At 40.6% G+C, this 71,866-nt stretch overlaps 2 protein-coding genes and 1 long non-coding RNA gene across 6 annotated transcripts; 1 reads left to right on the forward strand and 2 right to left on the reverse strand.

Annotated features, from left to right (window-relative positions):
- Positions 1–15,663: 15,663 nt before the first annotated feature.
- On the reverse strand, positions 15,664–36,852 carry MSL3 (MSL complex subunit 3). Of its 2 annotated transcripts, XM_027725223.2 has the most exons (13): positions 36,382–36,852; positions 34,265–34,347; positions 33,590–33,685; positions 32,926–33,026; positions 32,179–32,270; positions 31,208–31,330; positions 30,586–30,746; positions 28,539–28,697; positions 28,009–28,271; positions 27,516–27,625; positions 27,233–27,332; positions 26,714–26,798; positions 15,664–18,043 (listed from the first exon to the last, which is right to left on the reverse strand). In XM_027725223.2, the coding sequence occupies exons 1-13, from the start codon at positions 36,478–36,480 to the stop codon at positions 17,944–17,946; spliced, it is 1,572 nt and encodes a 523-aa protein (XP_027581024.1). In that variant the 5' UTR covers positions 36,481–36,852; the 3' UTR covers positions 15,664–17,943. The 2 variants fall into 2 exon arrangements, 1 of the variants encoding a protein (XP_027581024.1); XR_003541532.2 differs by lacking the exons at positions 15,664–18,043; positions 26,714–26,798 and having other exon boundaries at positions 27,243–27,332; positions 27,971–28,271.
- A 2,047-nt stretch (positions 36,853–38,899) lies between these two features.
- Positions 38,900–40,521, forward strand: LOC120322991. The gene is made up of 2 exons (XR_005563027.1): positions 38,900–39,885; positions 39,977–40,521. It is a non-coding gene; the product is annotated as an uncharacterized LOC120322991 (long non-coding RNA).
- Positions 40,522–56,730: 16,209 nt separating this feature from the next.
- LOC114001471 (transcription initiation factor TFIID subunit 4-like) lies at positions 56,731–70,807 on the reverse strand. Of its 3 annotated transcripts, none has more exons than XM_039379939.1 (3): positions 69,706–70,807; positions 67,201–67,248; positions 56,731–60,599 (listed from the first exon to the last, which is right to left on the reverse strand). In XM_039379939.1, exons 1-2 carry the CDS (start codon positions 70,804–70,806, stop codon positions 67,240–67,242), a joined length of 1,110 nt encoding a protein of 369 aa, XP_039235873.1. In that variant the 5' UTR covers position 70,807; the 3' UTR covers positions 56,731–60,599; positions 67,201–67,239. The 3 variants fall into 3 exon arrangements, 2 of the variants coding, with proteins under 2 accessions (XP_039235873.1, XP_027602471.1); XR_003545575.1 differs by lacking the exon at positions 56,731–60,599 and adding an exon at positions 66,052–67,114 and having other exon boundaries at positions 69,101–70,807; XM_027746670.1 differs by lacking the exon at positions 56,731–60,599 and adding an exon at positions 66,052–67,114.
- Positions 70,808–71,866: the final 1,059 nt, after the last annotated feature.

A 71,866-nucleotide genomic window follows, 5' to 3' on the forward strand; every position in this document is an offset into this window, starting at 1 on the left:
TGTCAACCTGCTTCAGCCCCAGGCTTGAATCTGTATCATTCTCAAACACAAACAAGGAGTAGGAACACAGAGGTCAGTCATCTCAGTTTTGACACCAGGTAGGCAACCTAAAACTAGATCCAGGAATGTGGAAACTAAACCTATTTTTAGTACACAACCCTGTGCCCCAAGCTACCTGGCAACTGTAAGAAATCACCTATTCACTGAGGGAATCTACTGGGGGACCGACAAGATGCAAGCCATAAAATGATCATTGTCACAAACCTGAGCTGACTGCTGGCAGCCTTTCGCATTTAATATTTCCAAATGTAATTAATTAGCTGTTTTCCATAATGCAAATAAAAGATTTTTAAAGCTTTTATTGAAAGCAAAGTTAAAGCTTTTTAGCTTCTGTTTTCCAGTTGTATGTTCTCTGAGATACAGGAAATGTAGAAATACAAGGTGGAATGACAACAAGATGCAAAAGGCATAGGAAGTTATGTAAATATGTCTAAAACAAAGAGCTTTACTTGCCTTGAGACATGTCAGAGTGCATATATTAAATTATTATTCACTTACAAATACAACTGTCTTTCTTGCAGCTAAGTTAAATTTGAGCCAATGCTTCATTTCACTTTGCATAATGGTGAGGATGCCAAGATAATATTCCAGGCATGCAAATGCACAAACCTAGATATCTCAAGGCAGCAGTATTGCCTAGGCATCTCTGCAGCATCTCACAAAAAAACACCAAACCCAAAAAACCCAAGAAACCCATATTTGTATAGCACCAAGCATTGCTGTAGTGGGAGAAAGGGCACTCCCAAACCCTGCATTAAGAAAAGGCACAGTGGCCACAGAGCTGCTCTCTCTTTCTCTACGAGTTGTTGTTTTCATTTGGTCTGAGACTTTTTACTGAACAGACCAATCAATTCCCATTTCTCAAATCAATATTTTCTTGCCTTGAATATTTTGTACTGATAAAGCCCTTCAAGGTATGACTCATGGAATTTCTCTTATTCTGCATTTAATACCATTATTGGAAAGTAGAACTCTGTAACTGTCATTGTGACAAAATTTTTCCCACAGCATTCTTTGAAATAAAATAAAAAATTATTGGAGAGTTGTTACTTCAGCAATGATGACCCTTTCTGATGGCACTCTAGACTCAGGAGTATTTTCCAAAGCAAGCATTTAAAGATCAAGCCTACCAGTCCCAGTCTGCTGGTTTCTCTGTACAGTTTTTAAAAAGATATTTAATATTTGTATGCAGCTGCAGTATCCCAGCTGGAGTGTCATTGAATTTAAATTGCTACCAAAGTTGGACTGCTTATCCTTTGCAATTTTTGAACTTGTCTTATGTCAAACTAGCCAAACAACATTCTCCCCCCCAAAAGAAAAAAAATTCAGCACACAGAATTATATTTATATCATTATTTTCAGAACACTTCTGTGGTGGCTCTACCTTACTCAGCTGAGTTGCTCAACATATTTGTGACCCTGAGCAAGCATTATAAGCCACAAATCACAATCACAGAGTGGGTAAAGTGGAAGGGACCACAGAGGGTCATCTGGTACCACCTCCCTGCTCAAGTTGGGTCATCCCAGAGCACATTGCACAGGATTGCATTCAGACGGTTCTTTAATTTCTCCAGTGAGGGAGACTCCATAACCTCTCTGGGCAATCTGTTCCAGTGTGTGGTCGCCTTCATAGTAAAGAAATGTGATAGATATACAGATATATAAAATACAGCACTTGATACTGAAAATAAAGCTTGAAAATACTTGAGCTTTAAAACAAACAAACAAACAAACAAAAACAACTCTTCATTTCCAAAGATGAAATTATTTCTCTTTCACTTATCTGATACTTCTTAGAGACCTCATCTTTAGACCTCAGAACCAGAAATATCTTACTACCTGTTTCAGCAGGACTGGAGATCATCTGCCAGACGAAACAAAGAAATTGTCTGAGATTTCTAGATCAAAGAGAAATGCTTTTGTGAACCTGAGCTTTCGAACACTGACACAGCATGAAACCTTTGGAAAATTTTACCTCACTCCAAAGCATCACCCATAGAAAGGACAAAGACATCATCACTTGATGGAGGTTTGGCAGTAGGATGAATTACAATTCCTCAGCCCAGCTGACTCCATGATCACTCTTAGCTCTCAACAGGCTCGAGGTAAGAAATGGCAGGTTGTGTTTCAGTGAATGAGACTAAACAAGAGAAAGTGGAAGACCAATAATTTATAGAGCAGAAAATGGAGGTAATTAACAAGCATGATGATTATCACCATCCAGCTATTTTGACAGGACATCTGGGACTGCGCTTAATTCACAAGAGAAAAATTAAAAGTATGCTGTAAAGTCTTGCTGCTTCTGGAAGGCAACAATGAAGGTGAAGACACATACTCATATTCTCTTCTGCAAACTACTAACATTTCCATTCTGATAACTCAGCACACTTTGCAAGAGGTTCTGGTAAAACATTCAGAAAAGGAGATATTTTCTTCTGAAACAATTGAAGCTTCTATGTCAGGGTGCTTACAGCTGGAACTCTAAAAATATAGACAGTTTTTATATGGAGATCAATTAAAATAGTGATGCACTTAGACTGAGAGGCAGTGACTTCATAAAACCCAGAAAGCCCTATCACAACATGATCCAGTAGTTCCGGTGGAATTATAGTGTTGGCACGAATGCAACATTTAAAAACAATGCAGTACATCTCTGAAGATTATAGATCAAGTCAGACTTACTGTGGGTTCACTACTCACTACCCCCAGTGACTATTTTATAAGAAGCAGCCAATATATTGAGAAAACATTTTAGAAAGCATGAAGTACATTTCAAGTCTCAGTGAAATAACCGGAAAATTCTAGGGTTTTCTTAAATATGCAATACAGTTAACCCCTGAGTAATTAATTTCAAACTTAGGTTAAATATATGAAAAAAGCCTGTAATTTCAATTGAAATAAGTAAGTTTGGGGTTTTTTTCACAGTAAGCAGTTGAATTATTTTTTTCATATTTGAAAATTCCTGTATTTTGTGAAATTATGTTGCCCTGCCAAGTTAAGATACTTTAATTAAATTGAAAGCAGATAGACTTGCTACAATCACTAGAGGGAAAAAAAGTATGAAAAATGAACCTGCAATAAAAAAAAATCTTTTTTTGATAAAAAATCATTTTATCAAAATGATGATTTTGAAGTTTATTTAATAGGTGTAGGCCAACAAAAACACATGAAATCATTCAGTCTGACAGATCCAGAGGTCCATTATCACTAAAGGTGAAACTATAACTTCAACAACGGTTCAGCCATTATGATGTATTTCCAACAGTTAACCAGTGGTGAAACTCCTTCTATAACATATTATGGAATTAAGTTATAGAATTATAGTTGTTATAGAATTAAGTACATTTCATAACGTACACCAAAGCGTTTATGAGAGGTGTGCAGAAATAAGGTTCATCGTGCAGGAGCTCATGCTATGCAGACAAGCCACACTGAGAACATACACAAAGCCTGTGCTTACGACCTGCTAGCGCTGTGATTAATTGGAAGTCTTACAGCAGCCATTTCCAGAAAACATACAAAAGGTTGACATTCATAGCCTCTGCCTCAAAAATGCAGGGTGCTGGCTGATGACAAGGTTTTTCAGGCCACATTCATCCTACCAGGCCCCCTCCTCTGTGGTTCCTCTGCAGCCTATGTTCCTTCCCAGACATCAGGAGGGAGGAGCGCATGGGCACACATCCCACATGCAAAGCTGCATGATCCACAGAGTACTCAGAAGACATGGAACAAGACAAGCATTTTGAGGAAGAAAATAAAAAAGTATTTGCATTGGAAAAAGTGGTATCTTGGAAATGGGGAAAGTTTCCATCCCACCCTACAGATGTCACATTGCTCTGAAGAAAGAAAAGTGAGCAAAATGCAAGTGTAGAGAGGTCTTCTATCTTACTTGCCTTCTGCTACTGCATTACTTAAGCTACTGTTTTTTAACAACCCTTCTACACCATTATCTGCACTGTAGAGACCCAAGGGGTAAATGTGTTACAGGATTCAGGTTTTGCAGCAGTGACCATTGCAGTGTCTGCCTTCTTCCTGCCTGCTGCTGAGTGCCATCTCCACCGGATTTGCAACAGGCAGAGCTGGGAGCAAGGAGGCACCCAAGCTTGCCAAGAGACACTGCAGAGAGACACCTCCCTGACAGCCTGCCACTCATGTGACCACACCTGCCCAACTCACAGTTATAACATCAGCTTTTATGCTTCGGATTTTCCTCTCCTGTTGTAGTCATGTACCTGGACAAAAACTTATTAAAGATTCAGTGGAATGGAGAGAAGTTGCCTCTTTTAACCACTGACTAGGGAACTTGGTCAGAAGTGTAGAGGCCTGATTTCTAACTGCTGCTCCAACAGGTATTTGTAAGTGTGCACAAAAACAAAATATTAAATACTTGGTGAATAGAAGTATGAAAATCTGTATATCTGAAGAATTAACTTAAGGAATGGGGAGTAAGAATCAAAATTTTGGGTTCAAGGTGCAAAATAACTCAGTCCCATTTAGAGGTCCTCAATTCTTCATAAATTTGTGCTAATAATGGTGGACCTGAGCCACAGGTTCTTCAGACTGAGTTACCAGACTTGCCTTCCCCTCCACCAGCTGCTCCCACTGCCCTGCAGATAACCATGTTATATGCAAAGGCATATTAATTCTTGCAACAACATTGCTTTGACTATTTGTCACTTATAACAAAAATAAGCCCTTTTTAAATAACTATCCAACATCATATGGCCACAGCCTCAGATATTATCTTGCAGTAATGTGCACACCCTTACCTGGTGAGGCCTTGGTAGGATGTCAATAATCTTAGACCATGAGCAGCTTCATTTCGCAGCCTGATTTCCTCCGTATTCCCACTAAAATATTTTCCAAGTTTCTGATACATGCATCTTCCTTTGCAGATGCATTGGTTTATCATTCTATTTTTCAGGGATCCATGAAAAAGAAGCACATAAAATGTTGCCGACTTTTGTCTAAAAAGAAAAAAAATCACATTATTCAGTCAGTGCAGGAAACAAAGATATATAGAAAAGCAAATAAAAAATAGCAACATTTGAAACACTGCCTCAGTTTTAGCACCACTTTTTTGCATTGTTTGGTGTCTGTAGAAATTCCAGGGTTTTCCTGAAGCTTCATCTCTTCCTGTCCCTGCAGCCAAGTTACATCTGTCTTTTTCTGATAATCAAAGAAAGGCTGCTTGTAAAATGATCTTTTTCATTTTATAAGTACTAGTGCCCTACTAGTGACTTCAGGCAATGTCCTTTGCTAGCCAGAAATCAGTTTGGTCATCTGTTTCTTGGTTACTTGCTGGTCTGGCAGAGTATTATTTTCTTGTCCTTTACCCAAGGATAACAAACTCAAACAGTTTTGTATCTTGTGCTAAATACAACAGTTTTTCCAACCAGTACTATGTGTGCCAAATCAAAACAAGGAGGTTGTGTTGTGGATATGGAAGCAAACATCAGACACATCAGGATGAAGATATATTTAGCCACATACTGACCCACCACATCAACCATGTATGCAATGTTAACAAGTTTCATTGGCACATTGATTTTGTTTAAGCTTTTGGTAAAGGGGGAGTCTTCCACCTCTGTCAAAATATAATGCCAGTCAAACCTTATCGTTTTAAAACACAGGCCCTGACAAAACTGGGAAAAACAGATTCAAAAAGTTTTGCTCTCTTTCCAGCAGCGTCTGAAAACAAAATCCTGAAGTCTCCCTGCAGACCTCAGGCATAGAGCTCACAAGACCAAAAACTGCTGTTAAAAAAGAATTTAAACTAATTGCCTCTGGTTACAGGATATGAGGTCCAGTTATATAAGATTGTCCGTGTCTCCTGGTGAAATCGGTGTCCATGTGCTTCCGCAAACACATTGGCATTTTTAGCCTTCTCTTTATCCACAAAAGAACCTTACACATATCAAAGTTGCATCTCGTCCTTGAATGCTCCTTTTTTCTCTAAACTCTTCAGTTATTTGGTGGTTTATCTGTTGTGTCTGCTTTCTTTGCAGCCTCTTGATACCATCTGTGAATTTGATTGATGTGTAAGTTTTCTTCTGTTATTATTTTAGGTCATTTATACAGAAGGGAGTGTTAGGCTCAGCACTAATCCTCAGTGAGCTCCACTTTGCTATTTTACCACTCGTAATTGCTTTGGTTTCTGATTTTTCAGCCAGTTGTTTTTATTAAAACTGTAATTATCACTGTGGGTTTTTTAAGAAATTGCTTAAATTGGCTTTCCTTCATGGAAAGCCTCAGATTTTTGCAGAAACTTCTTCCTTTATCAAGTAAAAGTACAAATGAAACAAAGAAAGGAACAAAGTTTGCTAAGCTTCTCTTCAAACCCATGTGGCCTGAAGCATATCTGGTTAAATATGACTGCTTACATGAGTTTCATACTTGCCTTACTGTAAAGGCAGTATACATACTGTACACTTCTACACACAGCACACTTCTATATATCCTGCATGGAAGTTGAGATCTATAGGACTTGTCCACAGTGTAATAAATTTTACTTTAGACTTGTTATAATGACAGTTGTTCACTCTTGTATATTTGAAGATATGTTTTTTTACTACCAGAAGGACACTTGAAATTCCTGTTCCTTATCTCTTCTTCCTCCAGGTAAAATGGAAAGAGAACAAGCTCAATATTTATGTTCCTTTACAAATGCTTTCTTAATACAAAAGTTCAAAACCAAGAGGTAGCTTCCTATTCTTCTGGAAAAAACCTCAAACATATTATTTATTATTTCCAGGCAAACACTAAGCATTAATTAATTGAACACCTTAAAAAGAAGTCTAATGCTGGTCAGACACATCTTTCTCCTCTAGAAAAACACTGTTAAAACAACAGTTTCCACCACAAAGCAGAGAGCATAGAAAATGTTTGATATCCAAGTCAACCAGACCCTTGCTTGCTGGTCATGTTATCTTGTGCCTTGTTCAGTGTCCCCATGAGGTTACAGTACAGAAACTGCTCCACTCTGACTAGCAGATGGCCACTAACCCCAGTTTTCAGGGATGGAAAGTATGTGCCCTGTCTTTCCAGGCAGAGGTACTTACAATTTTCAAGCTATTTATCAGAGGCAAAGGTGCTGATTTCACTTTGCTCTATCTCATTTCAGCTGAAGCACAATAAATGTTACAAGATGACTGGAAAAATACCTAACATAATCCTGCATTCAAGGAAATGGTGTTGTCAAACTATGGGAGAGAAATTTTTTTAAAAAATATTTTGACTGATTTGCCTCTTGTGTTTTCAGGTCAGCCACTCATAACTCCACAAGACTTGTCAAATTCATTTTTTCTAAGAGGAAGGTGTGAATTTTTTTCCTGTTTTTCTGTGAGACGAAATAAAAGAAAATGGAGGTGTCTTCCGTAATCTTTCAATACACTAAATATTTCTCCCTCTGCACTTGAACAGCATAAATAAGAAGTCTTCATTTAAAGTTTGAAACTTTAATCATGGTTTTCCTAATAAAATCCTCTCTGGTTTGATGGACTTTATATTAATTCTCCTCGAGTGAACCCCAAACCGATTACTTGACTTGGAGCATTATCTAATTAATTATTTAGAGGAACAACTACCAAATTACACACAGAGATTGAGCAGCATATGGCGATTCAGTTTTAATCTTCTAATCCAGAGTTTAAATCCCAGGTGGGGAACTACAATCTTCTGAATATTAATCTAATTGCATCTATACTGTCCCAGAAAATGAGTTTCTTGTCCTTATGAATTTTTCATCATTTCATCTGTAGTGAGAGAGAAGCCTACATTCATCACATGTTAGAAAGCATGCACTATGTGTCCACAAAATGCACTTGTTCACTCTATTTCTGAGCAGTTCCTCTGCTGTACCTTCTCAGCCCATAACACTCACTTCCTTCCTCAGCACTTGTTTGCCAAGGCATTCAGTGCACTACTCTCCACAAGCAAGTCTCCATCAAACCTCTTCAGTGAAGGAAGCCCAATTTCTTACAATTTGCTTTCATCTATTCTCTGTACACAGGTGCCCCAGATGGACTCCAGGAAACAGCAATGGCATTCTGAGATTTGTTAGCTCTGATGACTACTCACAAGTCTATTTCTTAAAGTAACTCAGCATATCAAGAGCTAAGTTCACTCCAGACATTCAATAGCTTCAAATGATTCCAAATATAAGTGTTGCTGCATCCAGTTGAGTTTTTTTTTAAATATAGCCCTAGGATAAAATGGCTTCAGCATTGTTTAGACATTAAAAAACAGAGCATAACAGGGAAAATCTAAACACTACTTCAAAAGGTATTGTATGTTTTTCTGCCCAAATATCCAAGCAAATGACAAATGCAGTGTCAAACAGGCTAGAATTTGTGTGGCCTTAAACTTAAGTATGGAAATAAAATATTTAGAAAAATGTATATTTGGAAATAACTCCTTTCACGATGCCCTGCAGTCATCTTCATCAGAGCTTCATGCACGGCCTGAAAACCAACCTACTGCTAATCCTAAGCAAAATCCACATAAAACCCGGTGCTGCATCCAGCCGCTTCAATCCATGTGGCAGCCCACAGCTTACCTGTCCTCAAACTCTTTCATAGCACCATACGGACCACACATACATCTCATATACCAGCTATTCTCCCAAATCCAAACACGGCCCTACAAGAAGTCTCTTCTAGCCATGAACCCATAGGAATTTTCTCTCCAGGCCATGCAGATGTAGGCAAGGGCAGCCTCACAGTAAGCAGTGTGTACATTGCTATGCAACCCCAAGGTGTCATTGACTACTTAAATCCCTCTTCATGGCTTCAGTCCATGATGTACACAAAGCATGGTTGCTTTCACACTGATGCAACAGGCAAGCAAGGGAAGTGGCAAAACTGAACCAAGGTTGCATCCTCTACTGGTTTTGCATCACGAGTTCCTGAACAGGAAAACAATGATTGATGTGAACAATTAAAAATTGTGATTGGTATGGGACCAGAGAAGAATGCAGTCCTACAACAAAAAACGATGTTTGAGCTGGGGTTTATTTCTCTCTAAGCAGCACTAGATTTCACAGTGCTTTAGCAACAATTTCTGCAGGGTGTGCTGCATAGGACCTCTGCTCCAGGATCTGAGAAAGCACAGGGGTCACTGACTGACAGAACTTGCCTACGTGACACCAGCAACCATGGGCTAAATGTTGCAGCAGAGGTAGGCAAAACCATAATGTGGATCATATCTACTCTGTATTTGCTGTTTGCCTGCCTTCAACTGCACATTGTGTACACATTACCCAGTTATTTTCTAGCTCTCTCCCTCCAGGGCTAAGTTACTCTTTACATGTTCTGTGCACTTGTTTTTTCTGAGCTTCTATCTTTGCTCTTGTGCCACAAGTGTCTGAATGCTCCTGTAATAATAACTAGGTAGAATAACAGCTAACCTCTGCTGAGCTTGGAGAGAGTGATTTATATTTACAAAATTCCCTTAAGTAAAGGAGAATAAAACCATGAAGTAAAAGCTCTTAGAACGCCCCAAATCAGTTTGAATTTATACAGATAGAACAGTGAGAGACCCCTTCCCCTAAATGTATGCCAAGGCATCTGTGTCAAGCTCTTGACTCTAGATTCTTTCTCTAAGAAAAGAGTAGGTATCAATATCCCATATTCTACACTTGCTTCAGGGCAAGATCAATCAGACACACCACCCTGGAAGTATTTCTTCTATTCAAGGACTATAGAAGTTGTCCAGACAAGGGTATTTCAAATCCATCATCCCTATTTGTTGGGCTGAATCCCACCCTACATGCTTGAGCAGCAACAAAAAGAACAAACTGGGGGGGGGTGGGGGGTTTGGGGGGTTTTTTTGAGTCTTTACCAGAAGAACCCAAAATTTCAGATTTATAGTGGAACTTCGACCCACTCAAAATACTCTCAAGCTGGGCCTGGTATTCCTTAAATAAATTACTTCAGTATCTCCTAGCAGGCTGGTGGCAAGGCTGTCCTCAAGGCGTGCAAAAAAAAGGAATCCAAGAGCTGTATGGGGAAATCAGAACAAGCAAGTGGAAATGTTACTCTCCAGTTCAATGAGAAACAAAATTCTTCTTTCCAGGTCTATGGCTCTCACTGCCCTTTCTGTGCAGTGAGGCAGTGTTATAAGCAGTGTACAAGGAAGCCTCATGCAACAGGGTCGATAGAATGCATAGCAAAACTTCTCATGTGGAGTAGCTACCAAATCTAGATCTCCCATTTTCTAAACAACCTTTAAATCAGTGTATCAAAAGGACTTGGCACCACATTTCCAGCCCGGTCCTCCTGTTAGAGCAGTTGCTCTTGCTATAACGTGGGTTGCACTGCCATGGGAAAAATGCACATCCTCCAGCAGAATTAAGTGCTAAGACTGGTACTCAATCCATACATCCCACATGGCCTCACAAACCTGGCACGGGTGCTAAAAGCTCCATTGGTCTTTTTCAGATCTAAATAACTTCACTGGGAAAAACTTAGGCAGCTACATATAGATTGCTGTGTTAGATTTAGAAAAATAAAGGATTCGTGGATTGCTTCCTTTAGTTTACAGATCACAGCCTAGATTTTTCTTTAGACACCTACTGCCTTTGACATAGCCAGGTCTAAGGCAACAGTGACAACTTGTTGTCTTGTCACAACAGAAGAGAGACAAATAATTCAGAGTGGGTCTAACAACATAAACAATATATGAGGTTTGCATATAACAGCATAGAAACAGTGTTCTCATCTTGTTTCCTGTTTTCTTCTGAGGCATGATTTCATCAACATCATCATGCACAGGGTAATTCTGTTACTATGGTAAACAATTTATCTCTCTCAGTTTATTAATAGTCATTCCAAACAATTAAAAAATTGAATGTACAAATTTAGATTTATGCCTTTGGCAAAGGCAGACTGTTTTGCAGATTAGCGAATATAACCTTCCTACCCAGAAAACCTTGCTATCCAAGGCTTGTGTTATGTTCGCACAGATGTTCACAAATAAATTCAGTCTCTTGATTATTTTCAGATTAATGACATCCTGCTCTATTAGAGCATTGCCAAATCATCATTTTATTGCCAGTCTTGTAAGGTTTTGTTCTTTTTTTCTAAAGCTCCAACTCTAAAGGACATGCGATTAGCCAAAATCCCGTTTTCCTTTCTAAAGTCTCAAGCAAGCCTTGTTGCAAGTTTGACTCATGTTACCCCAGGAGTTAATCGTCACATTTTCTTAACCACTCTCAAGACTTCTAAGCATCTGACTCATGATTTCTAATGCCTACAGTTGGCAATAGTGTATATACATGACATGTGTCATACCATCCATCTGCTAGTAAACAAAATCTTTATGACATGTCCAATTAGTTACTACTCACCCTGTTTCTAATAAATGATTTTTTAAAATAATGTTCAAATCTCTGGAGCCAAAGAAGTTATATCATTGCAGTAGTCACTCACAGCAACAGAAAATAAATTCCTCATCAATCTGATTAAAAACAATTAGTAAAATCTACTTCCTACTCAATCATGCATGTGAAACCTAAAGAAAACTACTTCAAATTTTTTAACTCAGCAGCCTACAAAACAGAAGGTTGTAAGCCATGAAAACTCTTATACTAAATATCAACTATGCAAGCATTCGCTGAACTGCTGTCATTGAAATACAAACGTAAGAGGCAACTTGTGAAGGTTTATTTCATCTGAGGATTGTCTCATTGAGTGCTTACCAACGCCCCCAGCCCACCAGTGGAAGACCATGGGCACCTTCTGCATGGGCTGAAGGCACTTAGTGGAGAGCTGCAGGTTACCTTTGTCCTGCCACTGAGAACAACACCTTCACGAGGCCAGCCATGTGGCAGCAGATTTGTCACACACTGTATTTCTAAGAAGCTGCTGCAAAAAGAAGGCCAGAATGGCTCTTTGCTTATAACACGGGATGGTAGCATTTCTACATTCAAATTAAAATTGATGGCAAAATTTGACATTTTGATTACTCAAGCTGACATTTAATCAATTTTACACTTTAGAGAAAGGCCCTCATTTACAACGCTTGGCATCAAGTAACAGAGACAAATCAGAAAGCCACATTTAAAACTAAACGGCTCCCCCCCTAAATACATACAGTAGAACTAATTTCAGGCATATTTAAATTGTCCATTAATTCAACTAGATATTTACACAATTCGATTCACCTGACTCTTTCATTTCAGCTCTTCTTTCAAGTCTACAAATAAAAACCTAATTATATGTAACACAGATGTGATGATTGTACGTCAGAAGGAATTGGAGACATCTAAACATTTAACATGCAACTTGCTTAGTCTGAGTCAGAACCATTCTCCCCCTCTCCATGAACCTCATAAGCATAGTTTTGAAATTTTCTAGGCTACTAAAAATATATAAGCTAGGAAAGAAGGAAGTAAAGAACGAAAATACTTCAGACATATTTTTGTTTCAAGGACTTTAATAGCTTAATTATCATATTAGTAATTATTAATAGTTTATAATTAAAGACTAGAAAAATTTTAATAAACTGAACATCTGCTCGACATTAGATATTAGAAGCACAACCTGCACGCTACTGCTGTGATGGAGGCATCTGCTGTTCATTTTCCAGGATCTAAACCCATTTATCTCTACATTTCTTGCTATATAAACATACTTTGTTTTCTGGCATCACACTGAAATATCCCCATAAACATATTGTATGATTCAACACTTTAATACCTGGGTTGCTCTCCCCAGAAGTACATACAATGTCTTGTATCGATAAGAGAAAAAGCCCTTCTCAATCAAAGCTTTCTGCCATTTCTAGCAACAAAATGGCAGAGAAATGACTCCATTCCTTAGAAGGCATTTTTAAAGTTCTGTATTAGTGCTAGGATTTATCAATTTGCATCTGAGATTTGTTCATTCTCTTCAAAATGTTGCCCAGTTCACATGACAGGAGTAACCCCTCTCAGCTGACAGAAGGAACAATGTGCCCTTCACACTTTTTTTTTTAAAACAGACTTCTTTTCATCTTTGAGCACGAGTTTATAATACACTGATTTTATTCAGCTTGCTATAATCTTTAGCCTTAATGCAAAAAAGTCATCTGTTATATGAGTTAGAAGGGGGAAATACATAATGCATGCAATAGGGAGGATGCATTAAGTTAGATCTTAGTAAGCATCTACATCTGCTACTCAGTCATTGCTGATAACATTTTCCCGAGGCAATATATACTCCAAACTTTGATTTGGAAGTTGTGGTGTGTGAGGGGTGTTGTCATTGAAGTAAAAGCCATTAAAAATTGAGACAGAAACACTGCACTGTGTTTCTTCATCTGACTGTAGAAGTGTAGTACCTGTATTCACTAATTTCATACAGAAAAATGATGCAACTACACAAAAAGCTGAGAATCCCTCCAAATTCAATGTTTCATAAGCAAGTGAAAAAACTGACTATGTAAACACATCGAGGTTGTACCGATTACAGCCAAATGCACTGCAAATGTAACATGCCATCTAGAACTGTTGTTCCTGGGAACCTCATGACACTATCATGTATATACATAGAAAACTAAACAGGTAACTGGACTTGTTCATGCAATTGAATGCCATGACCTCATACCACAAAGATACTACAGTACACAGGACAAATATATATATATTTTATGCATTTGGCCTAAGTATGCTTTTGCTGCTGCTATTTGGCATTTTATCCTTGAATTTAGAGAGTAGACTCTGTGCGCTCTGAAGTGCACAAACTTGCTCTCCAGCTCTGTTCATAGGTCGAGAAGTTAAAAACAATCAAACATGTACCAGGCCAGAAGTTAAAACAAGACTCTCTGTCCAACAGTTGTCAGCATAGTGCTTTTCTACAGCTAGCTACCACAACAAAGGCTTGACTTGAGACTTGGCTTGGTTAAGGATAATACATGTTCCTTCCTTCCCCCTGTCTTGAAAAGCTTATTTCCACCCCAGTATACAAATTTCTGGGAGACATGCTTATGACTCCAGCAGGGAAAATCTATCATTTTCAAGAAATGAAGGATTTAATATATACATATACATCTTAACTCCAATAACAATCTCTCCAGTGTGTTTCCCAAATGTCTTGATAACACTTTTTATGATACAAACATGAAAAGCATTAACAGCTTTTTATTTCCAATCAGCTTTTTATTTCCTCTGACTACAAATATTCCTCTTGGTATAATTCAGAGCAAGGTCATCCTATACTACTGTTTGACAAGCTCCCACCAAACATTCCCGACGTAACAGCTGACAACACGTGATGTAAGCCCACATCAAGTGCCAAGGGAAACCCTAACATCTGCATAAGTTTGCTTTTAGAATTGGACATGGAATATACTTTAAATTAGCACTTGGTCTCTTCTGCATTGGTCATCTCAGCAGAAAAGGACCCTACATGAAAGCCTGAGCTTGAAAAACACAATAGCAAAACAAAAGGCAACATGGCAACTCTAGTTAGTGCACTTCAAAGAACAGTATGTTTTGGTTTTTTTAAGCATGATAGGTACAAAATCAAACCTAAAATCAAGAATAAAGCAGAAGAATATTAAAGTTATATTCTGTTAATTTATTCTTCTTTGGTAATCTTTACTGTCTATGTAAAGCACTTTACATAAGGGCAGTTTCACAGTCCTGTGGCCTACTGTCAAGTTACTCAGGCACCTTCATGCTGACAAAGTCAGAGCAGGTACTGAAATTAGTGGTGTAAGCACAGACCAAGCACCTCAGGTACACAAACAGCAGCACTCTTTCCACACCGCAACAACTGCATCATCTGCTTTTAAACTTGTGCTGCAAATCCTCCCCTCTGCCTTTTCCCAAGAATAGTCATATCCAAAACCTGACACCACACTCACTGTGGAAGCACTCCACTCCTGAAGGCAAGTGGAAGGATTTGCCTTCAGCACAGAGACTTACCAGTATAAGTATGCACTGTAATCACACTGGGATACTTCCCTTAAATACACAAACAAACTCCTCTTCCTTTGGAAGCAGAGCACACGTGACTTGTACAAACAGGGACGTTGGTGTAAACTATCACTGTCCGTTAACCTGCTTTCTCAGCTCAGCTCCTCCTCTGCAGAGGTTGTCTCTGAAGTCTGCTAGCAGACTTGTTCCCTGAAGGCCCCCTAGCCTGTTTCAGTCAGGTTTTCACATTCCTTCAGCTAACCCAAGCCATTTTGACTGAATCAGGTTAGAAAACATTGATATGAGTAGCTCTACAAAGAGTGACCAGGGAATAACAAACAGTTAAGTGCATCTTTCATCATCTCAGATGGACATGAATCCCATCAAATATCTGATCAGTCAAGGACATTCAAAGAGCTACAGATTCACACTGGAAGTATAACTACACTACTTAGGTTCCTCCAGCCACAAGAACCCTTGAACATTACATTTCAAGCAAATTTTGGGGCCCACACTAGGGTAAGTCTCTATGTATTTCAAGACTAGTAAGAACTATCCCTCTAACTCAATCTGGTTAAAGTTTCTCCAACTCTCTCCCACTCCTGCAGCTTAAGGATAAATAAATCAGGTATAAAACGACAAATGCTGTAAAGGAAGAGTGACAGTAGGGAAGGGGGATGTCAAAGATGTACATTACAAAGATGTAATTGAATATGTAAGCCTAATTTTTTTTAATTCAAATATATAGTGTCTGGGAAAGTTGTATCAATTAGAAGTGTCAAGAAGCACAAAAAAGGTGCAACTTCTGAGAAAAGTTTTTGGTTGTTAAAAGAGCAAGATAGTTTGTAACATTATATCCAACAGCAGCTCCAAGAGAATTTCATAACAAAGTTTTGTTCAGGTGAAGACTACACTAACTGGACCTTCAGAAGTTCCCCCCCCCCCACATCTTTTGAGCATCGCCACAAAGTATCAACAAGGCAATACCAACAGTATTCCCAACACCTACATGCAAAAATTGCCATTTTAATGGTTAAACACAGTCATACAATAAGGTTTAAATGCTGCTCATAACTTGCCTTGTATGCACGGGTACCAACAATTGAACAAAACCAGACCTGCCATATTATACACTAACATTCCTGCAATAGAAAGGATAGAGGATGAAGTTTCAGGCAGCATTCCTAGACTAAGCTCATGTCAGAGAGTCATTAGTGTTCTGTTGAATTGTCTTTTTAGAGAAACATGGTTTAAACCTAGAATGAAACATGTTGGCAAAGTGGATTTTGGCATACATCGATTCTGCTAGAGATTCAAAACTTCTCACTTGAGAATGAGGAAAACTTACAAATGTGGGGGCTTTTTGGTACAACAGAAATGCATTTAAAAAATAGTACTGCTAAACAGTAATCTTTAGAATTAACAATCACCAAATCTGCATGTGTCCATGCCAAGCATTGGTTTAATAACCATTGAGTTTAACAGACTCTTCATAGAAGTTTCTCTAAAAAGAAGAACCTTAACTGCTAAAATTAAGCTAATTCATATATTTTCAAAAGCACAGCAGTGCAATCTGAAAAGCAACAATGCATGTCAACAGCAGATTTCAGGTTTTCTTTGGCCTTAGACTAAGCTTGCCATTTACATTTGAAAGATGATTTCTCCATATTATTGGTTTCTGCAAATCTGTGAGGAAACTTGAGTTTTGCATTACAGACAGCATTCTAATAGAAGTTTTCTGAACCAAGGATTACAGAGTGATTAATGCAGTGGTCTGTAAGCCAGAGTCCTATTTTCTCCCTGTGCTTTTAAAATCTGTGTCTATCTCGACATAGCAGAGTGTTCTGAAGGCCAGCGTTCTAAGTCATGGATGAGGTTTTGATGACAAGAATTATGTTTCAATTAATTTCTACGGAATGTGTTGTCAGATTTCTAGGAACTCAGTTCTCACTGAATTGCTATTTCCAGAGTCAAAGTGTCTAAAACTGTCTAAAGAGACATCCTTCAAGTCTGCAGAAGAACACCCAATGATACAGAAAAGGCTTCTCTCCGTATGTTGTCAGTGCTCCCACTTCTCATTATTCGCACACTTAGCACCCTCAAAAATACTAATTAAGCAAAACCAAGATGTTTTAGACAGTGAAAATCACACATTTACACAGCAGCCACTGTGAACTTTATTAAGAAAAGAAGTTTGCCAGTTAAACTGCGATGACTTTATTGACTTCTCCACTTAGTTGTAGAAAAACAGTTCTTTCATAATGGTTCTGGAAATCATTTATTGCCAAGTAAATGCTGAATTCCCAGCAATGTATGGTCTGCTTGGAACTCTGGCAGTCTTACCATGAAAGGGCTATATTCACCTTTGCAAAATGCAAAGTAAGCAACACAGCTTTCGTTCAAGCAACAAAGTCATTCTTGAGGCAGATGCCATGCTAGCCAAATAGCAAAGCCACCTTTACATTAAGCAATCCTTTCTATCACGACAGTTCCACAAAATGAAGTGTAACTTGTGAGGAAAACAATTCATAAGACACCAGTTAAATGTTCTCTTTATGTAAACAGATGTTCTTTTTATGTGTAGTCAAGTCTTATTTCTCAGGCAGGAGAGGCTGAGCTAAAATGAAACAGCATGATGATCTATCTTCATGAAAATGTCCTGTTGCTAATGCCTCTGCTTTTGCCTCCTTTCCTCTTTATTAGTCCTGTGAAGTCCTATGCATTAGAAGTCAGAACAAGGCTTCTTCATTCATCTGGAATCAGATTTATATCCAATCCTCTAAGTGACTCACAATGCTGTCTACACACATTTCTGAAAAGTAGTTCTCCATTCCTAAGTAATCCAACCATCACAAAAGATATTTTCCAATTTCTTCAACTCTAGAAGTTGTTTTAATTCCTTTTTCATCTTCATCTTGTAGCCACGTAGCAGAATAGCATTGTCATGGTCTATGTATAGTAGGATTTAATCCTTATTAATAACTTCAGTAGATTGCCCGAGGATTTTTAGTACTGTAGTAGGCTTCACATGCAGCTACATAAGCAGATTCTGGGAAGAAATCATCATGGTATTCTGCTAAAAACCTGAGAAGAAAGCACACCAAAAAAAGGAACAGAACATGAAACATTTAAGAGAAATGTTATTTTCAAATTAATTTTTAAGCTCAGCAAAACCACAGCCTGGGAATTAAGAATTATTACACTTTGAAATTTGGCATACGAAAGACCTGCCCTATTTTTTACAAGTTTTACATAGTGAAAAACAGCCTTTCCCTATCAATTAAAAAAAATTCAAAAGCTGAAGCTACACTCAGAAAAAGAATCTCAAGAACTATCACAGAAGGAAAAAAGAAGTTAAAGAGATCTTTCTGCAACTGCTGTAAATTACCTGCTCAGCATACTATTTTCATTTGTGTCGAAACCAGTATTTTCAGTTATCATGTCAGTATCTTATACAAATGGCCAGGAACCATTAAGTCAAGCTGTATCTTTTAAGGTAAGTAAAGTTATGATTTCATGTTTCATGTGCCTGTGCATTTAGGGTCTCCATCTTTCAGGAGTATCTGATTTAAATATGGTTCTCAAAGACAAAACACATGCTTTGCAAATCCACTTCCTTCTTTTCCTATTTCTGCAAGATGGTCTTAAAGTATTATTCAAACAGTTAAGCACCCAATATTTTATGATGTCTTCCTGCTCTTCAAATACACAACTGTTTCCTTGCTTAGGACTGAAAATGAGAATAAACAGTGCTACTACTAACACTAGTAACAAACAGCTAGAATGACTATAAGCTTTCTGCTCTTTCCTTCGTAATCAAAGACACTGGGTATATAAGTGGGGGCCAAAGGGCAAAACAGTTCTTAAACTCAAGACTACAATCAAGCTGCGCTTCAGAAAAAAAAAAACGCAGACCTTCAAAAATACCTGGATATTAAAGATCAGCATCAATAAACATGGCAAACTGTTAGCTACAGGTTCTCTGAGCTAAGAGGAGGAAGCAATAGAAATGACAGGAAACAATGTCATTTGCAGGATCTGGATTTTCTCAAGAAACAGTGGCTAGGGTGATGACTTCACTATTGGAAGCCAGAAATATCAGTTTTGCAGAACCAATACTCTGGACACAGAAAGTCCAAACTAAAAAACAGTGTTTCTCCAACCTCACTCACTGCTACACTGCCTGAATTCTTTGATCTTAACAGAGCAAAAGTATCAAAGAATACTGGCAAGATTCTCTGTATAAACCAATTTAAATTTAATAAGGAGCATATTAATTGCTCAGAGCTCACATCAAATGGTGACAGCATAAAATTGCAGATAAGCAAAAAAAGGTTGATTTTTCCCACACACTTGTACTTAAACACGGGTATCAAACAAGTGCTAAACTGGAGGAATAACTAATTATATCCCACTAAGTCTAGAAAAAGCAGTGAGAAATACAAGCTTTTTCAGCTTGTATACAATCCTTCAGTGTGTCATCATTAATTCAGACTGCATGTTGTCAACTTCCTCCATACTCGCTTATTTCATAGGAGCTCTCTAATTAAGAGTATACAGGGGGGCCTAGAATGGTTTCCCACGTAAAATGTTTCAAACCACTACAAGAGTACTGAAATAAGGGCAATTTAGAAGCTAATAAAATACCTGAATCATCAACTGCTATGACCTCTGACTCGAGCTACCAATCATTTTCTGCAATACAAGGGGTTAGTGTGAACTGAGTGTGGTAAGGCCTAAGTAGTAACAGAGTTGCACCTAACATGCTTAGAAAACACAAGATTAAGATGAGCTACAAGTGGTATTTAATTAATAATTCTTCATTAACACAAGTTGATGACTCCAACTGATTACAGGGGCTGATGAAAATCTTAGTGTCTTTGGATAACATTCAGTAAAACAGAGTACTAAGAGCTGGATCATACTAGGGAACATGTTTTAAAAGAACACTAAAACAAAGGAACCTTCAGAGGGGGCATTGGTTAGCTGACAGTTCCAAGAATTCTAATGGCAAGTAATGGGAAACAAGCTCATTTTCTCTTACAAATTTCCTGACTTTTGCTTAAGATCAGTCATACGTGCCAGTTTGGTGCATACTGAAGTGACAGCTGGTAGACATGAGAAATGTTAACTGAGATGCTGTGCCACAGTTACAGCTCGAAAAGAAAAAAAAAAGGCAGGCAGAATGCACGCAGTCAAATGTACATCTCCCTGTTCTCCACGGAACAGTTGTGAAAAACAAAATACCCCAGAGCTAGTAAACAATTATTTCTGCAGAGAAGTGGGAGAAAACTGCCGAAATAAACACATGGTCAGCTTGTCCCAATCCCTTGTATATCTGCACACAAAGAGCAGGGCCCTTCTGAAGCTGTTTTCTATTCAAACTACATCACAGTGCAGAACGCTGGCACAGAAATATTAGGAGTCTCCTAAGACTCTTAGCTAGTGGATATTTCACTAATGCTTCGCTCTTGGACAAGCTAAAACAGCTCCAGGATCAACTACAATGGTACCTCTAAGTCATGAGCCAAGATTTAAAGACAGAGGGAGCTGTACTTAGCAGGCAGAGCAAATGTTCAGCTATAGATCAGAAAGCACATTGCTATTGAGTTACTCAGAAACTGTTTCATTACTTTTAACTCACAAAGCTGATCAATTCAGTCACCTGTTGCATTATTGCCTTTTTCACTTTTATGCTTTTTATAGAGCTCAAATGCATACATCTACATAGTTGATGTATGAAACTGCTTATGAGTAATCAAGTTCTGAGATGCACAGTCCACACTGATGCAAGACTGCACAATTTTTCATCATGAGCATCCTCAAAAAGAAAACTCATGCTTTACACTCATGCTTACAACATAGGAGTAACATGGTACAATGCAGCTATTTCCCTCCCTACCACAGCTAGAGGCAATACTTCTCAAAGGACTAGAGGGGATGGAGATGAGGGAAACAGATATGTGGGCAACTCAGCTTGAAGAATTCCTATGTTCTGATCTTCAAGCATGGGAGTCTGTAAGCAAGCTTACCTCAGGTGACTCCAAGCAATAGCCTCACAAATATACTACCACCTGACTTTGAGTTATACAGGCAGATCTAACAAAAGAGGCACAGAATTATCACTATCCACATTAGAAGGCCACTTGACACATGTCAGGAACATTTATCAACACAAGTCACTGAATTAATATGAGCTTTAACAGCGTCACCTTTTAACAAAAAGGGCCTTGTCTTGACAGCGTCAACACAACTTATTACCAGAACAGTCTCTGCATGAAAAAAAAATTTCTACTCAACATCAGCTACTATCACATGAATAAACTTCAGGGATAGTCCAAAAAGTGTGAAAATGACAATGAAAGGAAAACTTTAATTTTTAGAAAGACAACCTCAGTCATTAAGGTATAAGAACACAGAGTCCAAAGGAAAAGCTCCCAGGAAGGTGACATCTTAAACACTTCTGCTACAGAGTTTGAGAAGGTAAGCAGATGCTTTCAAGAGAACAGTGGCCTGAGAGAGGTGCTGTTTGAAAGGCAACTGTAATGATCTATCAAAAGGAATTTGCTAAGAGAGCATTATGTATCCTAACTCTACGAGTCACCTCATCAAAAGAAACGTCATTTGCAGAATAAGAGTTATCTCCCCAGTTTATAGGCCTATCTCCATCTGGAAGGCTGTTCAGAGCAAAAGATCCCCAACAAAAACTCCATCATAACACCACTGCCCTTGGTCTTTTAAGGGAGAGGGCAGAGAACTCTGAAGATGCCAAGCTGTCAACACAGCATTTCCAGTAATCAGGCTGAGTGATCATTAAAAGTGGTAACTTCTAGTACCACTTTTGGGAAAATAGCCCTACAAGAGCTCAATACGGGAGTCCTTGGTTTGTCTTGAGGATGAAGACTCACTTGTGGTAAGGCCAGCACAGATTCGCAGAGCTGCGTTCTAAAAAGCTACTGTAGCACATTTAAAGTATTTTGGGCAACCTCTCAATTTAGATGTGTGATCCAAACCTCAGCCACTGACCAGCAAACACTCATGATTTGATAAGCAGAAGGAAGAGAAGCAAACCACATGGTGAGTTTCAGCAAGTATTTTTGGTAAAGCAATCAAAGCTTATTGTTCTTTAGTCAAGAACAATAAGCACAGATGAGCATATTCTGCAGACCAAGCAAACAAAAGCCCTCTGAAAATAAGAACCTGTGTGATACCAGGTACTCACTGACTAAAAAGCATTCAACATCAAGGTTGAGAGGACCTAAAGTAGCCAAAAGTTTGAGAGGACCTAAAATGGCAATTACTTTTCTACCCATTCAATGAATATAGCAAAGCCCAAATAAATGATAGTAATGCCCTGAAATAAGGCACTGTGCAAACAGAATTACTTCAAAGTGTTTCAAAACTTTTAAAAGAATATTCCTTTATACGTCTGTGCCCTCTAAACCCACACGTCAATTTATACTCGAAAACTTGATTTTCTCAAATGTAAGCTCCAATTTCATAAAGTTCTCTAGTATATCATAACTGCTATGTTGCACAGATACTTTTTGCCAAATAACTGGTTAATCCCAAAAACTGAGAGGCCAAAAAAACCCTAACGTGTTCAATAATATGGATCAATTAATAATCAATATAACAAACACTGGTATAATTGCATTCTTTATGATCTATGAGAAAGTGATTTTTAGTTAGTTATCATCTTGCAACTTTATTAAGCCACAATGAATCACAATGAGCAGGAATTCTGTCACAAAGAAACTTGACCTAACTAAAGATGTTTTCTCTTCTATTCACCATGTGCAGTGCTTCATTTTTTCATTCTCAGACACTAATAACCTCTCATTAATTGTACATTAGCACAGACTAGTGGTGATAATTCACCACTGCACATATACAATTACTACACTCAAAATGTGCTGTCAAAACCAGAGTTCTGTTTCTCAAGGTTACTTGAAACAACTTGTCATCTTTCTATACATACATTTTATTATTACAGTTCTCTACTTTGGTCACAGTCTCATTTGGCTTCCTTCTCAGAAAGTGTTCAACAGTATCAAAATACTTTTCTACCCATGGAGCAGAGTGGCACAATAGGTACGAGCAGATTGTAAAGCATCAGCGAAAAAGAAAAGAGATCTAAGCTTACAGGAAATATTGAGTTTGAAATACCTGGGAGTATTTCAAAGCTCAAGACAAATTGCAAAACTAGAGACTATTAAGAAATTAGTTCTCCATAATGCGAAAGAATACATGTTGGCCTCATCTGAAAAATATGTATTAGAAGCAATATTTTAGAAATATTTCATCACTTATTCTTTTGCATTTCATGAAAGTCAAAATACCTGTCTTCCTGAAGTGCTGTACACTTAGCTTTGCCTTTTTTCCTACAATACAACCCTGAAATTATCTCAGTGAAGATGGGTCTTGCTATTGTAAAAACAGACATGCTGTGTCTAATGTCTCCTAATTTTTAAGTAGCTCCTGTTGGACAACAGTCCTGAGAAGTGACTTCTCTGATTCCAAAACAGTTTTCCAAGTCAAGGTTGTGTTCAAATCAATGGAAACAGCAAACCAGAAACTGGCACCTTCTTGCCTATCATTTCTCATCACTGAAGCAGCCTCTGGAGCCATGCTAGGCACCTCACAGTAAAGAGAAATCATAAAATACAGCCCATACAGCATTTTATTTTAAAAATAGCTGAAATATGGAACTAGTTAAAAGATAATACCTTCTCTACTCAAAAACTATTAACAGGCAGGAAGATTTAATCAGGAGTCCTTCACTATTGGAATACCAGTAAGCAAGCACCAGTTATTCTGTGAGCTTCCACTGCTTGCTCCTCAAGACAAAACTCAAACTGTAAGTGAAATTTGGTGAAACCACCTGGTGACTGTCATTAAAGTCTATTTCAGACTGCAAGTACTATGAATTATTTCCAAACTAAATAATTTAAGACTCAGAGTTTCGTACTTAATTTGAGAAATTGATTTTCTTTACATCTGCAAATTCTATACTTGAGAAATCAACTTTCATGTTCTCCATGAAGAAATTTTCATTATGCACACGTGTAGAAAGCTGCACTAAGCACAAAGGGTACAGCTTCTACTTAACAAGAAAGTCAAAAAGAGGCATTTCATACATTCCTCAAAAACATAGGTTGTCTGGGAAACTGAGAACAATCTTGTCTCGCAGCAGTTTGAGGGCATGACTGGAAAATATTATCCATGTAGCATCTCAAAGAAAATTTAATGCATCTATCAAGTACTAAGTAAACTCAATAAAACAAGCTTCCAGACAAAGTATTAAGTAATTCTCAGTTCCTCAGCCCACGTGACATTAATAGTATAAATGTTAAATGAAACTGTAAATTTTAGCCATAAAATTATAATTCAAAATTAAATCAGTATCTATGCAAGAACTAAATCAGTTGTCTACTACATGGAAGTTTTATTTAAAAATATATAAACTGCTTATGCTTGGACTACACTACCTAGACTTCAAAGAAGATTCAGAAGCAGTTTTATTAATGCAAACAGACACATCAATCCTTTGTCTGCTATTAGAAAAATAAAGAAATGGAGAGTACTTCAGCTTGTCACTCAAGAGCAATTCACTAAAAAAAAGTGGTCCACAAGTAAACTGGTTGCTATCATCTAATGTGTACAGATCTTACCCTTTGAAAAGTAAGCCAGAATAGAACTGATATAAAGTATTTATAATAAACATCCATTAATTCATTCCCAAAAAGGAAAAGACAGAATCTGAAAACTGAAGAACTAGTACAAGATGTCACCTCAACCTCAACTTTTCTCTTGTAATTAGAAATAGATAATGCAGAATTATTTCTGTGATAAAAATCAAGCATAAACAAGTTCCTAGAAAATATAATTGTTTGACCACTTTCAATGACACATGGGACAAAGAAATACATACCCAAATGAAAGACATGTTAAAGTACCATGAATATGTGTTGAGGAAAAAAAAATCTAATAATCTGCATGGTACCTGTGTTACCTATTTGACTACACAGCATAACTGATAAGGAAACTAGACTAAGAAGAGTATTTATGACAAAGTTATCAAAGACCAAATGCTGCCTACAGAAGTAACTGTAACTTGGAAGCTTTTTTGGCACTGTCAAAAAAGAAAGCACTTAAAAAAACTAAGAGCCTTCAAATATTTTGCTGTAGCAGATATGCTTGCCTTGAGGGGCCATTTTGGTTTAGTTGTAGCCTAGTCTTGGGGACTGAAGTACACTTAAGTGTTTTCTACAAGGAATGCAGCTTGTTTACTCTGAGCACTCCACATCCCAACACAAAGCCTGGTAAATGGGAACTACCAAAAGATTTGCTTCAAAAGCACAGTTGTATCTCACCTAAAAATGCCAACGTGATTTATTGCTATTTAGAGATGAATAAACATTTCAATGAGATGGTCAGATGGAAAAATAAGACAGACGCAGATACTACCACTAGAACTTTCAGTTTAGCCACCTCCCTACTTGTATAGGGAGTAGGGGACATGTTTCTCCTTTCCTCTATTCTATTCCAGTACAGCTCATCCATAGAATGGGTATGAAAACACTGCATTAAGGATGCTAAAAAGCAGAGACCTGCTGTGGTCAACACAGAAGAATCTGAACAGGCAAAGGTCTGATAAAAACTGATCTGATCCATAGTGAGTTAAGTTCCCTAAGAAATATTTGCTCCAAAAACAGGTTTCCAACAACGAGCTCTACTTTTGTCCTGTTTGACTTTAAGGTACTTTGAATGTCAACAAGGATCTGACAAAAGAGAGAGATGCAACACTTAACAACTAAATGTTTCCAGGGAAAAATTTTGTATTGTAGAAACTTTGACATTTGAGACATCTTATTTTCGATAAACAATTTAAGTAAAAGCATATTTAAGCTTTCATCTCTCTGATCTCTAATAGGACTTTTATTTATGCTAGAGTAATGTTATGTTACTTTTCCATATGTGGCTACTAAAGTCATTGACCAAAAATTAAGTTACAATTTCAACATTTGTTCCAAATGTTTAACATTTACAAAACTTTCCTGGTAATTTTATTTTCCACTGGATTGATGTTGCACAGCACAGTGCCACACTAGGTATCTATCACCTCACTGTCATGCACAGATACTAACTACAGCACCTGGTAGAAATAAAGCTGATCATGGTGCAGGTATGAGCTTACTGACTCCAGCTGTGGAGCTTGTGTGTTCAGATCATTTGACTATCTCTAAAAACCACTGCACTACATCACAGAGAAACCTTGCTGTTCAAAGCTCAATTCAGACAGATATTTCTTTTAAAAAATCGACCATAATTAAAAACATGTTTTAAAGCACAAGTTTTCTTCCCCTGCTTATGTCACTGAAAGTCAAAACTCTCAAGATTATGCTCTCAAAAAAATAACAATGTAGACTTTGAATTTCTTCATAAACATGGTTCTTAACCAAGACTTGTCATTCTATATGTAGTAACAAACTTTCCAACTTCAGTTCTCTGTCATTGTATTTCTCAAAACTTTAAGTAGGAAATTCAGGATCCCTTCAATTTGAGTCACAGAATAGAAAAATCTCATATTAATCTTAACTCAAGATGTTATTGTAAAAGTTTTATATTAATTTTATCATATTCTTGTAGTAATGGAAAATTAACATCTTATTTTAAACCCTCTTTGTCATTCCAGGACATGTCAATCTATGTAACAATGGAAACATTGCTTAGTATATTGTGTCACATTACCTCAGAAACATTTCGAAGTGTTTTACTAAAGCCTTTAGGTTTTTGTCAGGAAAGCACATCTTCCCCAATATTTCTGGTAGCTTTACTGTAAATAAAAGAAATAATGTTTACACCTGTTCTTGTAAAAGCAACTTTTAATTACTTTCATCCAGTATAAAGAAAAGAATATAAAAATTCCTTCTCCCCACAGACCCCACTTTTCCTTGCAAGCTACTCATTGATCTTTCAAAGCCTTACTAAATAGGAACATGCTGAGAAAGCGAATGCTGCTTGGTTTAATGACGTTTGATAGTGTACTGGAAGTAACACTGCTTTGCTTTTCTTAAATGAAGGCTTACAGAGCCAGTAAAAGATAACCAAATCTATGAATAGCCTAGGAGTTCTAAATAGATTAAAATGTACATTTAGCAAAGAATAAAATTTAATGTAATAAAGCAAACAGAAAAGTCACAAAGATATAAGCAACAGAAAAAAAAATAAAGCAACTTCGACTGAGCAGAGAGTTTTTCATCAGTTTACCAAACATCCGCAGCAAATGTTGAGATCCATAGATATATGAAGGAGGTGGCGGTTGATCACTTGGTGGATAATTTTCTGGCATCAATTTCCAGGACAAAACCTAAACATGAAACGTGAAGACATTGGTTATTAAATCTTTATAGCATCATAAATAATTTAGTCTACAGAACTTCAAATGCAAAGATAAGTAATACCAACAAAATCTTTTTTTGCATAGCCCTACTCTGAGGTCCACAAAAACCTTAATTATGGAATCTAGGGTAGTAACATTAAAATCTGTTACCTCATTCAGTTCATTGTTTCTTCTACCTTCAAAGCCAGTAAAAACCGTGCTCCCTTCTTTGCTAGGAGTCAAAGTTATTGGTGAAGACGACCCGCTATGGACAGGGGTTTCTTCAAAAAGAAAGAAAAAACAGAACAAATAAAATCAGAAATAAATTTTACTGCTTGTTTTGTGAAACTATAAGCCGTTAAACTCAACTAAGGTCTGCTGCAAAAACGTTTGAAGTCTTAAACACTGAAATTCAATAAAAGCTATCCTAAAATAGGTTTTCAGAAATGCAGCTCATTGAATACTGTGGAAAAATACAGTACCAGAGTACTGAGAATATTGCGTTATATTTCTCTCTTTGGTAATAATGCCTCAGAGATAAATAATTGACACAAAAAGTAATGAATTCCCACTTCAATCACACAACTCACAGTCCACACAGCACTAAAAAAAGAACAGAACTTTACACTTTGTTTAGACCAACAATTTGAAGAGCAAAAGCTACTTTTTTCCAGGTGCAAGAAGAGCTTAGGCATAGAAGCCGGGGTCTCGAGATGACGTCTCTTAGGCTGTGGGGAAGCGCTGCTTTCCGATAGCCTGTCGCAGTTGGAGCTGTGGCGAGTGGAACGTCTCAGCGACTGCAGGATTTCAGGCTCAGCTTTCCGCCTTTTCGGCGTGGCCGGCTCCCCTGTGGCGGGCTGGCTGTCAGTCGACTGAGGCGTGGGCGGATTCAGTAGAGGAGGACTTGGGGAAAGTTCCTCCTGATTCCTAGGAAATTAAGGCAGCTTTACAGAATTGAAGAGATGAGGGCTCCCCCCACAAAAGACATTCTTCCAGTTTCACACATCTTGTTAAACACTTATCCAGATGAGACAGTCTCCTCCCAATAACTATTAAAGTGATGAGGCCTTCTATTAAATACTATTTTCCAGAAGTATACTTGTTTTCAAATAAAAGTTAAAACCCACAAATACAACATTCTTCTACATTTTACTGAGGAGATGAGCAGTATTAAACTCCTTACATCCAACCTACCTGTTAGTATTTGTTGAGTTTTCTTTGATAGGAAGAAAGAACTTTGATGAGGTCACCTTCTTAAACTGAGCTTGTTCATAAGGATAGAGCAAAATTAATGGAAGTGTGAAGTCAAAGGTTATTCTCAGCCCATCCACCATCTCTTTGCATAACTCAACACTAGAGGGGAAAAAGAATATGAAAAGTTGCATGTCAAAAATTTTCAGCATAGTTGTACAAAACTGCCCTTTAATATGGACCATTAATATCATAACTACAATATGCTGATTTAATCACTAAGTAATTAAAAGCATACTTAAAAAGACAGTGATTATTCTCATTAACTTAGAGTTACAAATTTTTAAAAAGTCTGCTTCATAACCTCAAAAAAACGACACATTTTTCTGTTGTATTACTGGATTAATGAAATCTACTGTAGAGTAAACAAAGTTAGTCAGATGTTTTTCATGTAGCATTATTTTGTTTTTCCAAGTTTACTAGGCTGAAAACAGAGGCACAGAAAAAGGAAGTACTCAACAGACTGAATCTCTGTCTAAAAGGAATATGAAGAATTTGATCTATAGCTGCTAGGATGCAGTTAAGGCTGTGCTTAAGAGATATCCAGTGAACCAACAAAACCAGATAAATTTCCATTGGACATCAGCCTCCAATGGTCTGCTCCAGAAATCAAACACTACACTTAGAGGCTACTAGGAACTTCAGTTTTCGGCTTGTGCAAAAGACTCACAATGTTAGGTGGTGCTGTTACAGCAGAACAAAGAACACCAAGTGCAGCCCACCTGCACCGCCTCTCACCTCTATGAAGGTATTCCACTCTCATGTTTCAAGTGCATATATGTGTAGGGTGATAGAAATTTGATTCTGCCAAAATGACCCATGTTAGAAATTCCAAACCTATTACCATTTCATATCAGCTGCTAAAACTACTGCCTTTGTTTTTTTTAAATACTACAGTTAAATTGGGTTGGGGGACCATCATGTGCAGAAATTATACTAGATCCAATAAGGTCAATAACCTTCATTGTTAGAGTAGTAAGGGTAACATAATAAAACCATCAGTTGAACCTCTCCTACTTAATGGATCACTAAAACTATACACATTTGGAGAAGTTCCTTAAACATACACCTTTAAAAATTATAATGTGTGTACAAAAATTATAATGTGTGTACAACCTTCTGTTCATATTTCTGATATTTCTTCTAACTTTTTGTTTGGGAGATTATACTACAAAGAAAAAGTATTAATCTGTCAAAGAATGAATGACATCAACATAAACCTAGACACTCATATAGACCGAAGTATTTCAAGGAATAGTGTAATTACACACCACTGAAATAGAACATTGTAACACAAGTCAAGATCACTCCTAGATAAAATAAAAGACTGTAGACTTACATAAAGAAGCAGCCTCATCTAACACAAAGAGTCTTTAACATGAGAGAAAAAAACAACCAAACAAAAAACACCACACTGCAAATGTGGAGGGTTAATTTGTTTGTAGTATGGTAAAAGAATATAGAGCTCAGCTGAGAAAACAGAAACTAAGACACAATTAATTTTAACAAACAGGATTGGTGTTACTACCCACAGCTTCCCTACATATTGACTCTAGGATTTAAGATCATATGTCAACTGAAAAGAAAAAAAAAAACCAACCGGCACTTGGAGTTCTTTAGAAGTGTTTGTATTAATTCTTCATCCTTTATAAAACTTGAACCCCTTCAGTTTTATTTAAGCAGGACATTCTTGTATCAGATATGAAATTATTCACATTGACAACAGCAACACATTCTTCCAAACGAGTCACAATATTTACAAAAACTTACATGCTAAAACCGGATATTGATACTTTTGCATAATGACTTTTCAGAATATAGGGACTCTCACTGATAGTACAGCGTTACTGTACTACAGGTATCTGTCAAATACCTTAAGCCTTATAAACAGACATACATCATGGTATAAACTCACAGAAGTGAACAGCCATAAAACAGAACGCAAGGTCATTCTTCTTGTGACAATAGCACTGGACTAAATGTTACTTACTTCTTCTCTGGTGGCACATAATGAAGATTCATATTAGCATGTGGAGTCATTTGATGGTGCCGAGACCTTTCATTGGCTGAAAAAGCGGCATTAATAGCAAAATGTTTCACATATGACTCCAGGATGGTTATTATATTTGTCTGACAAGGAAGCTTCACTAGCTAAAAAGAAACAATAAATTAATGTCTTATAAAAACAATTAATAAGCATACCAAATTAAAACAGGAGCTTGTAATGTACCAACTAATTCAGTAAATGTCTAGTGAATGAAGCTATTTCAGGACTGAATAATTTCAACCCTTAAACTGCATTTTTGATCAATGCTTCATAAACATCTGGAGCAACAAAAAACATGGTCAGGTTAACAAGCTTGCTGCATTTCTAGCTTTAAAACCAATCTGCATTCTAAAATACAGTTGGGTACTGAAACACTACACTTAAATATGACAAGTCATTGTTTTAACTATAGAGAAGTCTGCTACATTATTGGTATTCTTCCTTATACTGTCTAAGCTCACCTTTACCACGAAATTAAAAAAACAGAACTTGTACACACAAAAACTACTTTTGATATCTTCCTCACCCTCCCATGAACATTCATTTCACAACTTTTATTTCATACCCTTTTTCTTCTGTTAATATAATAACAGTCTTCCTCAAGCTTCTTTTTCAAGACTTCAGGAATTTCTATGCTTATTGCTCTTTCTTCCATGTCCCTTTTTGTATGAGTGTCCTGTTCTTCTTTCTACAACAGATCAGTGCAAGAAACAATGTATTGTTTGTCCTCATGAATATTAGTGAAAAAAGAACTTCAGTAGTCAGGATGCAATATAACAATCCATTTTTCTCATACAAAAATAAAATTGTATTATTTATGGAATAAATATTTAAGTGGATAATAGTCTTACTGTAAGCTATTTAACAATACTGGTTTTGAAAGCATCTGCAAATTCATTTCTTAAAACTTTTTTTTTTTAAATTTAGCATTCTCTTAAGTATTAAACAAACAAATAAACAAACAAACAAACCCACAAAAAACTCCCACCAAAAACCCCAAAACCAAACCAAACCAGAAATCTGTTAGGTTTTGTTGCTTCGGATCACCCTCCCTGTACTACTTAGATTCCACACACCTTCAGAACAACTGTAGAAAAATAAATGTTTTTTCTTGAAGTCAGTCCTCTACATCTTAATTTAAGACCAGGGCTGACGTGTCTATGTCACAGTAAAACACACAAGGAACCTGCTGCTATTAGGAATTGTCCAACCTGCACAGATCAGTAAATTTTTACAGCACCCACAAAACTGGAAAATCTAGTCTCCTACATTTTCTCCACATAAGCCTTATGTGTAGGAAGAGGGGAAAAGAAACAAATTTGTGTTTTTAGATTAATATCAAATAACTCTACAAGATTATGACATACTGTATAATTTTTGAAATCTCAACAACAGTAGAGACCAGGAGTAAGAAAATTATGGTTTTAATTCCAACTAAATTACCACCTGTGGCCTATATTTCATCTAATTCAATTTTTCCAGATTTTCAAGTACAGATTTTTAAATTCTATTAACTTAGGGAGCTCATGAATATACCATTTCTGTCCTCTCGTCTATGTCACTTTCTTCACTTTTTATTTCTTCATCTGTTCCTTCATCACTGTCATCAGAAGAAGAACTACTTATAGCTGCATAAAAGAGATTTCACATATTTATCTCACGTTATTACATTGCAGAGGTTATGATCAAACAATTTCAGGCCCCAATGCAAAAAAAAAAAAAAAAGATGAATAATTCTAATTGAATTAAACACACAAGTATTATTTACAGCACGCTATAAACATCTTAAATATGTAAGATGAGTTTATAGGAAGTATTCTTGCATCCTCTCTAAAAACACTCACTTTTAAAAGCTCCCTACATTGCTGAACATGCAGGGATCTTCTCAATTTTCATTGGTCTTTAATTCTGAACAGGGAATTAACACATTAATCATTCAATCAAAAGGTCTGGATCTGTGCAGTGACAGTTTCCAGAAAATCAGTTAAGTGCCAGCCAGTGTTCCTGCTAGCTTTCTAGTTACAAAGAAAATTGCAGGAAATTAAAGATCTGTCTTGAAAGTGAAAATCAGCCAGTCAGCTGACAAGAAACAGACCTTTGTGCCAGGTAGACTAGGGAAAAATAATCTTACTGCCTCCTTCTTCATATAACTGCCTCTGTGTATTTCAGATAGGACCATGATACTCTTTCATCATCCTGATAGCAAGTTACAGCATGCACTGCTCCCCAGGTCAAGAAGTTAAAGGCATCCCACCAGTTACCAAAGGATGAAAATAAGCTCACAGTTTTCACTGCTCTCATCATTTTCTTCAGCAGGAAGGCTTTTTAACACAGAGTCAACACCAGGCAACCTGCAACGTCTCTTCTTTCTTCCCTTTCTTCTCCTACAGAACATAAAATTGTTCACTGAAATTTGGCTAATATTTAATTTGTTTACCCTAGCTAATTCAACTACATGCAAATGCACAGGAAACATGTTTCAGTTATTTTCATTAATTAATGCTGAAATAATTTGGGCAATGCTTATTTGAGAGTGGACACCTTAATATCTGCACAGTAGCTCATATTCCTGTTCTCAAGCAGATCCTCAAGCCCTGGCCAACCAATATTAGATTATTGCTTTTGGCTGAAAAACACTTCAAGTTTTCCCAAGTTATTTTGCAAGTACATTTCTTTGGGAAGATGTAGATCCAATATACAAGCATTTTGCACAATAGTTAAGAATAACGTAGTTATTAAGTGTTAGTCTTTTAGAGTGGTGCTTAAGAACAATACATAGATATCTACTTCAGTATGAGAAGAGTAGCTCTCTACAATGCACTGACCGTACTGAGTACATATCTACCATCTACAGCATGAGCTAAGGCCAAGCTCACTTGTAGACTTGTATCTTTTTGAATTTGAAAATTAATCTCTCATTTATTTTGAGGCCCAAAGGATTTCTTACATGCGAGCCACAGCCTTCCGAGCCAATTTACGCTGTAATCTGCGGTTTTCGTCTGTATCACGAAGAACATGATCTTCAGCTGCCCATCTATCCCAGCTAAGGATAAGTAGAAAGAAAATTAACAATGACTATGAACACATGCTATTCATGATTACTAATGAATTAATATACATTAAATCTACAAAGCACTCTTTTAATGTCATTAAGAAGCAACATCTGTATCACAAGGTTTGCGTTCTTCTGCATTCACGTGGCTTCAACTCTCATTGCTGTCTAAAACCTCTCGAGCTTTGACTTCACATGCAAGAGCGTTTGTAACACCAACACATGCTGTCGATCACAGTCAGATGCTGCACTCATGTATTGGCCTTGATAATCAAACAATCCAGGTCTAGATTTAACAAAGCATAAACTTTTATTAATGGAAACCTAGGAGACACAAGTATATGTCGCAGACAGATATCCCCTGAAGTTTAAACTCACGGCTATCAAACTGATTCACTGAAATTTATGGATACAGATCAATGTGTCAACATGAGCAAGTATACTAAAGGCATTTACAAAACCAAAAATACTCCTGAAAACAGCAGTCCTTTGATATTCAGTGCAATGCCTGTCTTTGCAGAATAAAACAGAAGAAATGGGAGAAGTGAAACAAGACATACAGGTTCTTACCTTCTGTTCCAACCGTTAAAGTGGATCAGATATTCTGGAATCTTTCTGCCTTTCTCATCTTTCCCAACAACAATATCAACAATCTGAAACAAACATTGAATAGTATGTATTAAAAAGCAAGAGAAAGTAACCCTTCCAGTATTTAGAGAGTTTATACACAACAAAGAAAATTAAATTAAACGGACTTATTTTGCCAGTTAACACTGACATGAGCAGAAGATATGGATTATACTAAACGGTCAGAAAAACTAGCCTTCTTGTTGAGTACTTTTAACACTGGAGGCTGCTCACCATCTTTGTCCTGTCCTCAAATATCCCATGCTTTCAAGACAGACAAAGAGCGATGTCAAACAATGGAGTAGCACAATATGGATATGCAGATTTGGGCTATTAATGTTTTCTCCTGTGTGCTGTCTCAAGCCCACAAAGCAGGAGAAAACACTTCTCTTTATATAAACCCCAGAATGCTGCCCTGTTGAATACCACAGAATCTCAGCCACAAAACATTAAAATGCTTTGTGGATATCTGAGCCTTTGTTTTCTTTCTCTTTCATGCATGGGCCAGTCTGAAAGAGCCTGCACCTCAGAAGGAAAAGATGGATCTAGTGGATCATTAAGAAAAGCATTGGTAATAGTAATAACAAAGGAATCGTGCAGCCTGCACTTGAGTAGCTCTCAGTAGATCATGTATCAGCAGTTAGGCTACAGTGATGTTTTAATTTAAAAACATGTGTGATGTTTAATTTGGGAGTCCAGAGTTTAAGAACTATTGATGGATTCAAGGACAGTTATGCTATTTAGGGTATTTGAAAGTGAGGAAGAAAAGGCACTACACAGTTTTGCACTCAGGATACCTCTGTGGATAGCAACTAAAGCTGCTGGGGTTGTCAGAACATGAGAATATGTGTACAAACAAAAGGGCAGCCCAAAATATTACAGGATGGTGGTGTTCCTAATCAAAAGTGCTTGAGAAACACAGACCTACACAACTAGTAAACTTCCAGCAAAAACTACTGATTTGGTCAAGAATTCAGTTGCAATACTTTCCTTTTCATCCCTTTCTGTAACAAACAAAACAGCCAAACAAAAAACCAACCAAACAAAAAAAACAAAACAAAACCCCTCTGTTTGCAAGTCGGGTATAGATGATTTAGGACTGCAAAATAATCCTGTATTTACATAAAGCTCTGTAATTACTATTACTACTCTTAAGGTCAGGCCTTACTGAATCCTGTATTTACATAAAGCTCTGTAATTACTATTACTACTCTTAAGGTCAGGCCTTACTGAATCAGTCACCTCCTACTCCAACACTTAGGATCCACCGCGCACTGCTTGCTATCCTATTTCCGTATACTCTCTGCATCAGCGGTACCACTTAAACCCTTCTGAAAGGCAGAAGGGCAGCAAGCGTGGGAAAGCATGAGGGAGAATAAATCTATCTACGCTACGCAACTGCGGGGATGAAAACCAGATTTCAGAATTACTTTGCAGGTGTTCAGCAGAGAACAGAAGGCGGGAAGCGCTTCCGACACTCCCAGAAATCCTGGGCGGCCCCGCTCTACCTGTCGCGACAGCCAGGCCCCGAGGGCCCGGGCCCCATCGCCTGTCACCCGCCTCTGCTCCCCAGCGCTCTGGGAAAGGCCCAGAGGCTCCTACACGGCTGCTACGCGCTCCCTCGCCCCCGGGGCTCCGTGTGCGGAGGGACAGAGCTGAGTCTCGCCAGGGGACGGGCCTGAGCCGCCCGCAGGGAGCGATGACGAGGGGAGAGGCCCGGCGGGGCTGGCACCGCCTCGCTTCGCCTCCCTGCCCCGTGCTGGCGGGCGGCCCCCGCCCCGCGACCTCTCCGCCTTCTCCCCCCTCCCCGGGCCAGCGCCCGTTTCCCGCAACAAGTGCTGCTGCTGCCGGAGCCGCCTCCGAATCCCCGGTCGGGCCCGCAGCCCTTTCCCTCCCGCGCCGCCTCCCGCCCGGGAGCGCGCGCAGCGCCCGGCGGGAGCGGTAACGGGAGAGCGGGAGCGGTAACGGGAGCAGGCGGGCCGCGCGCCGGCCCCGCCCCGCGCGCCCGGGGACGAGGGGGACGGGCCGGAGGGGGGACGGGGGCACGCGCGGCCGGTCACCTTGGCATCATAGAGCACTTTGGCTTTGGTGGGGTCGGGCTCGAAGCAGAGAACTCTCTCTCCCCGGTGGAACTTAAATTTCATTCCCCGCGAGGTCATTTGTTCATCATGGCGCAAAGGAGAAGAGCCCCGCCCGCTCCCGCGGGGAGGTGCTGCGGCCGGCGCGGCCCCGCCCCCGGCTCCTCCGGCAGGGGCGGGCGGCGCAGAGCCAGTCGAGGTGCTGTGCACTGGTACCCCAGCTCTCCTCGGTGGAGTGGTGCTCGGCCCCGGCCACGGCAGGGATGAGCTGTCCACCCGTGCCCACCCCGCTGGTTCCGCGAGGTGCGCGGCACGGGCGGCTGGGAGCGGGCGAGGGAGGGGCGGCGGCCGGGGGACGGGTCCCTCCGAGCGAGAGGGCGGCCGCCTGCCCTGGGCCGGGAGAGCCCGAGCAGGGGGAGGCGAGAACGCTCGGGCGCGGTTTTGCCGGCCGTGCTGGCGGGGCCCCAGTGCCCCCGGGGCAGCGCCTTGCGCTAGGCCTGTGCCCGCCTGCGGGACCGGATGCACCCCGAGGAAAACGGCTGTCCTCTCTGCTGCTGCTGCCCCTCACCAGACGTTCCCAGTCCTTACCCTGTTTCCCGTGTTCTCTGCTCAGCAAAGAACAGCCCCTACTCCCAAGTGGGCTATGCATATATTGTAACCTCCTGCAAGGTTTGTTTTCCTCTCCATTGTTCCTTCATTGTTCTTCAAGAAAATAAGCTCGAAATAAGTAGGCCGTTGCCTTAGAGTTTGATTTATCTTTCCAATGTTCAATTTGAGATTCCACGAGCGTGCAAGTAGTGGAAATAAAATCAATACACAGCTTTCTTGCCAGTGCACTGATGCCTGGAAGGGACTCAGCCAGAGGAACACTGCAGTTTCCCACAGGATGTTAGTTATTAGGTGCTTCCTCAGGCTGTTACAGTTTTGATGCCAGTTCTGCATTTCTGATTTACACAAGACCATGACAGAGCTGAGAGGCCTGGGCTTAGCCAGCCTGGCCAGTTAATTTGTGATTATTTAGCATTTTTGAAGTTGCCTTTCTATAAAAGCTGTTCAGGAGGTGGATTACTCTAAACAGAGAAAGGCAATCCTGCAATGGAGCATACAGTAGTCCAGTGCTAAGGGGAAGAGAACTTTAAATCGTCTTTTTTTTTCCAGTAACAAAACTGGAAACTGGCAGGAATGCCTTGGGAAAGAACAGGGAGCTGCTAGGGTATTACCAGATTTCTGAAGGTAAAAAGTGATACGGGGTGCCCAGAAAACAAGACTCTGAGAGGGTAGGTATCCTTGGGATAGGATGGACCAAGTACTCAATTTCTTTTGATTCAAAACTTACCTGTTTTTTATAGTGGGGGTAGTGGGAAAAATCTGCAAACTTGCTGCTAAGAGAGAGTGGAGTGAGAGAAGCCAATTGATGGAAAAGAGTGAGAGAAAATTAAGAAAGTGTTCTGACATTGTTCAGAGCCCGCTGCTGCTAAGGTTAACAAACAGGCTCCAAAAATGCATGGATTCAATGTCAATTGCAGAAAGTGTCACTGAAATTCTCTTCTTTTTTTTTTTTTAAGATAAAGCAAATGTTGTTGGACAGTTGTAGAATAAAGGTGCTTCCAAGGGACTACCATGCTTTTAAAAATGGGGGAAAACAACAACAACAAAACAAGGGAAGGAGAACCACCAACCTGTGCTTTGTGTCCCTGCCTCCAACCTGGTCTTAAGAGTACTCACACCACTTCTGCACTAACAGCCTTACATATTTCCACACTGCCTCCTAGATTCCCGTTTTATTTCCTCCCCACTGGTGTCCACTTGCAGACTCTGCTTCTTGTTCATCTTGTCTCAGCCTCTCCTACTTCACCCCAGCCCACTTTCACGGCTCCCACCCAAGCTACTCCTCAAGCCTTTTGACTCAAATTTCTTATTTGGGTTTCCTAACACATATACAGATCTCTGCCATAGGATTTGAGATCCAGTTGTTCCCTGCCTATCCTCTCCCAGTTCCCACACTCAGATAGGTGCACATGTGCATCTGTCCTTATCTCCCTGAGCCACCTGGCTGTAGATGATCCTTGCCAGATTTCCCACCAAAGCTCCTCCTCTAGCAGGACTTTTAAAAACCTGTATGTGGGCTGTGCTTAAATAAGATCCACCCAGAGGGAACCCAGAGAGGAGAAACTGCTGGTGTGTTTATGAAAAACTCGCCCTGGCATAGTGCTACGCAGGCAATGCCTTCCTCTAGATAAAATGCAGAATGTGGATTTTTCAAAGGTACTGTGTTCTTCATAGCAAGGGCTGCCGAATGGCTGTGAAAAACTAAAAAAAAAAAAAAAAAACTAAAAAAATAGGAAAATGGTGTCTGTGTGTGTGCATGTACGTACTGCCCATGTAATGCCCGTGATGAGTTGTGCCTCAGTTGTATGCACCAAGTGTGCTCCAAGGGGAAGTCACAGACAATGGAGCCGTATCTGGGGCAGTGTTTGGGATAAATGTCCCAAGTGAGATATACCAGCAGCAGGGCTTGTTGAATACTGCTGAATCAGGAGATGAGCTGACCTACCATGTATTTTGAGGACATTCCCAGGACACTACATTGCCTCCAGCAAATAAAAGAGCTTTTACAGCTCCTCTGGGAGACAGTGGCTTGGGAGAGGAGACCCCTGGCCTGCTGCCAAGCAACCCCTGGCAAAGCGCACCCAATGAGATCATGAGGGCTAATTCGGCAGAATGAGGAACTATTTCGACTGCCCGTCTCGCTGCAGGCTCAAAGCACACTCTGAGAAAGTTTTATTCAAGAACGGGTTTTATTTGCAACAACGCAACGCCCGCTGTTCGCAGACGGGGAGCAACATGGCGGCGGCTCGCAGGGCCCGCTGGGAGCTGTAGTCCTGCGGAGGGCTGGGGCCGCTCCCTCGCCCCGCAGGGAAGGGGGGGTCAGGGTCCTCCTCAGCGTCTCCCAAAGAGGAGGATTTCCTGCCTCGTCCCTTTCTGCACAGCGCTCTGGGGAACACCGAGGCTCAGGCTGTCCGGATAAGAGGGGTGCCAGCGTCGGCAGGCGGGCCAGTGCCTGCCCACCGTTCTGTGCAGAGCTTTTCCTGACCCCGTGCGTCAGGAAAAACAAACAACTGGTGTAACCCCAGTTTTACCCCCGTTTGCTGTTACCAGGCATCTAGTTATACACTTGCAGCCCAAAAAGAAAGGTGACAGCACTCTAAAGACATACCCAGTTACTCTGGCAAGATGTAATATGCATAGCTGGGTTGGTTGCCGTTGTTTGCCCCCTCCCTGATTTCCATTATTTTGCCTGGGATCGGTGTTAGGGTGGCAGGTGTGTATTTACCTGGGTCACCTGAGCTGGCCCCGTGCTCAGCCCGCACACGCTGGAGGGGAAAGCACGTCAGCTGAGGGCAGCAGAGACAAGTGGTGCTTCTAAGATCTCCAGTGTTATTATACTTATAAATCCTGGTGAAACTTCAACTTACACTTGAGAGAGTAAGAGACTTTAATTTATACTTAAGTAATCCATAATTTTTTTTATCCCTGCAATGAGTTTTTGTTTAAAATCTCTTCTTCATTCTTTCAGGACGGACAAGGCGAGCAGAAACTTTTCAGCATTCTGAGGGTATTTTGGCTTTAAGAGGCTCTCATCACATTGCCCAGATTGGAATCCCTTAAAACTGTATAACTTGGTTCCTAAACTTTTATTCAACAGCCATCTTCTGAATGTTCTCTTGTATGTTTTGTTTGTTAGGAAACAAAATTATTTGTTTTGGCGTTGATCAAGGCAAGATGATACATTATTTCTGGCAGAGTGATATTCTTCTTTTTTGCCCACTCATTTTTCACAAGTAGTTTTAGTATTAGGATCATGGAAATTTTCCCATTAATGTTATAGGACACTCAGAGGAAACAGGACATCTACAGTGAGCGGAGGAGGAGGCAGTTAAAATCCAAGCACAGCTCATGAGAAAGAAACAATAATTGTTCAAAGAATATTGTACTGCATAACAATCTTGCTGGATTGCAGCACAGAGAACACAACTTCCGTGTGTGTGGTTGCACATTTAATGAAGCAATAACCCAGTTGTTCTCTTTCTGAAGTTAATAAAAAAATAGCTTGAAAACCAACATAATGCTATCCTTGATTTTTTGAGGTGATCCTCAAAAAGCTCAAAGCTCCTTTAATAAGGAGAACATACTTCTTCAGTATCTCTGAACTATATATAGAGTTATATAGAAATACTAAACTGTTTGCTTAATTTTATTAAGGCAAACCTTGTTCATTTCAAATCTAAAGTTAGTCCCTAGTGTTTACACTCATTTCTGCTGTTTACATTGGCTTCATAAACCTTCAGTATAAACAGAGAAAAAGAAGTAAGAATGTTTCCCATGAAACAGTTCAAGAAAATCCTGACATCACTTAAATAAAGCATACTTTCTGCTTCAACATAATTAAATTGTGAGATCTTAAAAATAAAAACAAAGAGAAGAAAAAAACCCACCCCAATTTACTGTAAAGCTACAGACATCTCTGGGATAAAAAAGGGCTACATATGAGGAGATAATCATTACCTATGAAGGACATTCCTCCTGATGTTCTTGTTTGGGTGTCTCTTTCAAACTTTGGCGGTTTCAGCCAAAGCAATTGTTGTTCCTAGGGACAAAACTAACATTTATTCTGCACAAGGAAAAAAAATCAAAATAATCTTTGCTTAAGACCCTCAAGGATTTCAGCAGGCTGGTGGCCTTAGTGTCACAGATGTGCCTTCTGCCATCCCTGTGAAGGTAAAACCAGATTCTTGCAACTGGGCTACATTTTTAACACCAAATAAAAGAAGTCAAGGACTGCTTTTTGGCCAAGTGCCAAGACTTGGCCTGATCCACTTTACAAAGCAATTGCTTCCCTTCCATGAACCTAAGACACAATCATTAGTATGTTTGTGCTTTTTTGTTGGCTCCTTCTTTTCCTAAAAAGAAAAAAAAGAGGGTTATTGGACTGATGTTTTCATAGTATGAAGCTGAGAATATATATGCTATGCCTTGAAGGACCTGAGGACAGTCAGGTCAGAAAAAAAGGTGATGCTGGGCACAGAAAGGGGAAAACAGGGAGGCTGATGTGGCATTTGCCTGGTGTGTGCTGCCCGCCAGAATGGGCTGCACATGCACCATCTCCTGGTCTGGACTCTGTCTGGGACAGTGCCAGCTGACATGAGCCAAACTTTTTCCAGGACACACGCTTGCAGTTAAGCATAATGGGCAATTAGCAGCTTAAGCTCATTTCCAGGCCCTGTTTTTTTCTAGTACTGTAGTCATAGCTTTAGAGTACTTCAGGCAAAAAACATTATACTTCATTTGACCAGTAGAGATCTCTTTAATTTTAGAAGGTCTGAGGCCAGAGTTCCTTGAAGAAGCTCAAGAAGTTTCTGCTTCTGGCTGTTTTCTCTCTCACCACCACCAGCTGTCCTGGCACAGCTGTGTGCACAGCAAGGAGCCTGATCTGAGTATGGGTTGAGTCTTTATAGTTGTAGCAAAATCGAGCAGAAGTTTGGGCTGAAGTATGAATAACATATAGTAAGAAATAGTCTTAAAAAATAATCACGACTTAAATATCTCCATGTGTAGTTATTACAAAATACAAATTACATTTGACTTCAGTGGTTTTGCCTTGGTTCCTATCTTGTGAAGTAACAATAATACTTCAAGACAGCAGGGAACTAAAGCTAAAACTTTCACACCTTTCTGGTTTAAATGAACCATGAAGTAATCATGGAGTGTGAAGTGGTGCTGGCAGCAAGGCATGAAGCCTGCAGACATCCAGGCAGCAAGCTGCACAGTGCTTGGACCTTCAGTTGTATTTGCAGTTTTATATTCAGATTTGCCCTTTGGTAGCCCGAGACTCTTTGGAGACTCTGAACACACTTATTCTGAGAGAGGCTTGACCGTGGTAGCAGAGTGGGGTCAGTGAAGCTGCAGAAGTATTTGAGGGAGAAAAAAAGGATTAAGTATTCATAACCACAAGTAATTCAAAGGGTGTTCATTGAGGTTTTACAAATGCTCAACCCCATACATATTGAATAAATATAAAAAAATTAGACAAAATTTTGCTGGTTTCCTACAGGGTTATTTTATGTTGCTATGGAGGGCAAAAGTCATAAGAGGAGAGGTAGAAATAAGGTATATATACATACCACACATCATAGAACTTAATTGTCCGGAGTAGAAAACATACTCTGGGCATTAGGACTGTGCATAGTTTTCTTGGGAAAGAAATGGCTCTCTTGGAATGCAAACCGCCCTTATTCCTGGCCTTTGCACTGCAACATCGTAAATAATGCAGTCAGTTACTGCCCCAAAGTCAGGAGCTTGGAAAGGAAAAAGCAAATACAGCCACTATGGCTGCCTTGGTGCCCAGGGAAGTGCAGAGCGAGGCAGGGTGCGTAACAGGGCAATTCCAGTGGGGAGGGAACTGGGGCCATTGCAGGAGAGCTGGGTGGATGGGTGTTTTGAGGCTGAGCAGAAGCAGCTAGTGCCCGAGAGAGCAGAGGGCACTCCCTGCCCCCAGTCTGAGGGCAGAGGAAGCCATTTCCTGGGTATGTGGAGCATGGCCAGGCTGTGCACCAGCACATCCCTGGCTGTCGGAGAGGATCACCAACGGTGTGAGGAACACAGCCTTAGGAGTCAGCCTTTTCCATTCTGCAGTGCCCACAGCACAGAACAGTGTTTTTTGGTTTCTTCTTCCTTGGAAGGCCACTCCCTGGGTATTGATGCTTGTATTGCTCTAGAGCAGCTTCTTGTTGCAGGCAGTCCCTTGATGTGGTCTGCAGAAAACTCCTTGAGTTCAGGCAGCTGCACAGGCTGAGGTGAAATCCTTTACATGTAGGGGAGACCTTGGGATGCACACATGACTTTTGTTTTCTTCTTTAATGTAACCACTGTAACCCCAGCAGTCCTAGGCTTTTCCGCACCCGTTTTCTATTTCAACATTTTTTACTCTTTTTCCTCTTTCATTGTATCATTTGTTGTCTCCCACAACCATGTGGTTTTTCTGGGTTTTTTTCCTCACTCATCTCCCATTTTTGTGGGGTGGGGAGAGATGAACTGACACTTTGTTTTGTAAAGAAATGGGCTGATATCTCTACCTGGTGTGGAAGATCTGTGACAAAATTTGCATCTGCTTTTTCACCTAAGCCTTTTTTTCATTCCTGTTCAATTTTCTAAGTAGGAAGCTTGAGAGAACTTCCCTGAAGCTTTCTAGTAGTGCTCAGGAAAAACTTCCAAGAAAAGAAACTTCCGCCCTGCCCACGCCCCAGCTTCTCATCCTCTCTTGTAGCCTTCAGCTCCCCACACCTCCTGCTCACTTGGTTGGAGTTCACATTCCCATTAATATTCTTCGGATGTAGGAGGTTTTGCATGACTTGGAAAGGGAAGGGTGAGTACATGTGCAAGGTCAAGATTTTTCCTCATGTAGATGTAAGAGTGTGAACTGGCAATTAATGAAAGTAAATGGTGGTTGATAAAAAAACCTGACCCCGTGCCCTTACTCAAAGAGTCAGAAAAGTTGATGTTAAGTACAGGTAAGTGAATTGCACCTTCTCCTCTTTATCTTCGCAATTACCTTTTGCAAAGAAAGGCATGTCCTCATGCTGCCAAACATACTGCGTATCTTCAGCTGAAGTGCTGGTACAGTAAAGTCTTTCTTTTCATATGTCCATTCTTTTGCTAAGCTCTATTTTTCATGGTCATCTTATTCCAAAGTATAAAGAAGGGGAGAGACTTTTAAAAAAGAAATACCTGAGATAACAAGATACAGTGTGGTCTTTTATTCTGTAAGGTCACTCAGTCAACAGCTTATGTTCCTCCCTTTGCTTCTGTACCTGTACATTGAATAAGTCTGACAAAGCAAAGTTTAAGAAGTCAAAGTATAGACTGTCATTGAAATATGATTTAGCATTCTTGAAAGGTTTAGCAGTCTCTAGTGCAACAGGATGTGGATTATACCACTTGTGGAAGATCAGTGTTAAAAGTTACCAAGGTAACCTTTGGAAGATACAAATAACAATGCCTGCTATAATGAAGATATATTTCCTTGAAGCATTCTTGAAAGTTTCTCATCTGACATGACAAGAGCACTTCTGAATTATTTCTAAATGAACTGACATGGCAAAATCCATATGGGGGAGACTGTTTCTTAATATACTTTTTTCATTAATGGTGGAGATAGGGCCAATTTTAAAGTTTTAAATTTACATTTTCGTGTGTTTATAATCTGTCCAGTAGTTTGATATTTTTCATGCTTTATTGGGCCCCTGTGCTTTTAAGTGATTTTTTCTTTACGTAATTCACAAAAGTTTTTTAGGCATCTCCTGAGTTATTTAGACCTTGAGCATAAATTTCCGTAGTTAAAACATTTTTTGGATATGTATTTTATTTTCTTTCTTGCTTGGATAACTCCAAAATGACTTTAGCTTGAAACCTGGTGTGTAGTTACTTTGGAACAGAATGTCATTTTTTTGAGTGCTCAGAAGAAAATTCTCTCTGAAACAGTGAAGCCCTCCATGCTCTTCCTTGCAGAACATGTATTTGCAATGGAGCCCCTTAGTTTAGAGTGGCAGTCCAGGCTTCATGGTAAATAACCATGAATGGCCCTTGCTATTCTCAGAGTGAGTGTCTGACTGATAGCTTTTGGAAAAATAAGTATAGGAAAGGGTGCAATACTGGGAACAGTTGTGTGTCTTCTCACATTTTCTTCCTCTCTTCCCAAGCTGAGACAAATTCTTGAAGTCAGACAATAGACCTGTCTACAATTATAAAATTAAGGATATTTGGCATGAGATAGAGGTCAGAGGTGGGCTTATGAGTCAAGGACTAAGCGTGGTGAGCAGCAGATGGTGTGGGAAAGAATTTGTGGAGCCACAACTGATCTCTGTGAATTATGCATTTGTGGCATGAAATCCCATCCTCTCAGTCCTTCCTTTGCTTTCAGGCTCTGAGTGATTTGGAAACCAGTTCAGAAATATAGCGTAGAAGTTCTCCATCCCTTCTACCCACTCAATCCATCCTAATTAATATGTAAGGAAGGCTACGCAAACCAGTCTGAAAATGGGAATGGAAAAATAGAGCTTTTGTTTTTCCTCACTCTTCCATTGCCAGAGATTTTCTCCCATTTCTTAGAATACCACCCAACATTCAATTCACAAAGTTGTCCACAATGAGCTTCCTCCAGGCTTTTCTTAATATTGTTTCACTGTGTGTAAATACTACTGTGAAAAAAAGACTAAGTGATGAAGACTGACTGTGCAGGCCAGTGCCTGGGTCCTTCTCCCAGGAGGTAGGACCTGGACCTACCCCTGTTCCAGTCAATATTTAATTATTCACAGAGTCTGAAAAATGTCAAGAGGAGACAGAAATGTCAGTCTAGCCTAGTGCAGCACCTGGAGACCACAGCAATTCCTCAGATATGGGGAGAAGTGGATTTAGATATTAAAGGTAGACAAACTGCCATAGCCCTGGTCTACACCACCTCAAAATAGTTCTCTTCAATGAACTGAAAGTAACAACTCTTTTCCTCTGATAGTTGTGTGATTTTTTTCCCTAATCAAACCTATCTAATACCTAATATTTAAACTGTTTTCCCAGTTAATGGGACTCTTTTTTACTTTCTTTTCTTTTGCTTGGTTTTAGAGAAAAGATTTATTGTTAAAAATCTAATAATATAAATGTTCCCACTGTGTCTTATTAGTAAAATTGGGGGATAGGTTATGCTAATTTAAAGCAATTACTTCCTCTTGTTGATTACTCAGGCTGCTGTCACTGGTACTTAGAGAATTAAAAACGTGCTTTCATATTCTTTCAAGCCTTGAGTAATTCCTTTCTCAACATACTTATTTAGTGCTAAGTGTCTTTGTTCTTTTTTGTCTATTCTGCCTTCTGGTATTAGTTGGTCTGCTCTGGACTAACCAGCCTTTCCCAGGGAAGAATGGTTCAGCTAAAAGCCACACAGTGCAATTTGTTTCTTTTACCATTTGCCAATACAACTAAACAGAGGTAATGCACCCTGAAAAGAGAAAGCAGGAAAGCTTTTCAGATGGTAGGCTCACCTGTGTTCTTTGGTTTTTTTGCTGGAGGCTGAAAATTCAGCAAAACACATGATTAGCCCATGTTTGAAATTCCCTGTTTTGCTGGAAATTAATCACAAGCTAAACTCAGTTCCTATTCAGCAAAGAGTATTAACACACACTGAAATATTAGTACCTACTTTGGTGTCAAAAACTGTGCCTAAATCTTTTTTTTAATAAGAGAACACTTCTTAGCTGTCCTTCTTGCCATTCTGTGTGCATAATTTGCAGAAATTTTTACTTTAAAGTCGTGCAGATACCTAAACTCCCAACACACAAAAATAGTTTGCAATCATGTGTTTGAAAGTAAGCTGATAAGATACAGCAAAGTTACTCAAGAAATGACTGCCTGGAGTTTTACTTCTGCTGCCTGGATGGATGGTGACAAGAGTCATCTTCAGCAAAAGCAAGATCTTTTCCCTTGGTTCTTTTCTATAAGCACTGAGCACAGAGATCTTCGCACCAGCCCCTAGGTGATGCCCTTCTGTCTGGCAAACAGCCAGTTCCAGCAGCATCTTCCACCAACAGCGTGCATCACTGTGGGTGCTGTAGGAATAAAGGGACCTGGCATTCAAAGGAGGCCAAAACAAAAGCTGAGGAAAATAATGGAAGTTCTGGAATCATCGTTGTGACAACACTGAAGGTTCCTGCTTTGTCACATCCAAAGTCAAGAGGGGAACATCATCCCTATTTATGTTCAGCATGGTTTCTCCAGGGAACCTCTGGAGCTCTTCAAGGCAGAAGAACAGACATGAGGGTGATGCCCAGACTGTAGGATATAGGACAGTCTGGTATGCTCTTGGTGTGGGATCCCACAGATGTGGGAGCTCTTGGTATTCTGCTACTTTCAGCTACAGGCATCTCCAGACACGCGGAGTCAGAACAAAGAGCTGTGCTAACAGGCTCAGAAAACAGCTTGGTGGGTCGTTTGCTCATTCTATCTGCTTGGGGTTTTTTTCTGTTTGCTTTGGGTTTTGGTGGTGGTAGTGGTTTGGGGTTTTTTTGTGCTAGATCTTGTGTGCTTTGCCATGAGGAAGTTTAATGTTGCCTGATACATCTTGTGCTCAGCCCACCTGTGGGATTTGGTCCCTCACACTTCTGTGTAGTCCAGGCATAGGCATGCAAATCTGCCTCTCCCTCCCCTGCCCTATTGCGCCTGCTATGTCCTGGCACCCTCAGCAATTTATCACACACCTCATATGGCAGCAATTTTAAGAAAAAAGTACAAGAACAGATATAACCACTATGGGTTTTTTATTGATTAGGTAGCTAGGTCTGCTTTTTTTTTTTTTTTTTTTTTTTTTAATTTCTTATTCCAAAAACAATTTTCTATGGAAAAGTGAAAACAGGAAGGGCCTATTTGTTCTCTCTGGCAAGTCTTTATCAGTCCTTCTTTGATCTATACATAATGTACTAGGGGTTGTAAAACCAAACTGAAGATATTCAGGTTATCTGTCCACTGACATGTCTGATGGCCCTGTATAGGTTGCTTTCTCCTGTCCAGAAGTTCAGGTACTCATGGATACCTTGAGCTTGGACAGGGTCAGGGCATACTGGTCTAGCTTGAGTAAGATATGATTTCACTGATTAGAGTAAAAGAAGTCCCCAGGAATTAGAGGACAAGGTAATGTCCTAATTAAGTCAATCAAAAAGACTTTACCCCTTCAATAAAGCTATATTTAGTAGATGCCTTACTATTAAGGGGTGAAAGGAGAGATACAGTCAGTATACAGTCAGTAGTTGCTCTGTGAGCCTAAGGCCAGGATGAAATTTATCAAAAACAGTGTACCCAAGTCTGAGGAAAATGCGGAAATCTTTGATGATGACCTTGGCAGCCTATTAGGAAAAAAGAAATAGATATCTTGGAGTCAATTATCAATAGTATAAGATGTCTTATGTTTATTTTCCTTGCATGTGCCAGTTATGAATGACTGAAGATGGCTGGCAAAGCAGAGGCCTTCAAGTCCCCAGAGGAGCAGAGGTCCCAACCCCTGCTCCAGCTTTGGTCTTGGGATGCCCAGCATCTCAATGCTCAGGGGCCTTGGGGAGGGCTGTAGAATTCATCTTCGTCAAGCATCAGACAAGGGCTGCCTAGGGAGCTTGCGACAAAACCTGCAAATTGGCTGGAATCTTCTTAGTGGGCAGTGGGGGCTCAGGTGAGTCTTGGGGTCTTTGCGGATTGTGTGTAACATAGGAGGAGAGCTGAGAAAGGCTGAATAAGCTCTGAAGTGGATCATTACAATAGCCTAGAAGATTGTTCTTTCCAGTACTGATATTGGAAAGATAGGATGTGGAGTTGTAGAGAAGCTACTTGGAGTAAGTGGCTCATTTTTATCTCATATTAATACAGTTTTTGGCATCCAAAGTATGACATTTTACACTTAGATTTCTGTGTAAACTAAATCACTTTCCATTACACTGTTTTTTTTTATATTTCTACTTAATTTATTTATTGAAGGCAATTGTATACATCAGACAACTCATGCAATGTCCAAACTTCTTTGGATCATGTATACTAAGCTGTTAAGCAGAATAGCCTTGGCTACTGAAAGTGGCATAGATTTATATTTTGTACATATCTGAGAATACTAAGAAGTAGAAGAAAGTTTCTGAGAAAGTTTTAAGGCATCTTTTGAAAAGAAAACACAAGAAAACTTATTTATGCATATAGAGCATCATACAGACAGAACATAATATGTAAGAAACCACACAGTCTATCTATAGAGCGTGAATATAAAAATGGAGACTGAAAGACATTTTACTGATCGAGTTCCAGAAAAACTAACAGATGTGAAAAGACATGCTTATTGGAAGGCTGAAAAATGAACTCAAATACTATTAGATTTTGACTGTATTTCAGTAAGTAAACAGATGCAGTCCTTACTCCACAGTAATATAATATGTCATTCCAATCCTAAACACAGTCTGAGGCAAGGAAAATGCTTCATCTGATTGTTTTACATTCATCTCCCACATTTTAATGATATATCGAAGTGAAATCTAAGTGTGGGCAAGGAAAAAAAGAATATACAACCTATTTCCAATTTCAAAGAGACTATGAACTGTTATAGTTTAGTTCCAGGGAAGTATTGAAGTCTTTTCATCTCCTAACAGGCCAGCTGAAGGTCCTGTGGTCTCGGGACCCTTCTGGGAATGCTGTTACTGACTGTGAGCCCTACCCGGCCATCCCAGCAAGTGGATCCCCAAGCTCCCTCCTCGTGCAGGGAAACATGACCTGATGGATAACTACAGCTTTCACCTGACTTTTCTGGGACTTCTCTGCAGCAGTGTATTTTCCCCTCATTTAGGAGTTAGTTTTCCTCATTACAGGAAAGCTCCGTGTGGATGCGGTAACGTGTATGAAAATGCCTTCAGCTTGGCATTGCCTTGCCATAGCTTGGGTGCCAGGAGTTAAGTGATGCTCTGCTCTGAGTTCATACAGACAATTTCAGGTGTCATAGGTTTACTTATTCTAAAAATCCAAGCAGAAATGTTCCTTTCCCCTGTTCCACTGTAAGAGAAGGAGGTTGAACGAGGAGGGGGAAGGGGTAACTAACTATACAAAAGAACTAGCTGGCAGACCTGCATTCCTGGCTAATAGCCCATCTAAAAACTGCAAGGGGGGGGAGGAGTTTTTCTCCTCCTCTCTTTACAAACAGGGAACACTTCACTTTGTGCCTTAACAGGGTAAGGTGTGTTGGAAAAGCTTGGAGACCATTTTGCTCTCGACCTGGTCATCTGTCTGTTCTCCGGCCTCGGTTTGTCTACGGTCTGTGTGTCGCCAGCCGAATCTGCTCAGATTTCATCGTAGAATTTGTGCTCAGCGACGAACAAAGGGGGAGTCCTGTCTACAGCCAGCCACAGACAGCGTGAGTTTAGTGGGAAAGAAACCTCCTTTCTTTCCCCTTTCTTCCCCTTTCCCTCCTTGGTGGCGGGAAGTTCTCCATTTCGGCTTCTCCTGCAATCCGGGGCCCCCATGCAGTGACCACCAGAGCCCAACAGCGCTCCCTGCCAACCAACACTGAACACTGCAGGCTCTGCTCCTCCAATGATCCAACGGTGTTCCTGCCAACCATGATTAGAACCACGCTAGAGGACAGAGAAGTATCAGACTGTTTCCTTTTTGAAGGGGACTTTTTTGGGTACAGGATTATTGTTTAGTTGTTTTTGTGTTCTGTTACTGTTTTTGCTAATATACATATATCCTTTAATAAAGGGTTGTTATTTCTTCCTTTTTCCATACTTCCTCGATTGGACCCTCTTAATTCAGATTTACAATTGCTGAGAGAGAAGAGTTTGGTCTACCTCATAACTCATCCTCCTTAGCAAAACACTCTAGTCTCTTTAAACTGAGACATCAGGGTAAAGGCACACCACTAAACTGATTACCAGATTACATTTTATTTGTTAAATATTTACTGCCAACAGCTTACAGCCTCTCTGGAGACAGATGATTATGTTTTCCACCCTGTTATGAAAATAAATCTCCTCTCTTCCTCAGGATGCCTTTTCTGCTTAAGCAAAATTAAGTATCTGATCTTTTGAGAGACTTGCTGTGGTTAAATCACTGCCCGTATTTCCTTCAGTAGTGATCTCAAATGAATTTGGGAAGATAATAAAACTTTCAGTAACACAATTAGTCCTCTTAATTGACTGGGCTGAATAGAGCCAAAAATATAGCTTCCCAAATATTTAGCCTCAGCCCAGCATGGTTCTGTGTTGCTTGAGGTGTCATTAAGCTGTTATATTTCCAGGACGTCTGATTGTCTCTTCACAGATGATGTTATAGGACAGCATATTTCAAATAGATGATTTCTGGTGCAAATGATTTGCAAAGGCATTTCTTGTGGAGTCATATGCAAACATTCTTCCTTATATTTGGCTTCTTCTATTAAAGAGTCAGGTAAGGGAATGAACAGCACTTTGTGTTTTAACAACAAGAGAACACTGTTCTAGGATGTGACCTTTTCATATTTTCAGGTGCAAAGTGTGCCTCTGGTACTGTTGAGAACCTGTAGACCTCTGGTACATGAAATTCTTGAGAAACCCAGCTGCAGAGACTGCGCAAACATGTTATAGCAGCGTTTGGATCCCACCATGCAGAAAACTTCATCTTGTTTAATATTTCCAGCTGAGGGTGGAAAGATATCCTTCCAGGTTCGAATAATTTCTGGGGTATTAGCTAAACATTGCCAGGTTTATGGCCAAACTGAACTGTGGAAATCATGGATTAATGCCCCCTTTGTGTAACTTCTCAGCTAATTACTCAATTCTGAGCACACGAGGTGTTCTCCTGAGCACGTATGTGTTTTTGGGGGACTTCAGCTGTATGACTGTGCTTGTAAGATTGAAACTTTGTATGAAATATCTTGGTTTATTATTTGCCTAGGCTGTGGTTTGACAAGCTGATTTAGGGTGTTTCATACCATACCTAACAGACACAAATTGCACAGTGCCAGACAAACTCACTCTACTGGTTCATACTGGTTCAAAAAAATGTAGGTAGGAGGTATGTCTTGTCCTAGAGACTTACACAGTCTGTCTGAATTCTTATTACATAAGCTATGTGTAAGGTATTACATAAAGTATTATAACACCTTCTTTTGGCTGAGGTATTGTTTGTCCTCCTGTGGCTGGCATAAAATCAACATACATAACATATTTTTCACTCTGATTCAGCGTAATGCAGAGGTGTTCACATCTGATATCATCAGATTTGTGCTGCCAGGTGATCTGGTAGTACAGCTTCTGTATCCATTACCATGACTTATGTTACTTTTTACAGGAGAATCTAATCCCAAGATCAGCAAAACTCCCTCTGAAGTCAGGGGGTTTTGGATCAAGTCTATCTCTCATTTGACTTACTCCCTCCAGGTTGAAACAGACTGGGGACCTTAATTAGTTTGAAAAGTGTGCTTCATTTTTCAAGAGAATGGCTGTGACACAGTCTCATTCAGTAAAATGCTATAAAAGTGACTTTGCCACAAATAAGGAGCAGTACCTTTTATATTTCACACTGGAACATCGTAACTAACTTTTTAAACTCACATATCTGTGGTATTTATTTAAAAGAAATCTTCAGTGCAGTCATTGACTTGTTCATGCATTAGTCCTGGGGAGAACAGGAAAGGAACCTGTGATGTGATGTCATGAGATCACTCCTGGCTCAAAGGTGACCTCAGCCTAAGGCAGATAGCTAAGGCATCTAACAGTAGTATCTGCTTAAGCTTCAAAAATTATATGTAGTTCGGGATTTGAAAGACTTGAGAGTTTCAATGTGGGTTTAGTTTTCACCTGGCTTAATTACAATGCTCTCTTAGCATAGGCTGCTGCTGGTTTCTTTTCCCAGTAGCAAACCTGAATACACTCCTAATTCTCTTGACCACAACCCCATTCCCAAAGTCATACCCATGATAAGGTTTGTGACTGGAGGAAAAAGTAAAAGCTGCTCACGAAGCTTTTCACAGACCTTTTCAGACCTGAAGTTTGACTCCCGAGATAATGTTTCACTGCTTTGTCTTCCAAGAGGTGTGCACCTGACACACCGTGTGGGGCCAGCCTTATCAAGAAGGTCATGGAGGCCAGGAGGTTTCGCATCGCAGGTGAAACCACATTGCCTCATCTCTCCAGATAATCATTCACCTGCTTATACATATGCTTCTGGCTAGAGACTCACAGTGTGAGACATGCTGAAGTCACAGAAAAAGGCTGCAGGTTGTTGTGGGAATAGTCAGCGTTGAAAAAAACCAGTCAGTGGGTGTTTGTAGCATTTCCTATGAGTTCCTGCACCCTCTGCTTCTCTGGGACTCAGGAGCCATAGAACTGAAGGCTGGGAAGTGGAACGGGGAAAATTAAGGCAGTTTAGGTAGCATTATGGGCATATGGAACAAACTGAAAAAGGAGATTATTGAATGATGGCAGTACAGATTAACAAAACAAATCGCAAAATTTAATATAACCCCCTGCGCCAGGGCAGGCTGGGGCTGACCTGCTGGAAAGAAGCTCTGCAGAGAAGGAGCTGGGGGTCCTGGTGGACAGCAAGCTGTCCATGAGCCAGCTGTGTGCCCCTGTGGTCAAGAAGGCCAATGGTATCCTGAGGTGAATTAGGAAGACCATTGCCAGCAGGTCAAGAGAGGTGATCCTGCCCCTCTGCTCAGCTCTGGTGAGGCCACATCTGGAGTGCTGTGTCCAGTTCTGGGCTCCTCAGTTCAAGAGAGACATGGAGCTCCTAGAGTGGGTCCAGTGGAGGGCAAAAAAGATGATTAAGGGACAGGAGCATCTCTCTTACGAGAAAAGGCTGAGGGATCTGGGCCTGTTCAGCCTCAAGACAACTGAGAGGGGATCTCATCAACGTCCATCAGTGTCTGAAAGGAGGGTGCCAAGAGGATGGAGCCAGACTCTTCTTGGCAATGCCAAGCAATAGGACAAGAGGCAACAGGCAGGAACTGGTGCACAGGAAGTTCCATCTGAATATGAGGAAGAATTTATTGTGTGTGTGACTGCTCAGTGGAACAGATTGCCCAGAGAGGTTGTGGAGTCTCCCTCAGTGGAGGTATTCAAGAACCATCTAGATGCAATTCTATGCCATGTGCTCTAGGATAACCCTGCTTAAGAAGGGAGGTTGGACTAGATGACCCACTGTGGTCCCTTCCAATCTTATCCATTCTATGATTCTGTGATTTGCTTCATCTATCCTCCTTACTCCCATAAGGTACCAATTTACCTTTGAGATTTCTACTAGAACAAGAGTATTGTCACCTTTTCTTTGCTGAATACAGCCATGGAGAGCCTGAAAGATTTATTTATTTATTAATTGCAAAAACAACACCCTGTTTTTAACCAGGTCCCGAGCTGCCAAGTTAGGAGTGTCAGTGAGTGAGAAGGAAACTGAAACATCAGCAGGAGCAGGAGAGTCTCCTAGTTTGAGGGTTGAGTTGGGAGAGGGGCTCTGGAGCAGCGCAGAGGCAGGTGGCAGGGGTGCCAGAGGGAGACCTGGGGAAGGACCACAATGTGGATGAGCGTGAGGACCAACTGAGAGGCACATTCATGGCACTCATAAGTGTGATGAAGAAAGAGTAGGTGGGAGGAGATGCAGAGCCTCAGGCAAAAGGAGAGAAGTGGAGCATGGTGCTATGGGGAGATGGGGCGTGGAGAGGCTCTGGCATACAATGTGAACAGACAGTCGTATGAAACTGGATGCATGGTGAAGACCCCTGTCATAAGGCAAGGGAAAAAAATTCACAGAGGTGTTTTTAATCAAACACAGGAAAAAAAAATTAAAAATTAAGGAAGAGATTGACAACAGAAGCAGAAAGAAACAAACAGCATAGGGACTATGTGTAAATAGAACACCCAGAAGAAACTTTAGACGAGGAATACTTCATTTAATAATTAAATATGCATTGTAGGCCTGTACTGACAAGGAGCAAATGGTGTCCTTGAAAGACACCTCAAATTATGTCTCTTCATTGTCAGTAAGGAATAGAGCTAGGTCTGTTAATCCCCTACACTATCTCTAAAATTTTTGTGTTTAAAAAAATATTTTTTTCCAGAAGAACAAAAAGTCAGCTCAAAGAGACTTAGAGGGCTTTTTCTTTTAATCTTTTGGTTTGCTTAAGGAGCTGAAAAATCAGTCTGAAGCTTAGCCAGAGCAGGTACAGGTACTTCTCAAGCTGCAAAGGTTCCTCCTTCTTCAGGGCAGACTAAAACAAGACAGAATAGGAGCACACACAGAGTTACTGACCAGCACTCCACCGTAACTTGCTGACACGACTTGGAAATGTGCCTTATTTCCATTGCTTGGCTAAGGATTCTTCAGCACATCCTGAAGAGCATGACAAAGTGCCTTCATACACATGAGTTGCTGTCAGCCTGATCCTGAGGACTACATTGAATTTTGCTGCTTATGGCAACAACAGGCATATTTCAGCACTGCTGAATTTCAGCGCATCAGCCATATGTTGTCTCAAACCAGTGAAATCCTCAGCTGACCCATGATCAACGCAAAGGAAGATGGATCCATCCCTAATGCTGTAACTAAGAACTCCTCAGTCTAGTTTTTATGATATTAAAATCTTACCCATTCGTGATACACTGCAGGATGGGTCTATATAGCTAAAATCAAACAGCAGAAAAAAACTTCTCTAAGTTTTCAAACAGAAAGCAAAATGAGCATCTAAATGTAATGGGAATAAAAAAGATTAGAATTAACAATACATCAAATCAACCATTTCAGTATATTATCTGTTGGTTGGCTAGGACTTTTTATGGTATTGCTGCTCACACTGAAAATGCAAATGTTAGCTGGATGTGAGCATGCAGGCAGTTAATGGAAAGAATGGGCAGATTCTTCATGTTCTTTCTCTTGATTCAAGATACCAAACTACTGCACATGCATGTGAAGAAATACACTTGAGTTCTGCTTTCCACTAACACAGATACTAACTCGCCATTTCCATTCCAAATGTTAATTTATTTTGTTTATCTTTTCTCATCTTTTTCCCAGGACACATGGTTGTCCTCAGAACAAATTCTCCCCCTTAAAGCTTTGCAATGTGTTAGAACTCGTTTCTCCAGCCAAAAGGACAATCTGTGAAATAATTTATGTGTTATGAAAACATGCCAACTACTAGAAGTTGGTAAAAATCAAAGTACTCATTTGTTATTTGCTCTGTAGTCTGCTGGGAAAACTAGAATGAAATCGATGCCTCAGGAGGATAATGAGAACTTCTGTTACTCAGGAAAGAAAAGTTTGCACTGAAACTTAGTGGATACCAGCCCTGTGCATGTGATTTGGCATCCTGTTTTAAAACAAGACAAATTTTTTTTTTTTGATGGTAGGGACTTTTCCTGCGACACAGGCATGACGTGCACCGAGAGAGCAATCAAACAACACTATGTCTTACCAACTGTTTGTGATCTGGTTTTCTGTCCTCACGTTGCTTACCTAAGTTAGTCCAACTACAAGTATCTTGATTATATGTGACAAGCTTTGTGATGCCCTAGTAAGATTGCAGTTGAGCCCTCCACTGCCCCAAATTTCAGACAGGGCCTGCTGTTGCAGTTAGTAGATGCAACACATTCATGAGTAGTGTGGCACCTGAGGCAGTTTCCCCAAAGTAGATTCTCTCTGCTTGAGAGCTGGGAAGAGTCTGATGGCTTCAAGAAACATTTCTGAATTGCAAAAGTGGCTTTGAATAAAACAGACACATACAGCCATTAATTTATTTATGTTTAGACCATTGACATTTATTTAACATTTGTGGATGAAATCAGCTTTACATTTATATATTTTACATATTTATGTAAACTTAGCTTTATATTTTAGGGACAAAGGGAGTAAAGGTAGGCAGGCATAATGCTTTGGCCTTCTGTACTGACAGCGCTAAACTTAGTCAGATGCAGGTTTAATCATTGCCGTGGTTGGGACTGGTGTGACTCGGACCCAGTGCTGTCCTATGCTTAAACTGCTTTGGGAGTAAATCCTGGCTCTGTAGTTCACCTTACAGAGTCTTGTCTAAAAGCGACAGATGAGCACCAGTTCACCTCCTTCGTGTTTTTGTCTTGCTGGGGACACTGTTTATAGCAAGCAAGGACTCGGACTTGCCAGACCTACATCACCAGGATGCTGCCACAGCTCTGCGGTACCTAACACCAGGATCAGCTCAGCTGTCTCTGAACCAAGCACCTCCCTGCTCCTATAATGACAATGAAACTGCAGGGAGTATGCAGGGAGTCACCTCCAGGGATTTTTCACGTGTTTCTTTTTGTATTGGTAAGTATTATTCTGCTGGCAAGTCTGGATGAGAGAAATTTGGTGCAGGATACAGCCTAGCGACACCAAATGCCTCTTGAGAGGCATCATGTTGCAAGTGTGAACTGGTTGGTACAAGTTATGTCTTGGGAAGAGCCAGAAGTGTCCGAAGGAAAAATCCACCCATCTGGAATCACTTGTACGAGAGCCTGTGATTTCTAAATCCCCAAGCACCAGATCCTACAGTCTGCACACACCCAAAAGTACAATTAACATTGGCTGCATCAAATCTTGAAATGAGAGCTTACTTGTGTTAAATACAGATTAAATTCCAGGCTTAAAGCAGCAATCAAGTGTTTTAATTGCTCCTTTCAGCTGTGGTTTTGTAAGAAGTAGAAAATAACTGCACTGGTTAATTTAGAAAAGTCTACTCTGAAAGGAGATTTTGCAAAATGTTTGGAATAATAAAACAGAGCCCGTTTTCCATTGTATCAGGAAAAAATCGAAGTTAACAAAAAAAAAGTCTGGCTCCAAGCTGGACAACAAAATAGAAACTAAAGATAGAGCTACAAATATAGTTCCAGAAATTGGTTCATATCAATTTGGTTATCCTCTAAGTAAGAAAAAAAAAAAAAAGACAAATTATTTAAAATTTCTGATTTAAAAATGTTTTGAAACATCCTACTTGTGATGCAAGCCATCTTAATTAATGTAAAAGCCAAGACTCATTTGTTAGCACACGCACCTTTATGCAGTAACAAGTTGCATGACAAGACAATTCTAATGACCTTCCAGGGCTTTGCAGTAGTGAGAGAAATTTCTGTGCAAATTCCTAGATTAATCAATTTTCCTTTCATGGAGTAAAAAGGAGCAAAACATCTTAGAATAATTGAGATGGGTTTTCACGACCTTTCCTGTTTTATAGAAATTGCTGTTTACTGGAAGAAACAACTTTTCTGATGGTGAAACTTCTTAAAATAACATCTTCAACAATGAAAACACTTAATTGGAAATACTTTTATAAATAAATGTACAAGGTGTGACGTTGAATGTAAGAGACACATCTGTTGAGAACAATTGGAATAATTTTTATACAATTGGCATAGGAGCAGCTTCACTTTGAACAAAATGGATTGAGAGATTTTTTTGGGCATAACGCTGCATCCAAGGTCAGGTGACTAAGCTTTGTTTTAGAAACATGAGACATAGAAGCTTGAACTGTAAAGAACAGCACAGTGTCTCAGAGGACGAGGCACGACAGAGACAAAATAAACACGAGGACATAGAAGTTAAGCTTCTCTTACCCACTACCTAGCAGAGGTATTTAGAGATGTTGAAAGCACCTCCACTCAGAAGAAATTAAAAGGAATACTGTGATGTTTGGAAATTATGCAGGCTGAATAGTCATCTTTAAGGAAACGCTGAGAAATTGCCAAGGGCCCTGGGAAACCATTGAACTACACAGAACAACAGGAGGTAAAATCCAGCATACATGAAAGCAAAGGAGCACACATGGAAGATAAACCATGAGTGTATCTTGGAGGGCTCTAAAATATTTCTACTCAGGGCATTGCCACTGACTGCCCCTGGGAACTCCTAGTCAAAAAAAAAAAAAAAAGAAAGAAACAAAAGAGTTATTCTAGGACAAAGACTGAAGTAGAAACTGCAATAAGAAATAACACAAGGAAGAAATAATCATATGCCACACTCAACAATTTGAGCTGTACAATGCATCTCAACAATTTGAGCTGTACAATGCATCTCAATAATTTCTGATGTATCTCTCTGTATTGACTGTCCTTTACTCAAAAAAGCATGACAAACAACAGTCTGGCAGATTTTGCTATTTCCTTACTGCTTGAAAAAGGCTTCCAAGTAAAGAGTATTTCCCATAGTTTACTGTTGACTATGTTTTCTCCAGCCTCCTGTAGCTCTGTAGTTACAATTTCCAATGCTTACAAATTTGAAAAACTCAGCTTTTGTAGACATCAACTAAATTCCTGCTTCTAACATCAGCTCCTGGAGTAAGATGAGCTCAGGCAATTGTGGTGCAGCCTTGGCACAGCATAACTTAATTTTCACTATTGTTCCCACCAGCCCTCAGCTGCAGTTCACCCCACCTCTCTCCGAGCAGCACCAACTGTTCCAGAACCACTTTGAACTCCACAGCCCAGGTGTGACGGGGAACAGGGGTGATGAATTGACTCTTTCCTCCGGCCAAAGCCTCCACAGCAGGCATGGCAGAGAGGCAAGGAGGGAAAGAGGGAATCAAAGCTAGCCCCAGACTTCACTCCTTTTCTGGAGGCCCTGTGTAAGTACTAGTGTGTGGGGTGGGTGTGTTTCCTACTTCCCTCAAATACTTAAAATGGACATCATAGCTGAAAGTCATTAAATATTGACAACTCTCCCATCCTTAGCTATCTCAAAGGGCTCACTCCACTGACCCACCCAGGTACTGCTGATTCTTTGACTCTGGGCCTCCCTGTTTTCAAGGCGTGCAGCAACAGAGAGGGGAAGATCAGGCAAAAGGCCCTCTGAAGCTTCCTAAGGAACTCCAGCCTTCACCAAGATGCCTGAAATTACTCTCCTTTTCACAGTGGCATTTCTCCCACAGATGGGGAAGGGGGGGAGGAGATGACAAATCAGAAGAATAGGTCCTTTGATTGTTGGGCATGAAGTAATTAATCAGTAATGCCACTGTAAACCTGTGGTGCAACTTCACAGGCATTAAAACAGGAATACAGCAGTTAATTTAATTGCCAGTAGTTTTGAGCAGAACAAACTCATAGGTGAAGCTATCTAGAGCTAACATTTCAAAGCTTTCAGGTTCTTGCTTGACCAGGCCTGTCATTTGCATCACTATTTTTAATCACCCTACATCAAACAGGCACACATGCTCAAGGCAACACCCCCATCTCAAGAAAGTAAATTCTGCATTTTGAAAGAGAATTAAGACATATTTTACTTCCCTGTGGCTTGCCAGGTTAAACCAGAGTGTCAGCCATCTTACCAGGACATGTCTGTCAAGTAATTTTCACCTCCTACCACAACTAAATCTTCCCATGCCCATGCCATTCAATACACAGAACATGCTGTAATACACTGCTAGGCAACATAAGCTACAGCAACAAGCAAGTTTACCTTTTTGGCCCTCTACCACTGTGAGCTATGAACTAGGCTATAACAAACATTTCCCAGACTTAGGAAAGCTGAGTAGCATTCATTGCACTTTTCTTACACCTGTGAGGAAACACCTCAGCCAGCCCTCCTCGCTTGTTTCTCAGCTTCAGCGACTCTCTCTTGCAGCAGCTTCACGGAACAAGGCATCAAGACTGAAGCTGCAGGAACATCAGAAAAAACAGACAAACAAACAAACAAACAACACAGAAAAAGAAGAGTTTCTTTGTTTCCATGCTCTGCAGGAACTGCTCATTCAGCAACTGTGGGCTGGAGAGATCAAGTGAAGCAAAAAGGTACTGCCTATGTCCAAGCCCAGCAGTTCAGATGTTGTGAATCAGTGGGGAACCAGGTGACCCAAGGTCTAGTTCTCAGCTTGTCCACTTAGGGAAGCACTCCAAATTAATAGCTTCCTCATAAAAGAGGCAGGTAAAGGATGTGCTTATCCATTCCTCTCCCATCTGATGGGCAACAACTGAGCTTACTTACACATCTGTGAAACACAGGGCCATGAACAACTTGTGCTGCTCTCAACATTGCAACAATGTTGTAACATACTAAAGGTTTGTTTTCAATGCTTTGAGTACTGACAAAAAAGTCCCAAATGAACTAATGTTTAAATGCTTTTTTTTTTAAATGCTTACTAACAGAACTACAAAACATTTTAATTTGTCTTAACACACTGGTAAATTGTATTATTCTCCATCTTATTTGTACTGAAAGATTCAATTTTACTCCATTCATTTGCATGCAATCATAATATTCAAAATAGAAAATGTATGGTGTAGGCAATGGTGCATAATAGATACCACCTCCTCTCCTCTGAGAAAGCATTTGCAAGTATGTCTTTTGTGTTATTATTTGTTGCACGTTCCAGTTATACAATGAAAGTACTTTCTGAGTTTTGTTTTTGGTGGTTTTTTTTTTTTTTTTTAAAGCTTCTTAAGGCACAAGAAGAGTGCTCTCTTAAGTTTCCTCCTTGAGGTGCATGATTCTGTAACCAGTTCTATGAAACACCCTCAGGCTTAGTGGGTCAACATCACAGGCAGCCTGGCCAACTTCACCTGCTGGCCAGGGCTCCTTTTTCTGCTCATATATTGGCCTACAGAGCACCTGCAGCAGTAACAATGCACACATAATTTCTTTTGTGGTACCAAATCTTACTGAGATACTCTGCCCAAAGCTTTTCCACTGGTCAATATCACATTAAGCCAAATAGCTAAATCTTCTCTTCCTCAATGGGAAAGCAAAGGACAGACTAGGTACCCTCAAAGTCACTCTTTTTCCTTTCTTTTTCCCTTCAATACCACCAAATTTTTTGTGCTGCTTCTGGAAAAAAACCACAATCTTACAGGTATAAACTCACTAATTTCTCCCAGCAACCCAATGTAATGGCAGTGAGATTTCCCCTGTTGTCCAGTGCTTGACAACAAAGTCGCATATCTCACTTGGAAGACTGTTGGTGAGGGAGAAAGGACAAGGAAAATGACAGGGAACAGGAAAATTAAATGCTTCTCCCAATCCCACAGCGCTTCAAGAAGCCTACTGCTTCAAGTCCATTACCCCCAGGTACACCAAGTGCAGCAAGATACACGCCTGCATGCCCTGAGCAAGGACACTCTCAGAAATTTCCCCACCTCCAACTGATCTTATTTTATTCTCCAGAATCCAGTTGCTAACATTTGGAATCCCAGCACCTCTGTTAAGTACTTGTATAAATGTCATTGGAGAAAAAAATCTTTTCCCTTAGCACTGCATAGATCATCCACAGGAAACATATAGACAGTAGGGAACCATCTGCATGTCCCAGGGGTATTTCTTCATTCCAAACACTCACATGAATGACATTTCACTGTTAGAAAGTAAAGAAAACCAAGAGCAGAAACAAGGGAGGTATGGTGGAAGATACGTGCCAGAACACCCAAGTGGAAGGTGGGAAGTTTAGGCAGAGGAGGTATGAAAATGAGCTCTTGGCCCATGTTACACCTTTCAAGGGCATGTCTTGCCTCTGTTTGTGTCAGGCACATCTACAGGGAACACACAGCCCAGGTCCTCTGCCACCATATTATCTTGCAGCTTATCCAGGAAGCAGCCCCACCAACCCACACCAGCACACTTTACTGCCTTCATGTAACTCTTTAACTGCCTCCTGTCTTCATGTAAACTCATATTGGGGGGTAATAGTTATGGACACTTTGAACATCAGCAATGCAAACAGTGCTTGTAACATGTGAAGTCAGTGTAAGCAATGTAGCTGTTTTTAAACAACCACTCGACTTCTGATCATTAGAACTGCCATTAGAAGTGGCACCTTCTACACCTGCTGATGTAGGTTCAGATACAACGCTCGTTATTACATGGTTCAGAAAATAAACAAATCTGAAAACTGTGATCCAAGTTTAACTTTGCACAGAATAAAAAAAAAAGTTTTATGGAAAGGATTTTATAGACACAAATATTTGCAATAAAAAAAATTCGAAGAAAACAGATTTTGTTTGGATGTAAACATTCCCCTGCTGCCTCGGAAATATTGACACAGCAACACTGCACTGAGACATTATGAAAAAGAAAGTATTTTTTAAAGTAAAGAAAGAGCAACAACCACCAAAAAAGGTAAAAGTACTTACTGAATTATTTCATGTTTACAAAAATGTAAAATACCATAAACATGTTCCTGCTTTTTTAATCTTCACTGCTGTTTAGCTGATTGCCCAGTAAACTGCTAAACTGCAAAGATGCCAACTGGTTTTGATGAGAGTTCCCAGGGGAAGAAAAAAAAAAGTGCAGGACCCAGAAGATTTTATGGATAAAAATGTGTGTCCTTTATTGGACTGGGCTGATGCATGCTGAACTTTGTGAAAAGGGAAAAAGACAAACCTGAGTGCCAAACTAAGAGGGGAAAAGTAACATCTAGCTTTGTGATTTCTCCAGCTGTGTTTTCTTTGCAGAAAGAACTACAAAAAGTATTCCATAGATACTATCAGTTGTTGTAGCATATGTTAAGGATATAACCTAAAAAGAAGTTGATCACTAAGGCAACATTTCCACCAACACCTAGGCTGTTAGAACTGAGTCACATCCCTCCCCTCCATGGTTGCAACAGCCTCTGCGGCTTTTGGTTTTACCAGAGGAGTGGACAGAAAAACCTGTTGCCAATGCCACCGGCTTCTCAAAAACCCACAAGCCTTGCAGGTAGCTGGGGAGTCTCCTGTGTGCACTCCATCCAGCCTGACTTCCTTAATGCGAGACCACCACCGTCACAGAGCTACCTATACGGGGGTGAAAGGCTCTGTACATGCAGCCAGGCTGGTCAGACGCTGCCTGATCCCACAGCTGGCCCTCAGAACATGTTTGCTGTGCTCACCAGATTCTTATTAAGAAGATTACTAAGTTGGCAAGATGATAGGAGACAGCAGAAGATGGGAAAGCAATGTTTTAAGCTTAAATTGGAAGTCACACTGAGTAACTGGTAGATCTTCTGAGATCAGAAGTAACGATTTTGCTCAACTGCAGATGCGACAGGCTACCCCACATGCAAAATATTCTGCTGTCATCTTACCTTTAAAGACACATCATTATGACCAAAAGTAGTAACAGCATTGAGTTTTCAAGATACTTCAAGTATCTCAAACTGAACTGCTGCACACAGGTGGAAGTTAGAAACTTGAGTCTACTTCTGAGTAGAAATTTAGAAATTTGAGAAATTTAGAAATTTGAGTCTACTTTCGCTGAAGCTCAACTCTTGTTAAAGCTTGATAAAGACTTAGGTAATTAAGTCAATCCTACATGGCAACGCAACACATTTTGTGCTCTCAGTCACATTCCACTGGTTTTAATTTGTTCTTTGCAACAATGTGTATCAATCCAGCACACGAAAAAGAACATCTGTGAAAAAGAATCCTATCCTGCTAGAAATCCCTAAAAATAAACTTGTCTGAAATTACTCCCCAAAAGTATATGTTCCTTAATTCTAGTAAGCTGAGAGAAAACTATTTTTCCATAAGATGCTGGTCGTCCTCCCAAACAAATCAATTCCCATGCATTTTACAAGTACTCCCTACTGGAAATTCCATGTCTTGGTGAAAAGCTTTGCAGCACCTTTGTAAAAATCTTCAAATTCTTCATGCTGCCTGCCATATCATGTAAACGACAGCAAGTTTAGCTTCCAATCACCAAAAAATCTACTCATAAATCAGAGGTGAACAGAAGATTTGGCACCACCCTTTCATAAGCCATCATGCTGACTCAACAAGGATGGGACATCAGGAGCTGTAAAGATAGGATTCACTGGGTGTCAAGGACATAGGCAAACCCGTGCAGTAACTGTTAAAATTTGAACAAACCTATTTAAGCCCAACACTTTTAACGAGAAACTAGTGTACAAGGAAGTTTCATGCAGAAGCTTACAGCACACCAATAAGGGGGAAAGCACATGTGCAACAATAACCCCCAAAGCAAGGATGCACAAGTACCACAGTGAAATTACTGTGTGGCTCAAAGAGAGTGATGAAGAAGGAAAAAAACAAGGGGAGAAGGGGGAGGTCCCACATGTTGTAAAAACAGCACTGTGTGAAATTCAAGTTTCTTTATGAAAGCAGGCAGCAAGTTTAAAGCGGCCACTGATGCTGGAGAGCAAGACAAAGCTCTGGCAATTGTCTACAGCAGACATAGCAGACAGGGTGGTCCAACTCAGCACCAGTAGCAACCAGGAAACTGGAAGGTGACAGAGTGCCAGGAAGAGCACCAGACTGTATGAAGGCTGGAGAGAGGAACAAAAAACCCAAAAATTTCTTGGCAGAAGGACTCATTAAAGAACATTAGGAAGTGTTTCAGACTCCAGCTGGGTATGCTGCTCCCAAATAGGACACAAAAACCAAAACTGTTGCTGCTTTGCTGCTCTGAGTCAGTAGGTTAAGACCCACACTTGAACAATTCATGTGGGAGACAGAAGAGACCAGTATTTGCTCATCCTTCCTCATTCTCTCCCTCTCCCACATCTCTCCCCAAATCCTGCCACTGTTACAGCACTTCCTCAGAAGGAGATGCCTGCAGTGATGGAGCAGGCATGTAGTTCATGTAGCAATGATGGTAACAAACGCAGCACAGACCAGTGAGTAACCAAATTCTGATTTCTTAAGACAACAGGACGAGGGAAAAACTACATGAATGATCTGATGATTGAGCTTAAGCCTCTTCTCAAAAATGAAAAGGAATTTTGAAACTTGTAATTCCATCTGTAAAAGTGCTCTATATTCTACCATATTGAATGCAGGAATCTCAGCATTCACTGGATCAGTTTGAGTTCGGGGGCCATTAAAATACTGGTATTTTAGCACAGCAGTTATTCCATTTTTAGACAGATCAAGGCCTGATACCTATCACTGTGTAAACAAGTGGCAGATGAATAAGCTACAACAACTACAGTTACATTATGAAGTCTTTATGCAAAATATTGGAAGCAAATTTCGAAGGCTGTTTTCTCTTCACAGTTAAAATTTGGTTGTGCTTTACTAACTGAAAACCAAAAATTTTGTAAAAAGGTCAGGTGATAGAAAAAAGTGATTACAAAAGGAAAGTGGCAATATAAGAACAAAGGAGGAAAAACCACTAAGATTAAGAACAGCATTTGAATATAAAAATTTATTTAGGTGAAGTCACAAACAGTTTGATATTAATTTACAAACACTCCATGTTACGCATATTATTGGAACTATCGAGAAAGGTAAAGGAGAGGAGATAATGGCAACTTTTTCCTGAAACAACTAAAGGCAAACCCTTACCATCATGCGTGTTACTGGATCATAGTATTACCTTGATCATAACCCCTAGTATGCAAGGAAAAAGGAAAAGAAAACAGAACACTGAGATGCAGAACGATTAAACCATGAACCAGCGAACATAATTTTCATGAACACCAGACTACAAAGGTGTAGTCTGATGCTCAGGATCTTAAGTATTCTAACAAGAATAAAAACAAAATTATAATTTAGGTCAATTACTATAGTTGAAGAATTTTGTAATGCACAGTTGGGCTATCTGGCAATGACAGCAATGGTTAACTCATTTTTTAAAGAACAATGGAGAGGTGATACTGAGCCTCACAGAATAATTCTGTTGACAACCTGAGTTATTATAGCAAGTGTATGATACTGTTTTGAGTCAAATACACATTTATGTTGCAAATATTCTCAATGAAATGGCAAAAGTAACAGCTGTAACAAGACAAGTTATGATTTATTTTTTTTTAAACAAATATAATACATAAGGTTTTGAAGTGTCCGGTTGTGATCTGCAAAGATCCAGGATTGCACACAGTTTGGTCAAATGAGAAGGTTTAATCTGCGCATTAAATTGGCTTTTACTTTCAAAGTAGTATTTTAGAGCAGGGTTCTCCTCCGGGAGACTGTTCCTGACCTCATTCAACCAATGTTCAATTTATTCACCTTCCTGAATCTTTGCCCTCTTTGGATAGTCTGTGACAAGTGCTGCGCTGCAGGAATTCCTGTTTTCCAGCAAACTGGCTTGCTCTGCAGGTTTGTAGTCCATTGTTATAATTGCTGATTGGGTAAAATGAATTTCCTACGTCTTCTCTAGCACAGCTTGCAACGCAACAGAAGCAGAGGTAAAAGAATGCACTAGAATACCAGAGCTCCACTTAAACACCAACGGAGTCAGGCTGTTGGCACCAATAAAAAATTCTGTATTTAACAAATCTGCAAATATTTAAGATCCAAAGTTAGTCAGTTTTATAAATAAACTCACCCAATTAGTCTGACTGCCATCCCAACTGGCCTTCTGTTTTCATGGAGTCTGGGGAAAAAAAGAGAATTGTCTCAAGTTATACATACAGACAAATTTGCAGGAATGAATATCAGCTATCCTACATACATGCCAATTACCACATTCAAACTAAAACTAGCGTTTCTCACTTTGTTCTTTCCACGTAAAGCAAAGATACAGCTCTTCACCAGTGCCTTAGAAAGGACAGATAGCTTCAGAAGACAGACACTTTGTTTACATTGACTTTTACTGTTTAACCATCTGTGGAAATGCAAAACCAGAGATACAGTCACTAAACTAAATGACGCTGAAATTCCAGTCTTTGACTTAGAGGGGAAATGAAATTCAGTCATGCTGCCTAATGCTATCTGTTGAAATTACAGAACCAAAATCAGTTCAAACTAACAATCTGGAAAAGGTTTTTGTAGAACACCTCCTCTTCCTCTTGACAGCATGAATGTGGAAAAGCTTAGGTTTTGGCCAAAGTTGTAAGCCCATAAAAGGCTATTCTCTCCCATTTTAATTCTCCAATTCTTTTGCCCAAGTGTGATGTCACGTCTTATTTTACTGAAGTAGTTTTACACAACATAGTCAGAGCTTGCAAGGCACTGGGGAGGTGTGGGGGAAACACAGAAGTCACCTCCAAGAAAACATTTCCTTGCTGCTGCCTTGCCAATGATAAACTCATGCTTTATCCTAGGCCTCATTTACATTTAACAGCTGCTCAAACCCTTAGCTCAGTTAAGGACATTTTTAAGCAGTTATAAGACACTGTGCACTACCAATTAAAAACTGCTCTAATAATAGAAAAGTGGTTGTAACCACACTGAACAATTGCAAAACTTTTACTTTCTCATTGTGCTGCTAAAGCACTACTCTTTCTACAAAGATTAAACTTCCAGTATTTTGTAAGTTAGTTAAACATTTTTCCTTTACACACTTTCTGGGGGGAAAAGAAATAGGTATCAATGCCACTGCTAATAATCAGTTGGGAAGTTTCCATGAAATCAAAGGGGATTGAGACCTCTGGTGCCTCAACAGACAACAGATCAAAGGTCTGCACTGACAGACCAGCTGCTGCAGAAGTTACAAGAGCGGGTAACATGACAAGCTGAAGGTCCAGTCTCAGATGAGATGAAAGTTATAAGCCACTGCTCATTTGGTGCTCAACTGAGATCTGTAGGAGAACAAGAACTGAGCTGTTGTTCTTGAGAATGGAGAAATATAAACAAGATATCAGAAAAAGTTGCAGGAACATAGAGCATCAACTACAGAAGGCCCAAGGCCAACAGATCTGGGTTTATCTATATTACTGTGTGGTGTTTACTCCCTTTCTTTTTCAGCAGTTGGCCTAGTGAAGTCACTTTTAATAGGTATAAAAGTCAGGACTTGGTGTGACACACCAAACACGTCCAGATGCCTTGAAAATGGATCCTCCCTTCCCAGATCAGGCTAACAGAGTCAAACAACTTAGCCACTCTGTGCTGGCAATCCCCAGGAAGCAGAACATCTGATAAACTAGCAAAAATTCTACAGGAATGCAAAGGTTCTTCCTACAGACCCAAAACATCTGATTAGAAATAAATATAGCCAGTATCACAGAATCTCTACACCACCATTCAGCTAGCATGAAACTAAATGTTCAGCATTCAGCATTTTCTGTGCTGGAGATTTGGCAGATTACAGCCACCAGAGTAAGAGAAGCAGCACAACCCCTAATATAGGCAGGAAGCTCTTAGTAGCTGTAGAGCTCAGCGTCATGCCTCAGGCGGCAGAAGACCTGCCTGTGTGCACCAGGGGTTAGAGGAACTCAGTGATGCCTCTACTGAAAGAAAAAAAAAAATACATAAAATCCTCCCTCACTTTCCCTAATCACACTCACCATCTTTCCCACAAAACAGGTGATAACTTGTATATTAAATCTCCTGAGTCCCAAACCAGGTTTGATCTTCAAATCACAGTGCATTTGCAAGCTGTGGCCATTCATACTGAATTTTATCTTTATTCACATCAATTTTGCTGCCCTCCCACACAGCCTGCAACTACCCACATGCTCCCATAGTTACAGGAGAGTCTGGATGCTTTGTCTTACATACAAATAACTGTATTGATGAGAAAGTTATTTTTTTAAAGACAACTCAGAGGAAAAAAATAAAACCACATCTTTTTTCTAATGTCTTCAGGAAGATGAAGTTATGTATCGGGGGAGGGAACTAGTGCAGTTCCTGTTTTCTGGTGGCCAGGGCAATAAAGGCTACAGTTCTTTACTCAGCGTCCATCAACGACCACATCTCTGCCGGTGGCCAGCTGGGTACCCGTGATACCACGTCCCCTATGGTCAGCACGAGCAAAGGGTCAGCGCCGTGAGACTGGAGCCGCTGACCAATGCATGGGCACCCCAACTGCCCCTTCCTCCTCTTCCCCTCCGAGGGGGCACCACGCCCAGCCAGCGGAGCGGGAAAACACGCGGCCATCGGCTCATCACACCTGGCTTTTCTCCTCCTGCTTGGGGCTCTGCGCCGGCGGGGGCGGCGGGGCCGGCGAGGGCTGTGTCTCGCCCTCAGCCCGCGAGTGCCTGGGGACAAGCGACTTGAGCGGCGCCATCCACTTCATCCACAGGTCCAGGTCGACGTCACCCCAGGGCAGAGAGGGGTTCTTCGCCGCCCGCCGCCTAAAGTCCTCGTCGTAGTTCATCCAGGAGGTGCCCCCGTAGGTGGCGTGCAGCTTGCGGATGGTGTCCAGGTACTTGAACATGGCTCCGCAGCGCGCCGGGTGCTTCTCGCACAGCACGCTGGCGTACACCAGGAAGGCTGAGACCCACTGGTCCAGCGTGTCCCCCGGGCGCGGACCGTGCTCGGGGGCCAGCTCTGTGTGGAGCAAGGAAAAGAGGTCAATGAACTCCCCCCGCCAGATCCGCTCCTTGGTGGCCTTGGCCAGCTTGTAGCCCAGCGGCCGCCGCAGCCCCACGTAGGGGGTGGCCGGCGCCTCCGCCGCCGCCTCGCCCTGCCCCGCCGCCGCCGCCGCCGCCGCTGGGCCCCCGGCCGGGCCCGCGGCCGGGCCCGCGGCCGCGCCGCTCGCCGCTGCCGCCGCCGCCGCCTCGGCGCAGGGGCTGGCGGCCGCCGCCGCCGCCCCCAGCGCGGCCTGGCGCTCCAGCCACCGCGGGTTCACGTAGACGGTCCGCAGGCGCGGCGCGGCCCCCGCCGCCGCCACCCGCGCCGAGCCCTCGGCGCCAGGCTGGAGGCGCAGCACGGCCAGGGCGGCCGGCGCACCCGCGGGCAGGTCGCTGCCGTCCCGCCGCGGGGCCGGCTGGGCCGCCGCCGGCACCTGCAGCAGCGAGGGCGCCGCCCAGGGCGGGGAGCCGCCCCTAGGCCCGGCCGCCGCCGCCAGCGCCTCTAGGCCCGGGAGGCCGAGCCGCGAGCCGGGCGCCACCGCGCCGAGCACCCATCGGGTCTCGGCGATGCCGGTGCGGTCCCGGGGGCTCCGCGACCTCCCCTCCTCCCGGCGGCCGGCGAGCGCCGTCCCGAGCGTCAGCGGGGCCGCGGGTCCGGCCCGGCGGCGGCGGCGGCTCCGCCGCCTCCCACGTGGCATCGGCGCGGCGGCTCCGGGCGGCGCGCGCGGCGGGGGGCGGGCCCGCGGCGGGGAAGGGGCGGGGCCTGGCGGGGAGGGGGCGGAACCTGACACCGAGTCCCCGCCCCCGCCTGGCCCTGGCCCCGCCCCCCCGGGGTTCGGCGCTGCCCGCGGTGTTTCAGAGGTTCTTGCTGTTTGGCGCTGAAGTGCCTGGCTTCCACGGATATCACAGACTGTTCTGAGTTGGAAGGGACCCACGAGGATCATCGAGTCCAACTCTTAAGTGAATGGCTCGTACGGGGATTGAACCCGCGATTTTGGTGTTATTAGCACCATGCTCTAACCATAGAGTGCGTAATACTCTTTCTCTCTCTAAAAAAATAAACCCCAAAACTATATAGTGTATATATATGAACGCTATATATATACATATATACACTGTTCATGTAAACTATATATATTTATATATACTATGCATAATATATATGCTACTGTATTGTAGGTACACAATAGCGTACCTACACAATAGCGTCCCTGTTTTCATTATTATTGCTTCAGTAGAGCAATTGTTTCAAGTTACAGCATTCTATCACTTTTCCCTTCCAGCATAAATAAGTATATTTTTCTCTTTATTGAATTTTATTTTTTTCCCTTGTGTGCTATCACAGAGATTCAGCTGTCCTAGCTAAGCACTGAGCAGCCAATCTGGGCAAACACTTGCCCAGACTCCTCTGGGTGTCTCAGTGGCTGACCTGCAAAGTCCTATGCCAGATAAGAAACAGGAGAGGACTTCATGGGAGATGCAGCCCTGTGGGCAATTTCCTTCCTAGTCACATCCAAACACTTTCTACCACACAGCCATCTATGTCTTACTGAGGTCACTGTCAAAACACATGGTAGACTCTATAGGCCTCTGTAGGACCACGCCATCACAGTACTTGGTCACCAGCTGGGTGAAGGTCAAATACCACTGGAGCCAAAGAAGGGTGCTTGTGTGGACTTATGCACCCATTCCCCAGCTGCTTCCACAAACACTTGTGTAGGGCTTTCTCTTTTGGACAATCAGTCTTGAATGCTGTGC

The sequence above is a fragment of the Pipra filicauda genome, unplaced genomic scaffold (genome assembly GCF_003945595.2).
Source record: "Pipra filicauda isolate LSUMZ 115617 unplaced genomic scaffold, ASM394559v2 scaffold180_size1756469_pilon, whole genome shotgun sequence".
In the NCBI taxonomy this organism is placed as follows: domain Eukaryota; kingdom Metazoa; phylum Chordata; class Aves; order Passeriformes; family Pipridae; genus Pipra; species Pipra filicauda.

Bases quoted from the DNA above. Each gene is read 5' to 3' on its own strand.
- MSL3 (XM_027725223.2), bottom strand. From the start codon at position 36,480: ATGACCTCGCGGGGAATGAAATTTAAGTTCCACCGGGGAGAGAGAGTT. The intron at 30,747-31,207 runs GTATGAAATAAA...GTTTCTTTTTAG, and splicing joins ATATTAACAGAAGAAAAAGG to CTAGTGAAGCTTCCTTGTCA. The intron at 27,626-28,008 runs GTAGCTTTTGCT...TTCTTTTTGAAG, and splicing joins CTTCTTGCACCTGGAAAAAA to AAACCCCTGTCCATAGCGGG.
- LOC114001471 (XM_039379939.1), bottom strand. From the start codon at position 70,806: ATGCCACGTGGGAGGCGGCGGAGCCGCCGCCGCCGCCGGGCCGGACCC.